Here is a 72,089-nt window from a genome sequence, read left to right on the forward strand (position 1 = left end):
ATCAAAACAAACTCATGCATTTAATCTACCCAAAGAAATGAATTATGGTCTGTAATCAAAATGCTAAATACCGTCATAGAAACACTAAGATTGGTTTAAATGAGCAACCAAAGGCTGTTGTTATCTAGCTAAGTTTCCACAGCAAAGACCCGTACGGAACAGAATGTGAGCTGTATATATTGGTGAGACAGTCCATCACTAAGAAATTAAATTAAAAAGGCTTTGAATCTTACATGTATAGTATTATTATTATTATTATTATTAGCAGCAATTATTTGTCTCTAAAGTTTATTCAAACTTTTCAATTTTTATCAAATTTTTTGCTACCACAATAAGATATCTAAGATTGGATAATTTATAAAGAAAACAAATTTAGTTTGAAGCTATGTAATCTGAGAGATGTAAACGAGTGCAGAGCCACCACCTGGTAAGGTGTTTGAAGGATGCCCATTCCCCTTTGTAACACACTCATCGCAGTGGATTGCACAATCTAATCATCCACCAAAAGCCCCAATTGCAATCTTCAGTGGACACATTAATTTAAATAATACTGTATTACGTTTTTGGCATACGAAATTTGAGAGAATGTGGTATTGTTTTTCTCATTGTTCAGAAGGTAAATTTGAATTTAAAGAAAGGTTAAAAACTTAAGATATATATTAGATTAACTATTAAAATTTTAATTAGAGATCTTACTCTCAAAACTATACTTTTAGCATAGCATATTAATATGTATAGTGGATATAACAAAATGAGAGAATGTACAATACAAATATTCAAATGTCATTTTATTTAGGAAATAATCTCATTGTGTTACCTTGTTCTTACCTAACTTCTTCATTGACATCCTCATCTTGGTCAGTCACCAATGTCCTTGAGAAAGTCTAAAGAGAGATGACAAGACAGTTGAGATAATAATTATTAAAATATTTAAAGGTATTTACTATCATTTGTGTCCCATTACTACAGAATATTTTGAAAGACACTAAAATATGTCTCAAGCCAATAACAGTAGGAAAAACAAGTGTTCCTCAAGAGCAACTGTCAAAGTTTGTGAGAAAATTGTTATTGATGTTTATTCAGCTTCATTCAGTGTCTGGGTTTGGCATTTAGACATTTGCATAACTGCAAAGTAAAAACAAGATTCCAACTTTTGAGTCGGTGATAAATTGTTCTTCCTGGCAGTGCCTTATCCTGCATTCTACTTTGATGTCTTACTTAATTATACATATTCATTCCTCTCAACTATCATTATTTGAAAACCCGTTTTAAATATAATCTTATTCTCTTTGTCATACAGGAAGAAATGATGGTAAGAGATAAAAATGTACTTAGCTATATAATCAATAGTCTGTAACAAATTTTAGTAAATTCTTGCTAGTCTAATATATAAGTGATGAGATTTTGATGGTCATTTCGAGCTGTGAATCTCAATTTAGCCATCACTCATATGCAGATACTTACATGTTATATAAAACAGCATTGTGAAATAAATACCTTGAGTAATCATTGCAGTTCTTTATAACAAAAGACTATCCTTTTCACTTATAGCACTAAACATTGCTTTCTTCCTCCTATTAGTGTCAACATCGAAAGGCTAGCTATAAGTTCTCTAATTGCTCCGAATATACAAATAGGAGAGAACCTTGCAGAAAAAAAACCAAATCCAGTCCAAAAAAGAAGAAAGTCCTCCCAGAAGAGAGCAGAATGAAAACAGATGTGGTGCCATCCTCCATTATGTTAGCTCATGCATGCTTCTTGCTAAAGAACAGACATTCAATCTGCTTCGAGTTATTCGTCACTTGGCTTCTTTATATTTCCATGCCCTACTTTGCATTTTGTTCACTACTCATTGTGTTACACAATCTAAGTTCTGGGTGGGAGGGAGTTAATATATGGTCTAACCAAGGCTTGAACTGTGTGCAGCCAAGTTTAGAACCTTTCTACAGCCTTGATGTTTCGATTCTGCAACCAGACTTGGTCATTTTGGAGGTTGAGTTCCCTTGCTCTTGGCTCAGGAGAATGTAAAACCTCAATGCATAGGACCTTAAACGGCTTATAAAATATTCACAAAGCTTCTTGCACATCAAATAGCTCTTAAGACAGAACATTTTGATGAGTTTAGTGTAAATGAATCAGAAGCATATGGATTAAATTTACCTTAAAATACTCCTGGGTTTTAGAATTAAGGGAAAATGTGCTTGGCAAAACACATTTTGGGTTTTGCCTAACCCAGAACATTGGAAAAGTAGTTCAAGATGTTTGACGAACCCAAAACATGGCTGGGTTCACCCATCCCTAATCCCCTGTGGTAATAGTAAAGGACAGGCAGGGGCAGATTTTAGGTGCATAAATCTAGTTCAGGTTTGATCATGGCCATCTTAAACTATTGGAGAACTTGCAAATGACTTACCTCATCTAAATCAAATTTGTGTTATGGGCTTTTTAATGATTTCTGTGTGAATGTGTGTTTTTTATGAAGGGTGTAGTCCTGTGTAATTACAGCAACTTTGATGAGCCCACTCACCACAGATAAAGATTTTGCCTACCTAGAGTATATGAGCCGCTACCATATGCTTGAACTCGCTTAGAAGACTGTCAACTACCAAATGAAAACAAAAAAGTGCTAAAGAAGATCAGAATTTCACCAAATGGAGTATACACAACAAGATTAAAAAACACTGGCATGGCTTGTGAATATCAAGTGAATATGAGAAATGAATAGCATTGCTGAGTAATTATTTCATGGACAATGTAATTATCTGAGTGTTAAGTAATATACTGAGATACAGAAAACCAAAAGCCTACTCATTCATGAATTACAAAATAGCCATTGGTGCTTAAATAATTTCTAGTTAATTTACGACTGATTTCTTTCTTTTAAATGAAAAACTTATGCATATATATACATATATGTACATATAAATATATATCTGTGTATATATGTACACACAATATATGTGTGTTTGTATATAAATATATGTGTGTGTATACACACACACACACACACACACACACACAATATCTGTGTGTTCTTCCAATGAAAAATTAGCCAAGAAGTTACACAGATCATTGGCTTATTTAAAGTATATTCCCATAAGTTGCAGGTTCAAAAAATGTAAAATTACATTAAATATTCATGATAAAAAGTTAGTTATAACTTTCATGATGAAGTGACAGTATAGAACTAAATTATAAGCTATATGAATTTTTTAAAAAATTTTAAATACCAGATATAAGCTTAAGGGTTTTTTCCTCCATCTCTATTAAATTGGGTATTTCTTATTTACATTTCAAATGTTATTCCCTTTCCAGGTTTCCAGGCCAACATCCCCCTAGCCCCTCTTCTATATGGTTGTTTCCTTCCCCATCCTCCCCTGTTACCGCCCTCTCCACAAGGATCCCTGTCACTGGGGGTCCAGCCATGGCAGGACTAAGGGCTGTCCCTTCCACTGGTGCCCTTACTAGGCTATTCATTGCTACCTATGAGGTCAGAGTCCAGGGCCAGTCCATGTATAGTCTTTGGGTAGTGGCTTAGTCCCTGGAAGCTCTGGTTGCTTGGCATTGTTGTTTATATGGGATCTCGAGCCCCTTAAAGTTCTTTCAGTCCTTTCTCTGATTCCTTCAACGGGGGTCCTGTTCTCAGTTCAGTGGTTTAATGATGGCAATCACCTATGTATTTGCTGTATTCTGGCTGTGTCTCAGGAGAAATCTACATCTGTTTCCTGTCAGCCTGCAATTCTTTGCTTCATCCATCTTATCTAGTTTGGTGACTGTATATGTATGGACCACACGTGGGGCAGGCTCTGAATGGGCGTTCCTTCTGCCTCTGTTCTAAACTTTGCCTCCCTATTCCCTGCCAAGGGTATTCTTGTTCCCCTTTTAAAGAAGGAGTGAAGCACCCTCATTTTTGCCATCCTTCTTGAGTTTCATGTGTTCTGTGCATCTTGGGTAATTCGAGCATTTGGGCTAATATCCACGTATCAATGAGTGCATACCATGTGTGTTTTTCTGTGATTGGGTTACTTCACTCAGCATGATATTTTCCAGTTCCATCCGTTTGCCTATGAATTTCATAAAGTCATTGTTTTTGATAGCTGAGTAGTATTCCGTTGTGTAGATGTACCATATTTTCTGTATCCATTCCTCTGTTGAAGGGCATCTGGGTTCTTTCCAGCTTCTGGCTATTATAAATAAGGCTGCTACGAACATAGTGGAGCATGTGTCTTTGTTATATGTTGGGGCATCTTTTGGGTATATGCCCAAGAGAGGTATAGCTGGATCCTCAGGTAGTGCAATGTCCAATTTTCTGAGGAACCTCCAGACTGATTTCCAGAATGGTTGTACCAGTCTGCAATCCCACCAACAATGGAGGAGTGTTCCTCTTTCTCCACATCCTTGCCAGCATCTGCTGTCACCTGAGTTTTTGATCTTAGCCATTCTGATTGGTGTGAGGTGGAATCTCAGGGTTGTTTTGATTTGCATTTCCCTTATGACTAAAGATGTTGAACATTTCTTTAGGTGCTTCTCAGCCATTTGGCATTCCTCAACTGTGAATTCTTTGTTTAGCTCTGAATCCCATTTTTAATAGGGTTATTTGTCTCCCTGCAGTCTAACTTCATGAGTTCTTTCTAATATTTTGGATATAAGTCCTCTATCAATTGTAGGATTGGTAAAGATCTTTTCCCAATCTGTTGGTTAAGGCTTAAATTTAAATTAATAAATAAATACCCATTTACTATGTTAAGTTTGGGGATTACAAAGTTCGTTCAACAAGACAAAGTTATGATATTAAATGATAATACCCTATGTCCTTTGATATAAATCAGTAATATAAGACATGTTTTTTAAACTTTAATGCAGTGGTTTGAAAATTTTAAGTATATATATATATATATGTATGTATATTTGCCTATATATATTTGCCTAATCAAATTCCACTAATTGATTTGCTTAAGTAGCACATTATAAAAGCAATATTGGCTTCAAAATAAAGTATTGGGAGTAAGAGCATGTTAATTCTGAGGCAAATGAGTTACCATGACCTAAAAACATGTACTCTGGTTAAAATAAACATGTTCTAACATGGAAGTCATTTTATGAATACTTTATATGTACAAATACATAAATCAGGGCATGACCACACATGTCAGTGGAGACAGCACGCTATTGCCTTACAGTAAAGCATGGAAAAGTCATGTAGAGGTTTCAGAGGTTATCTGACTACATCCTTGGCTTTTGAATTTGAGAAAATCTCTAGTGTCTTAACACATCTGATGTGTTTTACATGACTATTGAAGAGATAGTAAGAACAGAAACGGGTGTCATTTCCCTAATTTCTTTCTCAGCCCATTTATCCTACTAGTAGAGGAAGGCTACTGATTTGTTTGAATTAGTTTTATATCCAGCCACTTTGCTGAAGTTGTTTATCAGGCATAGGAGCTCTCTGGTAGAATTCTTGTGGTTGTTTATGTATACTATATTATATCATCTGCAAATAGTGATACTTTGACCTCTTCTCTTCTGATTTGTATCCCCTTGATTTCTTTTTGTTGTCTGATTGCTCTAGCTAGGACTTTGAGTACTATATTGAATAAATTGGTAGACAGTGGGAAGTCTTCTCTTGCCCCTGATTTTAGTGAGATTGCTTCAGGTGTCTCTCCATTTAATTAGATGTTGGCAGTTGGTTTACTGCATATTGCTCTTATGTTTAGGTCTGGGTTTTGAACTCTTGATCTTTCCAAGACTTTTAACATGAAAGGGTGTTGCATTTTTTAAAGGATTTTTCAACATCTAATAAGATGATCATATGATTTTTTTCTTTTGAGTTTGTTTACATACTGGATTATGTTGATGGATTTCCATATAGTATACTGAACCATCCTTGCATCCCTGGGATGAAGCATATTTGATTGTGGCGAATGATCATTTTGATGTGTTCTTTGATTCAGTTTGCAAGAATTATATTGAGTATGTTTGCATCACTATTTGATATTCTTAAGCAAAATTGCTCCAAAGTTCTCCTTTTTTATTGGGTCTTTGTGTGGCTTAGGTATCAGCATAACTGTGGCTCCATAGAATTATTTAGGTAGTATCTCTTCTGTTTCTATTTTGTGAAAAAATTTGAGAAGTATTGGTATTACGCTTTCTTTGAAGGTCTGATAGAATTCTGCACTTAAACCATCTGGTCCTGGGCTATTTTCGGTTGGGAGAATTTTAATAACTGTTTCTATTTCTTTAGTGGTTATGGGATGATTTAGACGGTTTATCTGATCCTGATTCAACTTTGGTACCTGGTATCTTTCTAGAATATCACCCATTTCCTTTTGATTTTCCAGTTTTGTTGAGCAAATGCTTTTGTACTAGGATCTGTTTTTTTTTTTTAATTTCCTCAGTTTCTGTTGTTATGTCTCCCTTTTCATTTCTGATTTGGTTAATTTCGATACACTCTCTGTAGTGTAGCTAGGCTAAGGGTTTATCTATCTTGTTGATTTCTCAAAGAACCACCTCTTAGTTTTGTTGATTCTTTATATAATTCATTTCTAATTGATTGATTTCAGCTCTGAGTTTATTTCCTGCCTTCTACTGCTATTGGGTGTGTTTGTTTTTTTCTGTTCTAGAATTTTCAGATTTGCTATTAAGTTACTAGGTAGGATCTCTCCAATTTCTTTTTTTTTAAGTTTGTAATTTATATATTTTTACACTACAGATTTTATTCCCCTCCCAGTCTACCCTCCCCGTCTCACGACAGTTTTACATTCCATACCACCCCAACAACCCTTGTGTCTCTACAAGGATGTCCCCACCCCAACCACACCACTAGACCTCTAAACTTCCTGGGGCCTCCAGTCTCTCGAGGGTTAGGTACATCTTCTCTAATTGAATCCAAACCCTGGAATCCTCTGCTGTATATGTGTTGGAGGCCTCATCTCAGCTGCCTGGTTGGTGATTCAGTGTCTGAGAGATCTCAGGGGGAGGGATTCACATTAATTGAGACAGCTGGTCCTCCTACAGGGTTGTCCTCCTCCTCAGCTTCCTCCAAATTTTCCCTAATTCAATAAGATGGGTCAGCAGCTTCTGTTCATTGGTTGGTGCACAGATCTGCATTTTACTCTTTCAGGGGCTTATTGGGTCTTTTGGAGGGCAGGTCCCTTTTTGTGAATGCCCCATAACCTCAGTAATAGTGTCAGGTCTTGGGGCCTCCCCTTGAGCTGGATCCCACTTTGGGCCTGCTACTGGTCCTTCTTTTCCTCAGACTCTTCTCCATTTCCATCCCTGCATGTCTTTAAGACAGGAAGAATTATGGGTCAGAGCTTTGACTGTGGGATAGCAACCCCATCCCTCACTTGATGCCCTGTCTTTCTGCTGGAAGTAGGTTCTACAAACTCCCTCTCCCCACTGTAGGGCATTTCATCTAGGGTCCCCTCCTTTGAGTCCCGAGAGTCTCTCATTTTCCAGATCTCTGGTACGTTCTCGAGGGTCCTCCCAATCTCCTTCCTCCTGAGATTGCCTGTTTCCATTCTTTCTGCTGGCCCTCGGGGCTTCAGTCCTTTCCCCCCACCCAATACCAGATCACGTTCCTCTCTCCCTCCACCTTCATCCCCTTTCCCTTCCCTGTCCCTCCCTCCCTCCCTTTTATGGTTGCTTTCTTCTCCCTCCCAAGTGGGACTGAGATGTCCTCAGCTTGTTGACCTCTTTGAGTTCTATATCTTGGGTATTCTGTACTTTTTTTTTTTGGCTAATATCTACTCATTCGTTGAGAACATACTGTGCATGTCCTTTTGAGTCTGAGTTACCTCACTTAGGATGATATTTTTTAGTTCCATCCATCTCCAATTTATTTATGAAGATACTCAGTGCTATGAATTTTCTCTTACCACTGCTTTCATTTTGTCTCATAAATTTGGATACGCTATGCCTTCATTTTATTTAAATTATAGAAAGTCTAATTTCATTATTTCTTCCATGACCAAGTTATCATTGAGTAGAGAGTTAGTCGGTTTCCATGAATATGTGGGCTTTCTGTTGTTTTTGTTTTTATTGAAGACCTGGCTTAGTCTGTGGTAATATGATAGAATGAATGGGATTATATCAATCTTCTTGTATCTGTTGAGGCTTGTTTTGTGTCAGATTATATGGTCAGTTTCAGAGAAGGTACCATGAGGTGCTGAGAAGAAGGAATATTCTTTTGTTTTAGGGCAAAATGTTCTGTAGATAAGATCTTAAGTGCATTTGATTCATTACTTCTGTTAGTTTCACTGTGTCTCTGTTTAGTTTCTGTCACTCTTCACAATAGTCACAAATAATATAATTATCTTGGCATAACTCTAACCAAGCAAGTGAAAGATCTGTGTGACAAGAATGAACTTCAAGTCTCTGAAGGAAGAAATCAAAGAATTGAGAACAAAATAACCATGGAATGCAGACAGAGGGAGGGATCTTGATGGGTGCGGGGTGAAGGGAGGTCAAGGCAGGACCAGGTATAGGAAGAGACAGGAAAGAAGCCCAGAGGGCCAGAGAATGAACAGAAATAAGTAGCATCAGGGTGTGTAGAACTACTAGGAAGTCTCAGACACCAATGATCCAAGAGGCTCCCAGTACTCAGTGGGAATGACATTAGCCAAAATACCAAAGAGCAGGGAGATAGAACCTGAAGAGACCACCCCCAGTAGAGAGACATGGCCCCCACTGGAGGATGGATAGGGCCACTCATGCATCTCAAAATTTTTCACCCAGAATTGTCCCTGTCTAAAGGAAATACAGGGACAAAAACAGAACAGAGGCTGAAGGAAAAGCCATCCAGAGACCATCCCACCATGAGATCCATTCCATCCGCAGATACCAAATCTGAGACTATTGCTGATGCCAAGAAGTGCTTACAGACAGAAGTCTGATATGGCTGTTCTCTGAGAGACTCTACCAGTACCTAAGACAGATTCAGATATTCACAGCCAACCATCGGACTGAGACCATGGACCCTAATGGAAGATTTAGGGAAAAGGCTGAAAGAGCTGAAGGGAATTGAAATCCCACAGGGAGAACAACAGTATCAATTAAATGGACTCCTCAGAGCTCCCAGGGACTAAACTACCAACCAAAAACTGTACACATAGCAGAGGACTGATTTGGCATTAGTGGGAGGGGATGTGCTTGGTCCTATGGAGGCTTGATGGCCCTGGGAAGGGGGATGCTAGAGGGGTGAGGCTGGAGTGGGTGGTTGGGTGGGGGAGCACCCTCACAGAGGCAAAGGGGAGAAGTATGGGTTTCGTGGAGGGGAAACCAGGAAGGGGTATAACATTTGAAATGTAAGCAAATAAAATGAACTTTTTAAAAAGGAGAACATAGGTGGGCAATAAAAAGTTATTAAGGAGCCTAAAGATAGCCCAAGATAATTTAGGTTTGGATATGTAATGCTTTCCATTTGATCTTTTCTTGTCAGTACTTATTTTCCCAGCTATGAATTCCTGCTCATTATAAATACATAATTTATATGTAAAGATGAAATATTGTGTTTTGACCTTTTAGTTTTGTATGTGTGGCTGTTTCACAAAAGATGTGTAATATCCAGCTTCTCAGTTGCTTAGACACCTAACCCTGACAGCAGCTCCCTATTGCAAAACTAAGGGAAAGTAAAGAGCTAAGATAAAAAAAATATGTCTTTAAATTATTGCCAGATAGATCCAATGCTATCAAACACTTAACGTTTTCTATTATTTTTTCTAATTTTCTAGCTTTATTTTATAGTTTGGATTATATTTAAGTTATTATGAAGAATTATATTAATATCCATAGTTGTTACTTAACCATGGCACATAAATTAGGCAAAACTCAATGATGATGGTATTAATTTCCATTAGATTTTAATTTTGTATAGATAGGAGGAGAAAAGAGAATTACAGACCATTTGAAGAAGGGAATAGAAAAGGTAGCCAACTAATGGTAGGATACGCCTATTAATATAGCTTGGGGCAGGGTCTGAGGTAGGAGGACCATGAGTTGAGGACAGCATATAGTAAGTCCCTGTTGGAATGAAGAGAAAGTTGAAAAAACGGGAGAGAGGCAGAGCAGTCAGAGTACCACATAATTGAACGTTAAATCCTAACAATATGGAAAAGTACACGGTATAGAACCAGTGATGAAAAAGAATGAGCAGAGGGGACTGGTAGAAAGGTGGTGTCTCTCTCCTAAATGTCTCCTCTACTTCCAGTAATCGTCCACCCAGCTGCATTGTCCTCAGAATTAATATTCTCCTCTCTTTATTTTCCATGCAAACCTTCTCACATTCTTATAATGGATACTTTTCCTTGGTTCTAAAAGAAAGACATGTTTCTCCTCCCCGAGCTAACATGTATCTTTAATGTTCCCATTTAACTTTTAGCACTTATTTTACTTCTGAAAAACCTCACATGATAAAATTAGAATACTATACCCTAGCTGACTGTTATTAATTTGAAAAAGAGGCACCTCTTAGCAGACAACTATTCAAGACTCCAGGTTGCTGTGTGCACTTTAGTGATCATTCTATTATGACTATGCACATCTTATAACAATGGTGGTAGATCCAGATACAGACAAGAACTATATAATTGCATATTTTGAAACTATTATAACCACCCTTTCAAAAGCTTAGCTTTGGCATCGGATTATCAAGTCAAGGACATAGAAGAGTTGCACAATGAGGATTGTATGACACTGAAAAAAACTAAATTGTTGACACTGGTAGAAAATGGACAGACCTTTCATGTTTCTGGGTTGATACGATTAATTTCATAAAAATGACAATCCTACCAAAAGCAATCTACAAATTCAATGTAATTTTCATCAAAATCCCAGTGAAATCATTTATGAGAATTGAGTAAAAGCTAAAAATGTATATGGAAATAACCAAAGATTCAGAATAACTAAAACAAACTTGAACAACAAAAATACAGCTAGGGCTGTCACCATCCCTAATTACAGAGTCACAGTAGTGAGCATAGCAGTCCTCTCATAGACACTGACATATTGGTCAGTAGAACACAGAAAGAACTCAAATAACACCCCATGCTCCTATAGCTAATTGTTTTTTCACTGAGGCAAAAGCTTGTTGGAGAATAGACAGCAACTTCAATAAATGGTCAAACTGGACGGCATCATGAAACAAAATGAAACTAGATTCTTATCTCCCCACCCTGCACAAACTCAGTTGTTCTTAAGGTTTGGGGCAGACAGAAATATCTGGTGCCTCATACCCTTAGTTCCATCATTTTAGAGGCAGAAGCAGGAGGATTGCTGAACAAAGAATGATAAAAGGGAAGAAAAACATTCTTCCACTACAATGTCTAGTCACTTGAAAAGATCCAGCCAAGTTCACAACCAGAATTACACATCATTTCTTAATATGCATTATACATTTAATTGAAGTTGCTCTACATTGGAAAATAATATTCCTCCATATAGGTTATTAAAGAAAAAAATCTAGTTAATGTCAGCTATAGTATACTACCTTTCAAACTGTTGAATAAAAACTCCCAAACCTCCCCCAAAGAATACAGCCTATTGCCAGTTCTTTTGTCTACCCTCTAGAATTTGGTAATAACTTGTTGTTGTAAGATACCATACTTGGGTCATAGGTATGGAGAAATCAAGCTAGCATTGATGTGGAGACGTCCTCTCTGCTTACTGGTGTGCATATATGTATGTGGGAGGAAGAAAGGCCATCAATAGTCCTTCCCAGCTATGAGCCCTGAAAAGTACAGTAATGACCAGTTTGGCAAGATACACTCATTGGTGCAATAATATCATGAATAATATGGAGATAAATCAAATGTTTTATAATTATACTTAAGGCACTGTAAGCTGGCCAAATGCCTATGGAGGCAGAGGTCATAAGCCATGCTATTATTTTGTTAAGAGATCATAGTACCAAACAGCCTCATAAATATTCCTATTTATACCTATAGGCTACTGTGATGTCTTTCATCAGAGAAAGTTCTTTATGCAGTAGATGATTAACAGAGAGATCTCAACTGGTTGAAGTGCAGAGGGTGTCTATGCAGTGTTCAGCCCTTAACGTGATACCCTTCATCACCTGCCTCCCCTTGTCACCAAGGCTCAATGAACACTGCAGAAGAAACAACAACAACAAAAACCTGTAAAAGCCAGAAGTCAGAGTATTGCAGAAAAAAACATCATGCCTTCAGCACATGAATTGCCCATTATGCTCATGAACTCACTAAGGCTGTAGCTGTCAACCAAAAACCTAGAGAAGATGCATAGAGTCAGCATCCAACCCAGAGAAAGGAGGGAGTCATGAGACCCATATCTACCTCATGAGCTATGAACCTTTTTGACTGCCGTGGAGAAAGACATGATTTGCTTCACTAATGTGGCCCTTAATGATAGGTTTTCCAACCTCCAGTGGACAGTTCTGACCAGTGCAACTATGGGCAGTCCCAGTTGGATTGAGTAGGTTACAGAGGAGGAGAAGAAGGAATAGAAAAACAAGGAGGAGGAGATTGAAGGGCAAGACACAGAGCTGGTAATGGGGTGAAGAGATCGTGAAAGAGTTGGTGGTTTATACACATTTAAATTTTAAACTTTAAAAATTTAAGAAAATGAAACTGTAAATAAATAAATAATTATAACAGTAGGTCAAAACAGAGCTGAATGCCAGAAGTCACATTATTTTAAAATTTCTTTCCCATCAGAACATCACCAGCCACATGACATGTGAGGAAAGAAAATTTTGATTTCCTTAGCACAGCAATTGGTATAGAGTGGAAACGGCAAGAAAGGGTTGACATTAATTACGAAATATGATACTTAACAGTTGCAAAGATGTGAGCTTGCTTAACAATAAAGGTCCACGCTGAATAAAATATACTTGAAGTGCTTTGGATTTCTTCTATGTATGAATTGCACTCATTGTTACCAAATAAGGATTATAATTTTTTATTTCGGAGGAGAAATCTTGAATTAAGTAATCGTACAAAGGTCTTTTGCACATTTACTTTGTGGAACATGTGAACAGTTCTTGAAAACAAGAGGATCTGTAATAATTGCTAAGATGACTGAAGCCTGACGATGCAAAGGTAGCTGCCCTACATTCCTAGCTGTAGGCGGGAGACAGAGAAGAAGGCTCTTCAACAGCTTTCCATGTTCAAACTGACGCCCTTAAACATGAAATCTAATGGCATTCCGCAGACTTGCCCTACAAGCTTTTAAGAGATAATAATCTCTAAACAAATAAATAACATTTGGAAATATAAAAAATATGCCAAAACTCCACATTCTCAAGTAAAATATCCGTTGGCTTCACTCCTGTTTCATATTACTGCCATCTAATATATGAACATTTTAACAGTACTTAGCAAAGGGTGATTAGGGAATATGTAAGTGAGCCTGCAGGAGGATTTACTACAATCTCACTTCAAACAAAATAGACTATGTCGAGCCTGGAGGGAAAGCTAAAGGAATATTGAGCTAGCATAACTGAAACAATATGTACCCATATTAGCATAAAGGATTTTGGATAAATTATGGCATAATTTTTAGGCTGGTTTCAGTTGCTCAATGGAACCTCCAGTATTTATGCCTCACTTGGCACTGAAACCTGCTTTCTTATAGGCCTTCGTCATCCTTGATAAATGGTATCACAGTTCACGGACATTCCTTTCTTTAACAGACAACATTGGTGTTGCCAAAACTTTGTTTAAAGTCAGAATTCGATTTGTAGAGACCCCTTGGAAATTTTGAACATTTTCTTTTCATTTCTGGAGGTGGGTTTTTGGCACGGGAGCTTCTCAGGTAACTCTGAAACACAGCTACAAGCTAGTTTTCCTGGGGAAGGAGCTGTTCCCAGTGGAACAAGATTACTTCAAATCAAAACAATGCACTCAGAGACAGAACAGCGTTTACAATACAGCAGTGAGAAAAGTCACCCGATTTTAAAGAGTCTACAGCAATTAAGTCTTTTGTTGCAGAATTCATAATGTCAATGATATAACATAAATCATCAAAAAGCATCTAGTGTGGAATTTTCTAATCACAAAGATAATTGCCGAGAACAACCAAAAAAAATGCCTTTTCAGTGGAGACCTAATTTCCTTCCATATCAAAATATTCTAGCACTGATTTTGAGATTGTTAAGTTTCTTTTCTGTACATTCTTAACTGGAAGGCAGCAATCTTCCTGATTATTCTGATACACTACAGAAGTGGTGTTGAGACATGGCATGCAATGAAGAGGTGGGAGGCGTCTGTCCAGTATCTACATGTAATAGCATGCGCAGAGAGGAAGGACAAATCACTGAGGCTGGGAAAACTGGCAGTGTTGATCAAAGTACTTGCCTCTGTAATTATTTTTCGTCAAAAGGCACTTGCAATTTTTATTTCATCCCTTTTCAACTAGAAAGAAACCATTTGTGATAGTATTTACTTATTTACAAGAAGCCTTAAACAACACAAAAGCTGGGCAGATATCTACCCTCTATGCTATGAGAACCCACTTTCCTATCAATAACCCTGAATTATTACTTGCTACTTACTGTGTTAAATCTGGGATTTCCTTAACTCCAACTGGCCAGACCTTGGGGCCAAGTTTTATGACTCAACTGGCCCATGGTGGCTTCTCTCTCCTCCTTACCTTGTTCCTCCATGATAATATTTTTAATTTGCAAAAATTAAATAGCATCTTCAAACATACTTAATCACTTTGCTTTTGATTAAATCTTTAATATTTTCTTTTAACAAAACATAAGCTATTTGTGAGCTGCTGCTTCACAGAGTATAATTTTAAGTAGGAGCCCCTGGAAACCTATGATCAGATTCTGTATTCCGTCTATCTAGACTAAAGCAAGATAAGATGATATTTTGGTATTAGACTATAATCTGCTTAATAATACCCAGGGGTGTGACCTCCATACCAGTGCCCTCCGTTTTTCACAGTCACAGATCTAACATGTACAATGTGGCAAAGCAAGTCTCTCAGATGTGAAATTTGAACAGGTAGTGTATATCCTAACTAAATGCAGGACAGAAATTTAGTGGGAAACCTGAGGAAGATTGAGCCTATTGGAGCTGGACAGATGGATCACCACATAAGCGCACTTTCCGCTTTTCAAGGGGACCTGATTTTAGTTCCCAGCACCTGCTTGCAACTTTGACTCAGAGGAATCCAACTGTATCTTCTGGCCTTGCCATGCATGTGCATGCATTTAGCAAAAACACTAATAGTAATATGTACGCAAAATTTTTAGATTATTATTTTTTTTATTGACTTGAGTATTTCTTATATACATTTCGAGTGTTATTCCCTTTCCCGGTATCCGGGCAAACATCCCCCTCCCCCCTCCCCTTCCTTATGGGTGTTCCCATCCCAACCCTCCCCTCATTGCCGCCCTCCCCCCATAGTCTAGTTCACTGGGGGTTCAGTCTTAGCACGACCCAGGGCTTCCCCTTCCACTGGTGCTCTTACTAGGATATTCATTGCTACCTATGAGGTCAGAGTCCAGGGTCAGTCCATGTATAGTCTTTAGTTAGTGGCTTAGTCCCTGGAAGATCTGGTTGCTTGGCATTGTTGTACATATGGGGTCTCGAGCCCCTTCAAGCTCTTCCAGTTCTTTCTCTGATTCCTTCAACGGGGGTTCTATTCTCAGTTCAGTGGTATGCTGCTGGTATTCGTCTCTGTATTTGCTGTATTCTGGCTGTGTCTCTCAGGAGGGATCTACATCCGGCTCCTGTCGGTCTGCACTTCTTTGCTTCATCCATCTTGTCTAATTGGGTGGCTGTATATGTATGGGCCACATGTGGGGCAGGCTCTGAATGGGTGTTCCTTCAGTCTCTGTTTTAATCTTTGCCTCTCTACTACCTACCAAGGGTATTCTTGTTCCCCTTTTAAAGAAGGAGTGAAGCATTCACGTTTTGATCATCCGTCTTGAGTTTCATTTGTTCTAGGCATCTAGGGTAATTCAAGCATTTGGGCTAATAGCCACTTATCAATGAGTGCATACCATGTATGTCTTTCTGTGATTGGGTTAGCTCACTCAGGATGATATTTTCCAGTTCCAACCATTTGCCTACGAATTTCATAAACTCGTTGTTTTTGATAGCTGAGTAATATTCCATTGTGTAGATGTACCACATTTTCTGTATCCATTCCTCTGTTGAAGGGCATCTGGGTTCTTTCCAGCTTCTGGCTATTATAAATAAGGCTGCTATGAACATAGTGGAGCACGTGTCTTTTTTATATGTTGGGGCATCTTGTGGGTATATGCCCAAGAGAGGTATAGCTGGATCCTCAGGCAGTTCAATGTCCAATTTTCTGAGGATCCTCCAGACTGATTTCCAGAATGGTTGTACCAGTTTGCAACCCCACCAACAATGGAGGAGTGTTCCTCTTTCTCCACATCCTCGCCAGCATCTGCTGTCCCCTGAGTTTTTGATCTTAGCCATTCTCACTGGTGTGAGGTGAAATCTCAGGGTTGTTTTGATTTGCATTTCCCTTATGACTAAAGATGGTGAACATTTCTTTAGGTGTTTCTCAGCAATTCGGCATTCCTCAGCTGTGAATTCTTTGTTTAGCTCTGAGCCCCATTTTTTAATAGGGTTATTTGTTTCCCTGCGGTCTAACTTCTTGAGTTCTTTGTATATTTTGGATATAAGGCCTCTATCTGTTGTAGGATTGGTAAAGATCTTTTCCCAATCTGTTGGTTGCCGTTTTGTCCTAACCACAGTGTCCTTTGCCTTACAGAAGCTTTGCAGTTTTATGAGATCCCATTTGTCGATTCTTGATCTTAGAGCGTAAGCCATTGGTGTTTTGTTCAGGAAATTTTTTCCAGTGCCCATGTGTTCCAGATGCTTCCCTAGTTTTTCTTCTATTAGTTTGAGTGTGTCTGGTTTGATGTGGAGGTCCTTGATCCACTTGGACTTAAGCTTTGTACAGGGTGATAAGCATGGATCGATCTGCATTCTTCTACATGTTGCCCTCCAGTTGAACCAGCACCATTTGCTGAAAATGCTATCTTTTTTCCATTGGATGGTTTTGGCTCCTTTGTCAAAAATCAAGTGACCATAGGTATGTGGGTTCATTTCTGGGTCTTCAATTCTATTCCATTGGTCTATCTGTCTGTCTCTGTACCAATACCATGCAGTTTTTATCACTATTGCTCTGTAATACAGCTTGAGTTCAGGGATAGTGATTCCCCCTGAAGTCCTTTTATTGTTGAGGATAGCTTTAGCTATCCTGGGTTTTTTGTTATTCCAGATGAATTTGCAAATTGTTCTGTCTAACTCTTTGAAGAATTGGATTGGTATTTTGATGGGGATTGCATTGAATCTGTAGATCGCTTTTGGTAAAATGGCCATTTTTACTATATTAATCCTGCCAATCCATGAGCATGGGAGATCTTTCCATCTTCTGAGGTCTTCTTCAATTTCGTTCTTCAGTGTCTTGAAGTTCTTATTGTACTGATCCTTTACTTGCTTGGTTAAAGTCACACCGAGGTACTTTATATTATTTGGGTCTATTATGAAGGGTGTCGTTTCCCTAATTTCTTTCTCGGCTTCTTTCTCTTTTGTATAGAGGAAGGCAACTGATTTATTTGAGTGAATTTTATACCCAGCCACTTTGCTGAAGTTGTTTATCAGCTTTAGTAGTTCTCTGGTGGAACTTTTGGGATCACTTAAATATACTATCATATCATCTGCAAATAGTGATATTTTGACTTCTTCTTTTCCGATCTGTATCCCCTTGACCTCCTTTTGTTGTCTGATTGCTCTGGCTAGAACTTCAAGAACTATATTGAATAAGTAGGGAGAGAGTGGGCAGCCTTGTCTAGTGCCTGATTTTAGTGGGATTGCTTCAAGTTTCTCTCCATTTAGTTTAATGTTAGCAACTGGTTTGCTGTATATGGCTTTTACTATGTTCAGGTATGGGCCTTGAATTCCTATTCTTTCCAGGACTTTTATTATGAAGGGGTGTTGAATTTTGTCAAATGCTTTCTCAGCGTCTAATGAAATGATCATGTGGTTTTGTTCTTTCAGTTTGTTTATATAATGGATCACGTTGATGGTTTTCCGTATATTAAACCATCCCTGCATGCCTGGGATGAAGCTTACCTGGTCATGGTGGATGATTGTTTTGATGTGCTCTTGGATTCGGTTTGCCAGAATTTTGTTGAGTATTTTTGCGTCGATATTCATAAGGGAAATTGGTCTGAAGTTCACTTTCTTTGCTGTGTCTTTGTGTGGTTTAGGTATAAGAGTAATTGTGGCTTCGTAGAAGGTATTCGGTAGTGATCCATCTGTTTCAATTTTGTGGAATAGTTTGGATAATATTGGTATGAGGTCTTCTATGAAGGTTTGATAGAATTCTGCACTCAACCCGTCTGGACCTGGGCTCTTTTTGGTTGGGAGACCTTTAATGACTGCTTCTATTTCCTTAGGAGTTATGGGGTTGTTTAACTGGTTTATCTGTTCCTGATTTAACTTCGGTACCTGGTATCTGTCTAGGAAATTGTCCATTTCCTGAAGATTTTCAAGTTTTGTTGAATATAGGTTTTTATAGTAAGATCTGATGACTTTTTGAATTTCCTCTGAATCTGTTGTTATGTCTCCCTTTTGATTTCTGATTTTGTTAATTTGGACGCACTCTCTGTGTCCTCTCGTTAGTCTGGCTAAGGGTTTATCTATCTTGTTGATTTTCTCAAAGAACCAACTTTTGGTTCTGTTGATTCTTTCTATGGTCCTTTTTGTTTCTACTTGGTTGATTTCTGCTCTGAGTTTGATTATTTCCTGCCTTCTACTCCTCCTGGGTGTATTTGCTTCTTTTTGTTCTAGAGCTTTTAGGTGTGCTGTCAAGCTGCTGACATATGATCTTTCCTGTTTCTTTCTGCAGGCACTCAGCGCTATGAGTTTTCCTCTTAGCACAGCTTTCATTGTGTCCCATAAGTTTGGGTATGTTGTACCTTCATTTTCATTAAATTCTAAAAAGTTTTTAATTTCTTTCTTTATTTTTTCCTTGACCAGGTTATCATTGAGTAGAGCATTGTTCAATTTCCAAGTGTATGTGGGCATTCTTCCTTGATTTTTATTGAAGACCAGTTTTAGGCCGTGGTGGTCTGATAGCACGCATGGGATTATTTCTATCTTTCTGTACCTATTGAGGCCCGATTTTTGACCATTTATATGGTCAATTTTGGAGAAAGTACCATGAGGAGCTGAGAAGAAGGTATATCCTTTTGCTTTAGGATAGAATGTTCTATAAATATCCGTTAAGTCCATTTGGCTCATGACTTCTCTTAGTCTGTCTACATCTCTGTTTAATTTCTGTTTCCATGATCTGTCCATTGATGAGAGTGGGGTGTTGAAATCTCCCACTATTATTGTGTGAGGTGCAATGTGTGTTTTGAGCTTTAGTAAGGTTCCTTTTACATATGTAGGTGCCCTTGTATTTGGGGCATAGATATTTAGGATTGAGAGTTCATCTTGGTGGATTTTTCCTTTGATGAATATGAAGTGTCCTTCCTTATCTTTTTTGAGGACTTTTAGTTGAAAATTGATGTTATTTGATATTAGAATGGCTACTCCAGCTTGCTTCTTCTGACCATTTGCTTGGAAAATTGTTTTCCAGCCTTTCACTCTGAGGTAATGTCTGTCTTTGTCTCTGAGTTGTGTTTCCTGTAGGCAGCAGAATGCAGGGTCCTCGTTGCATATCCAGTTTGTTAATCTATGTCTTTTTATTGGGGAGTTGAGGCCATTGATGTTGAGAGATATTAAGGAATAGTGATTGTTGCTTCCCGTTATATTCATATTTGGATGTGAGGTTATGTTTGTGTGCTTTCATTCTCTTTCTTTTGTTGCCAAGACGATTAGTTTCTTGCTTCTTCTAGGGTATAGCTTGCCTCCTTATGTTGGGCTTTACCATTTATTATCCTTTGTAGTGCTGGATTTGTAGAAAGATATTGTGTAAATTTGGTTTTGTCATGGAATATCTTGGTTTCTCCATCTATGTTAATTGAGAGTTTTGCAGGATACAGTAACCTGGGCTGGCATTTGTGTTCTCTTAGGGTCTGTATGACATCAGTCCAGGATCTTCTGGCCTTCATAGTTTCTGGCGAGAAGTCTGGTGTGATTCTGATAGGTCTGCCTTTATATGTTACTTGACCTTTTTCCCTTACTGCTTTTAATATTCTTTCTTTATTTTGTGCGTTTGGTGTTTTGACTATTATGTGACGGGAGGTGTTTCTTTTCTGGTCCAATCTATTTGGAGTTCTGTAGGCTTCTTTTATGCCTATGGGTATCTCTTTTTTTAGGTTAGGGAAGTTTTCTTCTATGATTTTGTTGAAGATATTTACTGGTCCTTTGAGCTGGGAGTCTTCACTCTCTTCTATACCTATTATCCTTAGGTTTGATCTTCTCATTGAGTCCTGGATTTCCTGTATGTTTTGGACCAGTAGCTTTTTCCGCTTTACATTATCTTTGACAGTTGAGTCAATGATTTCTATGGAATCTTCTGCTCCTGAGATTCTCTCTTCCATCTCTTGTATTCTGTTGGTGAGGCTTGTATCTACAGCTCCTTGTCTCTTCTTTTGGTTTTCTATATCCAGGGTTGTTTCCATGTGTTCTTTCTTGATTGCTTCTATTTCCATTTTTAGTTCCTTCAACTGTTTGATTGTTTTCCTGGAATTCTTTCAGGGATTTTTGCGATTCTTTTAGGGATTTTTGCGATTCCTCTCTGTAGGCTTCTACTTGTTTATTAATGTTTTCCTGTGTTTCCCTAAGGGAGTTCTTCATGTCTTTCTTGAAGTCCTCCAGCATCATGATCAAATATGATTTTGAAACTAGATCTTGCTTTTCTGGTGTGTTTGGATATTCCATGTTTGTTTTGGTGGGAGAATTGGGCTCCGATGATGCCATATAGTCTTGGTTTCTGTTGCTTGGGTTCCTGCGCTTGCCTCTCGCCATCAGATTATCTCTAGTGTTACTTTGTTCTGCTATTTCTGACAGTGGCTAGACTGTCCTATAAGCCTGTGTGTCAGGAGTGCCGTAGACCTGTTTTCCTCTCTTTCAGTCAGTTATGGGGACAGAGTGTTCTGCTTTCGGGCGTGTAGTTTTCCTCTCTACAGGTCTTCAGCTGTTCCTGTGGGCCTGTGGCTTGAGTTCACCAGGCAGCTTTCTTGCAGCAGAAAGGTTGGTCTTACCTGTGGTCCCGAGGCTCAAGTTCGCTCGCGGGGTGCTGCCCACGGGCTCTCTGTGGCGGCAGCAACCAGGAATACCTGCGCCGCCCCTTCCGGGAGCTTCAGTGCACCAGGGTTCCAGATGGCCTTTGGTGTTTTCCTCTGGCGTCCGAGATGTGTATGCAGAGTGCAGTCTCTTCTGGTTTCCCAGGCGTGTCTGCCTCTCTGAGGGTTTAGCTCTCCCTCCCACGGGATTTGGGTGCAGAGAACTGTTTATCCGGTCTGTTTCCTTCAGGTTCCGGCGGTGTCTCAGGCAGGGGTCCTGCCGCTCCTGGGCCCTCCCCCATGGGAGCCCAGAGGCCTTATACAGTTTCCTCTTGGGCCAGGGATGTGGGCAGGGGTGGGCAGTGTTGGTGGTCTCTTCCGCTCTGCCGCCTTAGGAGTGCCCACCTGACCAGGCGGTGAGGTCTCTTTCCCACAGGGTCTGGGAACAGAGAGCTGCTGCGGGCCGGGATCCGCTGGTGTGGGACTTCCGGTAAACACAGGACGTGCCAGGTCCTAGAGGAATTCTGCCTCTGTGTCCGGATTTCACCAGGCAGCTTTCTTGCAGCAGAAAGGTTGGTCTTACCTGTGGTCCCGAGGCTCAAGTTCGCTCGCGGGGTGCTGCCCACGGGCTCCCTGTGGCGGCCTAGATTATTTTAAAAATGATTGAATATGTTAACTTCTCCTGTAAGACCAGGATCTCATGAGACTATGGCTTTTTCCAATGATTTGTAGATCATTTCAGCTTTTGGGTGGTAGAAATGTCTTTCATTTGGGAGTATAGATATTCATAAGCCTGTGTAATTGTAATTAACCCCATACCTATGTTCTTGTAGATAATCATAATTAAACTCAATATTATCATAAAGCTAGACTTAACTGAAATAATTTCTTTGTTCTATCATTGCTGCCTGTCTGACGTGTATACATATTTGTGAAAATAAACAATAACACACAAGTAATAGGCCTTGTGTGTGCGTGATCACCCTGTGAAGAATATTTGGCTGAGAAACACCAAAACTAGAAGGAATTATAATTAGGTTTTGCATAATATTCTAGAAAGGGGAGAGCAAACAAAGAATTATGACAGACCACCTTCTATATACATCAAAGGTAATCTGAAATTCTGTGTCCATTCTATTCACCCAGGGTATGAGTGAATTACATGATATATCTTACATGCTTCCAGAGTTATTTTAACGTTACTGTGATTTTAGGATAGCAGTTTCTCTTCAGCTAATCTCACAGAAAAATAAAAGTAATTATTGAAATTACCAAAATCCCTTGGAAAACTTTGCCTGTAGGGCGTTCTTCAGTGATCTTTGTCTTATACATTGTCTTTGAGATCCTACATTTCTAGAGATGAACAACTATTTCTAGCTCTTGTTAGAAGATATCTCCCTCAAAGTACAGTCATCTTAGTGGGAATTGACATCTTATGACAATCTCTCTAAGAACAAAAGAAGATGTTTAATTAAGTTAAGATTCCTTGGAGAGTACAATATTTATGTCTTTATTTCTTACATTCTGTAAAATGGGTGAGTTTCTAGAAATAAAATTTCTTGTAAAAATGACTGAGTTATTTTTTGGAAATGATTCCTCATGTCTAAATGCAGTTAGAATACTTTCCAGAAGAGTCATTCCCTCAGTGAGGAATTTAGAAATCCTTCATTGAAAGTACAGCCAGTGACAAACCAGGCAGTGAAAGGGAAGACACATGAAATTGGAGCTAAGTTAGTCTATTTGCTGTTTACACATCATAATGACAGATGTCCAAGCTTTAGTAAGCTTGCTAATGCTTCTTTAAAAAGAAAGATAAATTTATAGCATTGATATGTATTTATATATCTATTTCTATTAAGTAAGCTTACTTAAACCAAATAATACCTGAGTCACTGACACATTAAAATTAAAATTATTTTTTAATTCTTTAACGGTAAAGATTGTTCTAGGTTCTAAAGTTGCAAGTGTAGGTCCATTCCAGAAATTGGGACACCTTCCATGTGGCTCCTTTACTTTTTATCCACTCCATACTTCTCACTCCTAAATTGGCATTGTCTCTTCCGTGAACGAGTGCTGGGATAGTATTATGAATCTCTCTACATCCCCTTAAATTGTTGTCACCACACTACACATTTTAATAATGCCAGGTTGTTGGAATCTCTTCAAGTTTCTACTTTTGATGATTTCTTTTTATTCAGAGGTTAAAGACAACTGTTAGCATAGGCAGCACAATTCAGCATGACCAGCTCCCATGGTCTCTCTTCATCCTTGTCTTCTCTTACTTCTATTACCTGCGGCACAGGCACAGTGGCTTGCTTTTGCTTGGTTGCTTTCGTTTGTTATCATTTGAATACTTTTTTTTTGAGACAAGACCCTGCTGTATCTCAAAGACGGCTCAAATGTATAATCCTTCTGTACCCTCTCAAGACTTGAAATTACAGGCTTATTTCACCATGTCCAGATCACATGGACTACTCTTTGCACTCCCTGAGCATGCTGAAAGTTTCTTTCTCAGAGATACACACATGCTCTTCTTTCTCAGTTCCCCTATACATTGTTTTAAGTGCTGCTATCCATCTGAAAACAATGGTCATTCTTCCCTGGACATCTTCCTTTAGATGGGGTCAGTTTCTCGTGCTTCACACATTCATGCATTCATATCATCTTCAAGAAGGTATAATACGGATAGTCACCAACTGCTACATTTGGGGTCCATGTCTAATTTCTTTGATTTATTCTAAATATCCATGAAGATGTCTTTGTTTGACATTGTTGTTGCTGTATACAGGTGCAGGATGTCTGACAGCAAACTGCAGGAAAAGGAAGGCAAGAAGGCAGCTAGAGGAGCTGTGAAACATCTACTTGCTTGTCCGGAATTTATTATTTTGTTTTGCTTTGTTTCGTCTCTTGGGGTAGATATGCTTATTTATAGATGAACCAATGTTGTAAGAAAATCGGAATATATATTAAGCATCAGTAAAAAGAAAATACTTCCATGACTTTGTTTCTCAAGATTTAATAAGGCTGAGTTGGATAAGCCTAAAATGACATTGGGATATCTCCCATTGTTTATCTCATAGATATGATGAAGCCAAGTTTGATCTTAAAGTCAATGAGTAGACATGTGCAACCCTTATCATTAAATCCTCATCTTCTGGCCTTAAACAGTTTCAAGTGGGCAGGAAAGATGGCTCAGTGATTAAGAGCACTGCGTGCTGTTACAGAAGATCAGGGTTTGATTCTCAGCCCCATCCATAGCACCTCACAACCAAATGTAACTCCAGTCAAAGGGAATCTGATGGCCTCTTCTAACTTCTACTACATCATGCACACACAAAGTGCACAGACATATGTGCAGACAAAGCACCCATATACACAGCAATTAATCAATCAAAATAAAATATATTAAGAAAAGCATTATTAGCCCAGAAGAAGACAGTCATTTTGCCTCTAACCATGAATACGCATATAGAACATAACAAATTGAAATGAACATGAAACATTTTCTTCCTTTATTTAAAAGACAATATAATCTAAGGGAATATGAAAATGCTAACATGACACAGAACATATTCAGTGACAGAATAAGCACTGTATGTAGTTAAGGATTTCCAGTGTTAATTGTGTAAAACATGCTAAATATCTTAAAATGAGAAAGAATATAACAGATTCATGTATTTCCAAAGTTGGATGTGGCAGATAAGATTAATAACACTGGATCACATAATATCAGCCAAGTCAAACTTTGTTTTTTTTAATCCCTTTTAAATTTTGTTGGCTTTATTCTCATATTCTTAGAATCTTCCTTGATAGAACTGATTATATCAATTACACTAATTATAAATTATTCTAAGCCTAACTCCCTTATCCAGAACTTCACATTGCCAGGTAGAAATCTTTCATTCTTCCCCCATAAGCTGTCCATCACCTACACTGAATTTTCCAATACCCTAGGCCAATGATGAAGCTAGGTATGGCCTTGTCTTTGTGCCAACCTTTGTTGCCTAAAATCCTACCTACCTTTCCTTAGACCCAGACAAGACTGCTGAGCAGGTATTCATATTTTTCTTGTGTAGTCTACCCAAACCATCTACTTTGTTCTGGACCCTCTGAAGATCACGCCCCTATGTATCCATGACAGCATCCACCTGAAAGTGCCAGCCCCTGACCAATCTTTAAATGCAGTTCCTCCATCATCTACTTGAAGTCTCTTATGACTCACAGTCCATGCAGCCAATCTCACCAAGAGAACCCTTGTGTTTCTCACAATGTACATAGCCCAGTTCCCTGTCTTTGGACATTCTTTACCTGCCCATGCTAACAACTAAGAGACCTATTCTTCTTGACTACAGGCCTCAGGGTTTCCCCGGGTCAATCCACCTGCCACCCCATCTGTGTTATTCAACCTGGTGGACTAACAACTTATATTAAAATACGTAAAAAACAACCTAACTTCATATGCAGAGGGCCCTACAGCAAGACAGTAAAACAATATGAATATGAAAAACCAAAACAACATTTCTCCAGCAATTAGCCCAGTTCCTTGTTAATTGTCCTTGTTGAGAATGGTTTAGATGAACTTCAAGACATAGAATTCAAAAGAATAACTACAAACATGTTCAATTTAAGAAATTAAAAAAAGGACACCAATAAATACCCAAATGAACTTAAACAAGACAAGAATATACTAGGGATGGAAATATATTTTAAACAACCCAAATAAACAGCTGAATGAAATAATGACAATTCAGGATATGAAAACACAATTCAATAAAGAGAAATATTGAATAAAACCCAAACTTAAATGAAACTGGAAATGAACTATTCAATAAGCTTAATAAAACTCAGTGGAGAGCCTCACCAACAGAATGGATCACATAGGAGACAAACTATGTAATGTGTTTCGGCAAGGCTGAAGAATGGATCACTCAATAAAATTAAATGATGTGCTTTTCTCTAAATTCATGAATGGTTTATGCAGGTAATTTGACACACCATGAAAGTCCAAATTTGCCAATTATATACACAGAAGTATAAAAACTTTAGGTCAAAGGTATAGAACATATCTTCAATAAACTCATAAAGAAAAGTTTTCCAAATCTTGGAAATTTGTACATAGACTTCCAAATAGGACTACATAAGAAGTTCTTTGTTTTATGTTAAAGTTGAAGCCTTAGGACTGGACAGATACCTTAATTGTTAAGACCTGTTCCAAAAGAGCCAGGTTCAATTCCTATCACACATATGACAGTTCATAAATGTCTGTAATCCCAATCCTAGGCAGTACAATGCCCTCTCAGCTCCCTGAAGCCCTCAGGCACACATGCAGTATGTAAGCATACACACAAACAAAAACATTTCTGCCCATAAAATTAAATACTTAAAAAAAAAGAATCCTAAGTATACAGAACAAAGAATGGATCCTGAAAGCTGAAAGATATTAGGTCCAAGTTACATATAGAGTCACCCCCATCAGGACAACAGCTGATTTTTCAATAAAAACTTCAAAAGCCAGTAGAGTTTGGATATTCAGGTTTTGAAAGAACACAAATGCCAACCCAGACCACTTGACCTGGTAAAACTATGTCATGATTGAAAGAGAAAAGAAAACTTCCTATGACAAAAACAGGCCGAAGAGAGTCATAGCTACCAATCAGCACTATAAGAATACTAGAAAAATGCTTCTGACCAAAAGGAATGATGTGTATACCCCAGAGATGACAGCGAATAAAATGAATGGTGCTTAGATAGATGTTACACAAAATCAGACTAAGACTAACTCTTCAAAGTCAGCCAAATAACTGCAATTGAAACATGTTTCACTATTAATTGGGTATTAGTGGTCTCAGTTTCCCTCCCTAGCCTGTTGAAGAACAAATTATAGCATGCATAAAGCCATAGATTAACCCCATTAACCCTAACATAATGATACTAAGTGACTTCAAAACCCCATTTTCACTAATAGATAAGTCATAGAGACAAAACCAACAAAAAAACATAGCGATAATTGACATCACTCATCTAATGGTTATAATTGACAGCTAAAGAATATTTCACGTTAGAGGCCTTATATCCAAAATATACAAAGAACTCAAGAAGTTAGACCGCAGGGAGACAAAAAACCCTATTAAAAATGGGGTTCAGAGCTAAACAAAGAATTCACAGCTGAGGAATGCCGAATGGCTGAGAAACACCTAAAGAAATGTTCAACATCTCTAGTCATAAGGGAAATGCAAATCAAAACAACCCTGAGATTTCACCTCACACCAGTGAGAATGGCTAAGATCAAAAACTCAGATGACAGCAGATGCTGGCGAGGATGCAGAGAAAGAGGAACACTCCTCCATTGTTGGTGGGATTGCAGACTGGTACAACCATTCTGGAAATCAGTCTGTAGGTTCCTCAGAAAATTGGACCTTGAACTACCTGAGGATCCAGCTATACCTTTCTTGGGCATATACCCACAAGATGCCCCAACATATAAAAAAGACACGTGCTCCACTATGTTCATCGCAGCCTTATTTATAATAGCCAGAAGCTGGAAAGAAGCCTTCAACAGAGGAATGGATACAGAAAATGTGGTACATCTACACAATAGAATATTACTCAGCTATCAAAAACAATGACTTTATGAAATTCGTAGGCAAATGGTTGGAACTGGAAAATATCATCCTAAGTGAGGTAACCCAGTCACAGAAAAACACACATGGTATGCACTCATTGATAAGTGGCTATTAGCCCAAATGCTTGAATTACCCTAGATCCCTAGAACAAATGAAACTCAAGACAGATGATCAAAATGTGAATGCTTCACTCCTTCTTTAAAAGGGGAATAAGAATACCCGTGGCAGGGAATAGAGAGGCAAAGATTAAAACAGACACAGAAGGAACACCCATTCAGAGTCTGCCCCACATGTGGCCCACACATATACAGCCAGCCATCCAATTAGACAAGATAGATGAAACAAAGAAGTGCAGGCCGACAGGAGCCGGATGTAGATCGCTCCTGAGAGGCACAGCCAGAATACAGCAAATACAGAGGCGAATGCCAGCAGCAAACCACTGAACTGAGAATAGGACCCCCGTTGAAGGAATCAGAGAAAGAACTGGAAGAGCTTGAAGGGGCTCGGGACCCCATTTGTACAACAACAATGCCAAGCAACCAGAGCTTCCAGGGACTAAACCACTACCTAAAGACTATACATGGACTGACCGTGGACTCTGACCTCATAGGTAGCAATGAACATCCTAGTAAGAACACCAGTGGAAGGGGAAGCCCTGGGTCCTGCTAAGACTGAACCCCCAGTGAACTAGATTGTTGGGGGGAGGGTGGCACTGGGGGGAGGATGGGTAGTGGAACACCCATAAAGAAGGGGAAGGGGAGGGATTAGGGGGATGCTTGCCCGGAAACCGGGAAAGGGAATAACACTCAAAATGTATATAAGAAATACTCAAGTTAATAAAATAAAAAGAAAAAAAAGAAATTCAAAGAAAAAAAAGAATATTTTAGCCTAGTGTATATTTTTTTCTTAGCACACAGAAATTTGTATCAAATAGATCATATAAGGTAGAAAGATTTAAACTTATCCCTGACCAGCTTACAAATAAATGAGACTCAGATAATGGTTATTTTATCTGCTTTGAAAATTACTTGGGGGTAACCCCTAATCTCTTCTTCTAACTGCTAACCTGGCTACCTCCAGAATGGCATGCTTGCTACTTCCCTTGGCCATGTTCTCATTGTCCATCTCCTCTCATGATGGCTTCCTCTCTCTTTTCCTTCTTCCTTTTTCTCTCCTCTTTAGACTTGAACTAACTCACTCCCAACACATCTACCTCTAATCCCTCCAGTAACTGCCTGTTGCCAATATCAATTAACAAATAGGTTCAGATCAAGGGACAAAGTTTGCATAACAAATGCTTGTAAACATGAAAAGTCACTCATAGGTCTACTCCTTCAGGTATAGAATTTAGCATTACAACATACATAGCAGCAGACAACACTTCAACAATCACACATTGTGACTCAAAGAAAACTTCAACAAATGTAAGAAAATTGAAATAACTTCATGCATCCATTTGACCACAGTGAAATAACACTTGAAACCCAAAGAAATTTCAGAAAATGCACAAATTCATGGCTATTAAATCACATTGTATTTAAATGGGCCATTGAAGAACCCAATAAGGAAGTTTTAAAACTCTTGGAATTAAATAAAAATGAAAATATAACACATCAAGACCTCTAAGATTCAATGAAAGTTGTCCTAGGAGGGAAATTTATAATTCTAAGTGACTGCATTAAAAGTACTGAGAAACATCACAGATTAATAATGTAAATAGATTAATTGCAAAGAGGAGATCAAAGGAGTAACTAAAAAAAATTCTGATGGATCCACAGTTGAATTCTTACAGACTTTTAAAGCAAAACTACAACAAACATCACTCAAATTGTCCCACAAACTAGAAATGCTAGTAACACTCCCAGTCTCCTATGAAGCAAGTATTACTTAGAACAAAAATCATATAATGATAGAGCAAAAGACAAGGGAAGTAGCGGTCAATGTACCGCTTATAAACATAATGCAAACGTGTCAACAATATACTTGTATATGACCCAAATATTCCACTCTTAGACATATATTTGTTTACCTTATTACAGAAAAACTTGTGCATCTATATACGTTACCATTATATTAAAGATACCTGTAAAGTGGCATTATCCTACACATCCATCAACTGAGGAGTAGATAATGAAAATGTGGTACATTTAAAAAATAGTGGAATTCTATTCAGCTTCAAATAAGACGAAATAAAATTTTCAGGTAAATGGAAGGAAATGAGGTTACCATGCACAGAAAAACAATACATCACTGTCTGTTTTATCTCACGTGTGGATTCTAGCTTCTGGTTTTTGATTTTACATGTTGAAACTTGCAGCACGAGCAGAAGCTGGATAAGAAGAAGGGCTGTGAAATGACAAAATCTTGAAAAAAAAATCCCCAATCTTCACAACCATGAATTTTCATCAGCTGCAGAAGCTTGCACTGAGTATGTGTAAGATAGTCTCAGCAACAATCGATCATGGATGGAAAAGGGGCTCAGGGGTCCAAGCCCCATTTCTGAACTATTTGCCTCTGGTAGATTAAGAGAGATAAGCAACTAATGCCACCAGCTGTCTAGGCACTGATGACCTCACAAAGCTTCATTGCTTAGTTCTTGACCTAGTTAATGGTCACCAGGACTGGGTCGTAAAACAAAATGAAGAATCAGGAATCTTAGAAAGAGATTGATATCAATGAAGAGGGATTGACAGAGATGGGAGAGTGATGTGAGAGAGTTGTAATCAGAATACATCGTGTATGTGTACAACGTTAGCAAAACCATCAACACGAGACACTTCAGTAAGAAAGGGTTGAGAGGGAAGGAGGAAATGATTTGATTATAAATCTCAAAAAATAAAGGAATATTTACAAATTTGTTTTCTGAGTCAGATATAACAAGAAACTAAAATTTCAGAGATTGAGGCTTATGAACACTTATGATGAATTATATATAAAGTGCCTGAGACCTGTGCTTTTAGGTCCTTTCAGGTGATTCTGGCTCAGCAAGACAGAGGCTTTCTAACATCTCACAGGGAGAAACTACCAACTGATCTTTCTACATAATTGATTCATGGTAAAGTAGCAGTGGTTATATTGGAACTTGGCTCCAAGTGACAGAGTGTGGCAATGAAGAAGACTCAGAATGACCTTAGCTCATTCCTCAGGGGGAAAAGAGTTGGAAGATGTTATTAGCATTTGCCTTTGTTTATGTCTAAGGGGTTTGATGATACTTGTACATCGATGTCCTTTAAACCATCAGAAATCCCTGAAAGCAAAAATCCCATATTCCATAGGCTTGTCTGCAGGAATGGATAATGCAGAAAACGATGAAGAGTAGGGTAGGCGAATTGGGAGTCTTTGCAGCTTTTCGATCTCGTTAAATGTTGTATATGGATAAGAATAAGATCACTACTTTGTTGTGATTGTGTGAGGATCGACACACTATATTTTTTCACTATATTTTTCCTCATCTGTGATGTTTCTTAAACACATCAGGAATTAGAGAATTTCAAAGTAGACTATAAGGTACTTACTTATAGTGAAGAATTATAGTACCTTTATGCCAACAGACAATTTCCATTTTCAATTATTAATAACTGTGAGATGTATGGACTGTTCAAGGCACTGGCATAAACTAGTGGTGCCTTTTTGAACCAGCTGTTTGACTTGTTCAAGGTTCATATGTAATATCATAACTATATGCTTATGACACCATAATGATTTTTCTCAAATTAGGTCATAGAAGATGATTCAGGTGCCATAAGAAGCATTCTCAGGGAGACAATAGGTTTATGAAGCAATGGATTTAAAGAAGGTGAACACAATTTCCTGTAGGGCTTCTTCTATTTATTTATTCATTTATTTATTTAGTTAGTTTATTTACATTTCAAATTTCCCCTCCACAAGCTCCCTATCCTCTCCTCCTTACTCCCTGCCTCTATGAGGGTGCTCTCCTACCCGCCCATAGTGACCTCAGTGGCCTAGCGTTCCCTTATCCTGGGTCATCAAGCCTCCACAGGACCACTGAGGCCAGATAAGGCCATCCTCTGTTACATACCTAGCTGCAGCCATGGGTCCCTCCATATGTATTCTTTGATTGGTGGTTTAGTCCCTGGGAGCTGTTGTGGAGGGATCTGATTGGTTGAAATCGTTGTTCTTCCTATGGGGTTGCAAAACCTTTCAGCTCCTTCCTGTAGGGTTTCTTATGCTTGATAGTGTAGCAGAGAGCTTTACAAGTTTCCAAGTACCCTATAGCCATTGGTTCTGAAACTCCTTTAACCAAAATGAAGCTATTGTTTATGGATAATTACAAGATGCTCCTTAAACTATTTAAGTACTACAACTGATTTCCTTATCGTGATGGTTGATCATGATTTTCAGGTTGACTGCATATAACTGTGGAGGCTAAGACCAAGTGTTTGAAGAAGTGCAAGCTTTCTGGAGGGAGTAGAATGAGTGAGCTCTCTGTTACCTTGTTCCAGAAGCTATGCCTACCATTTCTTGCCATGCTTCTAATATGGCACAAATGATTCATCCCTTTGGAGTTATAAATCCAAATAAACTCTCTCTGCCATAAGTTGCCTTTGTTATATTTTATCCAAGCAACAGACAAGTTACTAATTCAGAAGTTGGTACCAGGAATTGGGGTGTTGCTGTCAAGAGCCTGACTCTGTTGTGTCTTGACGACTCTGAACCTTTGAACCAAAACCAAAATCTGTAAGCAGAGTTCAGTGGGCTATTCTAGGAAGAGCTTAGAAAGCAGCAATGGTGAGAGCAGCAACTGCTATAAGAACTGGACACAATTATCTTAGCATCTTTTTAAAGAGTTTTATAACTAAACAAATGATAATATTTCATCCATTTGCAGCTGTCATTCTTTAAAATTCTGAGATATGGCAAGTTGGAGAGATGACTTTCTTAGTAAAGTGCTTGTCTTTGAGGATGAGGTTCTGAGTCCAATCCCTATAATCCCCAGAAAAATACAGGGGTGGAAGTGTGCAATTGTTATCCAGTTCTGGGGACATGGAGACAGCCAAATCTTTGGGGCTTGGTCTGCCATCATAGTCTACTTGCAAAGTGCTGGGGCAATGAGAGATCTTGTCTTAAGAAAATATGTGTAGTAGTTGAGGAAAGGTATCCAAGTTTAACCTCTGACCTTACACTTATGTGCAAGTACTTGCATATGCATCTGCATACATATTAAGATACACATACATGCCAATACAATATGAGATAACCTTGTAATATTCATACATTGAATAATCAGGAATAATTATAGTTGACTGGAGTACGTCCCACATAAATATAAATATGAACCTAAAAGACTTTGTATTTGTTTTATCTGGCTATTTTGAATGAAACAATTGGAATCAATTAAGTTTCATGGTTTTGTCCTTAAAAGTGTAGTGATTAACATAGCCAAAGTTTGGTGTTAACATAGTTAAAGGCACGGAAAGGTTATTAGACTTTTAACTCTGCGATTGAACCTTTTGGTGTATAAGCAATTCTTTTAAATGTTGAAAAAAAGGTTCAAGCTCACTTAATACTTAGAAGAAATTACATATAAAATAAATTAAATAAATTCCTGAGAAGGTAAACGTGATTAACCAAAGTGTAAGCCAACGAGACTAGTGGATGAATGTTGCACACTGTTCTAAAAATGATATTATTATTCCTAGCCAACAAATGTAAACTCTTTTGAAATACTATTAGTTATAAAGTGGTCGTAACGCCAATATGGCCAAGTGGCTGATAGTCCCAGAGAGAACATTAAAATAAGCTTACTATTCCTTTGCCAAGAAGTCATTGGATTCTATAAGGCACATAAATGGTTTTCTGACTTGGCAATGTGACAGCTTTACTCAATAAAACATGGGCAGGCTGCAGTGTAAATTTGAATTTCCTCTCTGCTCTCCTTTCTCTGTTTCATTTCCTTTCCCCTCTGTTGCCAAGTTCACCCTCACTTCACCAAGGTTGGCTTTCTCTCGCATCTTCTATAAGTTGTATTCTTTAAGTTGCTATAGAAAGTCTTTGTCTCTCTCTGTCTGCTTCTCTTTCTGTCTCTCTGTCTTTCTCTGTCTGCTTCTGTTTCTCTCTCTCTCTCTCTCTCTCTCTCTGCTCTGTACTCGTCTTGGGATGTGGAAGTCCAACATCTTTTCTTCTCTTGCCAACATTGACATGAAGGGGGTATTGTCTCTATACCAGCATGGAATTGAAGAGTTCTATCCCTACTCCATTATCATTCACCATCTTTGGATGGGAAGTTTAGAAAGAAAAGAGAATTATCAGTTTTCCCCTGAGCAAAATGCTTTCCAACTACAAAAGGAAGTTTTACACTAGATTTAAATTATTCAGCTTATTTACCCAAGAATATCGTCTGATTCCTACCTACACATCTCTAACTTCTAGTGCCCAGATTCTGGTGGTCTTAACCCCTCAAACTTATTATCCCACTACATGTCCTTAACTTCATCTACCTTTCTCTTTCACTGATTTAAAATCACTGAAGCAATCAAATGATCCCAAATGCCTGAGGTGTCACCCCACTGACATCACCTCCTCTCCCTGTGCATTGAAGTTTGTTACCAATAAATGCTTTGATCATTCTACCTGCGTCATGTACTACAATATTCGGCCACATATACATGCTATTCTTTATATTTTTCCCTTGGTTCTAGATTGATCTTACATTAGCCACCAGTTTAGTGGTAAATTTCAATTCATCTAGAAAAACCTTCCCCTGGATATATTACTTACTTTTACTATCCTACATACTTACTATAGCCCTTTTACATATGTCTGTTTTGTATTATAGTCACTGTGTGGATTTTTGTTGTTTCATTGATTGATTGATGATTGATTGATTTTTGTATTCTTCAGTTGACGATCAATAAGGTCAATAAATAGCATTGCTCTCCCTGCCCAACAAATTTAAAACCGAGAAGTCAAAATATTATCTCATTATTTAATAAAAGTGATGCTAGAGATGGAGACTTTGGCCTCAGGCCAGACACATTTTTAATATGGTATCTCTCTATTACATGTATGTACTCAGTCACGGACAACTAGCTGATATGGGGACACAGCATGCCTGAGAGACTTATCCCTTCTCAGAAACAGTTAGAAATCTGCAAACGAGCCTGTGTGGAGAAAGAAAGTGCAGTGTCTGTCAATTTCTTCTTCCACATTCACATGTCAAGTTAGTCACTCTTACTCCTTGGCAACTATAGACGGATAGTGTGGAAGAGAATGGAGACAGACCTGAGCGGGGACGGCTCTCCACTGAAAATAAGAAACAAAGAAAAGATGATTGGGTCCTAGAGAGGGAGTTCAAAATTATGTCCACACTATCTCTCCCTTCTAGATCAGAAGCGGAGTCCCCTCCCAAGAAGGTGTAGAAAATACAATAGCATTCATAACAGAATGAAACAGAACTTGCTAGAATGTGTCTTCACTCAGGATACTCAAACATGCTCGCTCTCTCTCTCTCTCTCTCTCTCTCTCTCTCTCTCTCTCTCTCTCTCTGTGTGTGTGTGTGTGTGTGTGTCTCCCTGTCTCTTTCCCTCTCCCTCCCTCCTTCCTACCCCCCTACTCCCCCCCACCCCGCTTCTCTTTCCCTGCTTGACTTTTACTCTTGTGCCCTTAAATACAACATCAAGATCCAAAAGGACAAACTAAAGCCTCTGGCCAACAGCCATGTGAGAGATTAACATGTAAATGGATCCACCAGTCCCAACCAAGACTTCAGAAACATCAGCTATTGCTGACACCCTGACTCCAAACAGATGGAGACTCTCAGCCTGAGCTACTAACTAAGCAGCTCTTCTTCCTGACCTAACAAGGCAATGAGATCACAAATGTGCTGCTTCCAGTTGCTATGTTTCAGAATTATCCAGCAAACAGCATCTTAAAAAATAAAACCAAAGAACATGTATCAATTCTAAGCCTATGTTGTTTCACACATGTAAATGAATGAGTGCATGAATGAGCCACTTCATGTCACCACGCATAGCTGGTAGTTCTCGAATTTTTGTAAGTACTTACTGTTCAGTATGAAACACAAAACAGTCACGTGTTAAAGTGTTTTGTATAAGTTTTACTGAATGAGACAACAGTAAAAATAAAAGTGTATATGTATCGGAAGCCACACTTATACCTTTTTTACTAGGAAAAGGGAATTAAATTATGAAATTTAAAATGGATTCATTTTCATCATTCTACAAATATTTATTGATCACCTTCTATGTTCTTAGTGCTGATCTGGCATTTGGGGATCCTTGAAACAAAACAAAGATTCTTTTTAATGCCTGGGACTATTTCTAGGGTAGGAAAATATATGATCAATTGATATGATAAACTAAATAACCACATACTTTTACAGAAAGAAAGTATAGAAAGAGAAAAAGTAAATTGAATGAATTGGCTAATTCTAAATGTTTACTTGAGAAATGTACAGTCACCTGGGACTTGAGCCTCTAGACAGGCCTATGGAGGATGATCTCATGTTAATTGACATGAGAAGGCACACCCACTGTGGGAAGCATCATTCCCTGGGATGAGCTCCCCAACTCTATAAAAAGATAGAAGTAAGGTGAGCACAAGCCATCACTATCCTCTGCTTCCTGAGTATGGATCTTGGTGACCGGGTACTTTAAGGCTCTACCGCCTCATTTCCATACCCAGATGAACTGTAACTGTACTCACTGAAGTGTGAAACACCATAGACCCTTCCTTAAGTTGCTTTGGTCCAAGGATTTGTTTTTCCCACAAGACACAAAGTAAAGAAGAATAAAGGTATGAGAGTCATTGCAGGCTTCTTCCAAAAAGGGGAGGGATTTAGACTTCACGGAAAAATATTCTTATGAGCAAAGACAAAAAGATGAATGAAGGGATCACTATGTCTCTCAGGCTAACAGAAGACAGAAAGCCAAAGTATAGCCAAAAGAAAGAACCTTGTGAGAAAATAAATTAGAGAGCTGAAGCAAGAGCAAGGAGGGCTACATGTTTGCAGCCTTAAAGAAGGTGGAAAAAGAGTGGATGTGGTGTTGAGATGGTTGTGGTCAGGTCAGGAAGAATTTTGTGAGATATTCAACACAGTTTATACAACTGAAGCAGAGCATCACTGACAGTCTAGAACAAGCAAATTGGCTTGAGGACAGCAGAAGAAAGATCAAGCTTGAGCTAGGATAAGAAAGTCTGTAGGGAGGCTTGGGGAGAAACAGATTGATTTGAATGAATAGGATGTTATTAGGTTTTAATTCTTTTTTTTTTTTTTTGGTTCTTTTTTTTTTTTCGGGACTGAACCCAGGGCCTTGCACTTCCTAGGCAAGCGCTCTACCACTGAGCTAAATCCCCAACCCCCAGGTTTTAATTCTTTAGAATTAAGAATGCATTCTTATTAAAGTACTATAGCTAGTGAACTGATGTGTTAATGAAGCTGGACAATATTTTTGACTGTGCTATGCACAGTAAACTTGGTCAAGAACCAAGCTAAACACTCTAGGGAGAGAAATGAATAGGTATGTTTGAGAAGACGGTAAAGAGAAAATCAATCTCATTTGAGTCAAGTGACATTAATGACTTCCCAACTCAAGTTGTGACCTGATATTGAGAAATGTTCTGCAAGGTGAATGGATGAAGATTCCACAGAGCAGTGTCCAATGTTTCTGCTCATTGTTGTCACCTCTTTGATACTATGCTTGGTTCTAATTTCAAATCTTCCACCGTGTACGTAGCTGTGCCTACATGAAATGAGAAGTAGTTGAGGCAGGAGCCTTCTTATTACACAGAAACATTTTATCACATAGCCTTTTCTTTTTAAAGAATTAATTATTTTTACTTCATGTGTATGATGGCTTGCATGCATGTATATGTACCACATGCATGTGTGAAGAGGCCAGAAGCAGACATCAGATTCCCTGGAACCGGAATTACAGATGATTATGAGCTACCATATGGTGGCTGGAAACTAAACCAGGACCCTCAAGATCTTTTATGCATGGATCCATCTTTATAGACCCATATGTGCCCTTTTAATATAGTAAATCACAGTCCTTAAAAAATGCATGTCAAAAGGAAACATGAAGTCATATAACAATTTTCCATTTGGCTAAAAGCAGTTTGCATCAAAAAATTTCCATAATATATACAGCAAGATAGTATCAGACATGATAACTGTAGGGTAAGGAACTCTGAAATTGGATGGACATGAATTTTATGCAAAAATATAGGACATCAACAGAAACTTAAAATCGTCCATTGAAAACTGAAAATCCATTTTAACTCTTTGAATTAAATATGAGATGTTTTATTGTAAACTAATTTCATATTTATATTGCCATCTCATGAAATAGAGAAGATTTTCATTTGCTTTGACCACCACAACAAAAACATAAACAGAGTGGCTAGCAACAAGAAAGAATCCAGTGGCTAAAATGTATTTTCAGATCCATTTTCCCTTTGATAGCCTTAGGGAAACCTGTTGTCCAAACTTCTCTTCCAACTTCTTGCATTTTTCAGATCTTAGCAGCACATCTCTAATTGTGTGCCATACTCTCTGGTCTATTAGGATAACATTAGACATATGGAGTTAAAGGTATGTTCTGTTCTAATCAGATTTTATTTTCTTATTTTTTTCCTTTTTTTATTTTGTTTATGTGGTGCTGGGGGTTGAACCCAGGATCTCATGCCTACTAGGCAAGGGCTCAGAGCCTGATCTCACCTCATCTTTAATTCATTCGTCCTACAAGAACAATCGACCTAAATAAGATGACTTTCTACCATACCGAGGGCCATTTTTATATTGTGGTAGTTTGAATGAGAATGACCCACATAGGCTCTTACGTTTGAATAGTTGGTGCCTAGCTGGTGAAATACTTGGAGATGATTAAAGGGTGTGGCCTAATGAGAGTAAGTGTGGCCTTGTTGAAGGAGATTAATCACCTGAGTTGGGTTTATGCCTTTAAACTCCCAGGACAGGCCCAGTGTCTGTCTGTGTCTGTGTCTGTGTCTGTGTCTGTGTCTGTGTCTGTGTCTGTGTCTGTGTCTGTGTCTGTGTCTGTGTCTGTGTCTGTGTCTGTGTCTGTGTCTGTGACTGTGTCTCTGCCAGTGCATTTGTGTGTGTGTGTGCCTGCTACCTGTGAATCATGGTGTTAACCTCTCAGCTATTGCTGATCACCATGTCTATTTGCTTCCCACCATGATGACCATGGACTAATCCTCTGAAACTGTAAACAAGACCCCAGTTTAATGCTTTCTTTTATAAGAGTTGTCTTGGTAATAGAACAGTAACGAAGCACTAGAACAGTAACTAAGACACCTACTGTCAGCTAACAGATACTAAAATTTATAAGTACTAACAATAGTAGTTAAACTCTTATGCACCAAAGCATTTTTCAGTTAGAAAACTTAATTTATTATAAAGGTTTATTTAGGCAATTTAGCTATTTAGCCACATATTTATATATCATTATTTTGTGTAATTTAAAATGAGTGAAGTAAAATACATATATGTCTTTATATGCCTTTCATTTAAGCTTATTTCTCAAAATTGCCTATCTAGTCAGTTATCAATTTTTTTCTTTTCTAAGAAACACAAACTCGCAGTAAACTCCATGATCCTCTGCCTCTTTCTGCCCTCTCTTCAGCAATGTTCGTTGAGCCTTAAGTGTGAGCGTTAAGGAAAGGGAGAGATGTTGTAATTATATTATGAAGAAGAAAAGTTGAAATATAATTGTTATAATCTCAAAATTGAAAAAAGAAAACCATTTAAAATTTAGAAAAACTTACAGACCCTGCTCACTTGTTGCATAAAGAAATAAAAGTAGTTTTGATGAGAAATGTATTCTGTCAATAGGATGATTGATCAAGAAGAGCTTCTAAATATAGGCTAATGGTACCTCAAGGATTCCCTACTACTATAGTCCCTGCATCATACTGATTACTACATCAGCTCACGGATGTTTCTTGTATTGAAGAGGCTGTAAGACCACTCTGCCTAAAGCTTTTCAATGTGAATGGGAAGTATATCATGAAATGAATAAAATGCTATAATACAAACATAAACTTGATTGCTAACCTTGGGTTACTCCTTTATTGCTACAGTATCAAGTTACTCTGTACAGATGGCCTAAAATATATTGTGTAAGTTTTTGTAAAGAGGGTGTTTTAGACTAGATTTCAGAAAAAGAAAAAACATTTAGACAATATAAAGGTGATTTGAGAGGGTATTATTGTCTTGATGTCAATTCATTTATAATTTTTGGCTGAAATTCTAGGAGAGTTTCAGAGGCAAAAATTATTTTAAGTATGGATTTTCCCCTTAATTTATGAAGTCAAAACCTTGTTCTCATTGCTGGTATTCTAAAAATTTTTCAAATTTTTCTAGAATATTTAAAATATTACTTGTAGAATATTATTCTACTACTTAAATAGAATTTAATTATACATATCCTCATAGGATACATGTCTGATGATTGGTGTGTATACTTAACATATGCAACAGACAGACAGACACACATACACACACACACACACACACACGCACGCACACACACACATACACACACACACTACAATTTCTTCCACACAGTATAAATAATAACTTATTATGAAGCCTTTGCTATTTTTTTGAATGCCAACAGTGAACTTTCCCCATCTGAAGTCAAGGAGATGTTACAGAAGAGGGAGGAGATAATCTAGGAGGATATGGACATTCACAAACCCTTTTGATGATAAAAATGGGAGATTCCCCAGGTGAGGAGCTATCCTTAAGTGCAAATAGCCTTAGCTAGGCACCAGTGATATACTGGGCAGCTGTTCCATTTCAGAAATTCGGAAATGGCTCTGACTTCTTTCTTGTGTAACTGTAACCAGAGCAACCTTGTTAGACCACCATGTTTGACTGGAATTATCAGATGGTACTCTTTTCCAAAACCTACACCTACTTTCCTCAAGTATCATTCTCAGTGTACTCACAAACTGCTGACTTGTCTAGCTGAGAGATGGTGATAAATGAAGTCTGCTCCCTTGTACCAAAAAAGAACTTCATGACCAGTTTCCCCAAACTTCAATCGTCACTCAAGCCCCCAAGGCAAGTTGGTATGTTGCTACTTTTTGATTTTTTTTTCTCATACAGGCACACAGTCATTGTCCTCTTACAGGTCATACTATAGAAGTCTGTACTTGGGTCATGACAGCATCTTTATTTTGTTGAATTGCAGCTTGTATTACCCAAAGAAGGAGCATAAAAGTCAACCATTAAATTTCTATTATGGAGATGCAGAAGTGTTCATGAGGTCATCTCCCACCAAATCATTTATAGACTGTTAATGGTTGCTAGGTAAGAGAATTCTTGTCTCATCAAGATTCACAGGCAGCTAACAAATACTGGGAGGGTACTCATGAGGTTCTGATCCTCCAAAAGATTAATAGGCAGTTAACAGTTGCTATGAGGGATGGGTTTCCAAGGCCATACCCCATATTTATAATAAATTTATACGTTGCTAGTCAAGAGGGGTTCTTTTTTGTTCTTCAGTGACATAGCTGTCCAATGCTTCTTTAAGGTAACATTAACTAACCCCATTGTTCCCCATGCTGGTATTTTCATTATTCCTTCATTGTTTTTTTTTTTATTAACTTGAGTATTTCTTATATACATTTCGAGTGTTATTCCCTTTCCCAGTTTCCGGGCAAACATCCCCCTTCCCCCTCCCCTTCCTTATGGGTTTTCCCCTCCCAACCCTCCCCCCATTGCCGCCCTCCCCCCAACAGTCTAGTTCACTGGGGGTTCAGTCTTAGCAGGACCCAGGGCTTCCCCTTCCACTGGTGCTCTTACTAGGATATTCATTGCTACCTATGAGGTCAGAGTCCACGGTCAGTCCATGTATAGTCTTTAGGTAGTCGCTTAGTCCCTGGAAGCTCTGGTTGCTTGGCATTGTTGTACATATGGGGTCCCGAGCCCCTTCAAGCTCTTCCAGTTCTTTCTCTGATTCCTTCAACGGGGGTCCTATTCTCAGTTCAGTGGTTTGCTGCTGGCATTTGCCTCTGTATTTGCTGTATTCTGGCTGTGTCTCTCAGGAGCGATCTACATCCGGCTCCTGTCAGTCTGCACTTCTTTGCTTCATCCATCTTGTCTAATTGGGTGGCTGTATATGTACTGAATTGGATAGATATTTATGATTCTCTTCATCCTTTCAGATGAACAATTTGTGTTTATTTTGACTCCTCTTGGTTTCTAATGTATGTTCAATAGTGTTTCAAATGTATATTTGATCTCTGGTTATTATTACTGCCTTATTAACATGAATTGTTCAGATGTAATTATAACTTGGCTTGCATTATACTTCAAGGGAGTCCTTCAAAATAATTTAGGGCTTGGAGCAGTTTAGGACTATAAGAAGTTACATTTGTAATATATAAAGAAGAGATATATACTTGGGAGGATTTGGAGGAAAGAATGGAAAAGTGGAAATGGTTTATTATAATCTTAAAATTTAAAAACAAAGGTAAATAGAATGAAGGCACAGCACTATGAAAGGGAGAAAAAGAATTACTATGAAGCCGTAGAAATTCTGTTATTCTGGAACATTCATGGATCTCTCTCCCTCTCTCTGTCTGTCTCTCTTTCTCTGTCTCTGTCTCTCTCTCTCTGTCTCTGTCTCTCTCTCTGTCTCTCTGTCTCTCTCTCTTTGTGTGTGTGTGTGTGTGTGTGTTTGTGTGTGTGTGTGTGTGTGTGTGTGTCCCCATGTGCCTGGTTATATTTCTTAATGTCAATATATGTGAAATGATACAAACCATGTCACAAAACTATTATTATTAGTTTTACAGTTTCTGAATCTGGTATTCTTTAAATGTGGGTGTCATTCATGTTTTCAAAACAAGATTTTTTTCTTTCTAAAAATACCACAAAGGAGCTAAGACAGAAGAAAACTGTTTGAGAGTTCAATGTCACCTCACTTCACTTGTGTAGTAAAAGCGCCCAGGTTCAAACCCGTCGAAAAAGTGGTATGTAACTTTACCCCAAGTATAGAACTCACCAGTTTGGCATTTTAAAAATGCACATTTGATCTTCATAAAAAAATACTGGCCCACTTAGGTCAGAAATAAACCAAGATTTTTTTTTCAGAAATAAATGGCCAATAGCTACAGCGAAAGGAAGTATAAACAGATAAATAAGTCTTGGTAATCCAGACAGATAGGTCTGAAATAAAAACACAAACATATTGAAGTTATCAACAGCATTTTAAGCTATAACAAACATGTTTTACTGTAGTAGAATTGCAAGAAATACCCTGAGAAATGAAGCATTAGAAACAGGAGACAGGATTTGTAATTTGCTTCTTTTTGCTTACTATGTGGTACGTACCTGTCTAGGCACAGAGAATTATATAGCAGTGGACAAAGCATTACGACATTGTTCTCTGGCAAAATAAGTAGAATATTAACACAAATAGAATGTGTTATGTTATAAAGTAGAAAACAGATTTCATTTTTAAATTAGAAACAGAGGAATAAGAATAGTTATTTAAGTGTTGGTAATATAGAAAGGCTTCTTAGAGAGACAGGCTTGAGACCAAAGAGAAATGGGATATAGACTTCAAAAGTATGTTTTAAGCTGATACAATGGCAGAAGCAAAGGCCACCATACATGAGTAACCTTGGCCTATTTAAACTCCATGGAAGTTGGTGTGTTTGCAGCAAACCATTGAGATGAAAGCAGTGTTTGAGGCATTATTCATGGCGAAGAGCAGGCATGACCAGAAAGTAATGTAAGTTATAGGACATCATGTTACTCTGAATGAGTTAGCACTCCTTAAGAGCAGTGATTCACAACCTGTGGGTAATGACCTCTTTGAAGACCATAGCATCCATTCACAGTGGTCACCTAAGACTGCAATACAGAAATTTACATTATGATTTATAACACTAGCAAAAATTACAGTTATGAAGTAGCAATAAAAATAATTTTATGATTTGGGGTCACCACAACATGAACTATCTTAAAGGGTCAAAGTGTGAAAAAAAAGTTGACAACCAACTGCTCTAGAGACACCCACACAGCAGCTCACTACTGTCTATAACTCCAGTCCCAGGGGATCTGTCCTCTGTGGTCTCTATAGTTATTGCATGCATGTGGTCCACAGATATACATACAGGCAAAGCACACACACACACACACACACACACACACACACACACACACACACACAGAAAGAAAGTAATTACATAAAACCAGAAACTGTTATCTCTTATGTTTAACTCCCTTCTAGTTTTATTTTCTTTTAGATTTAAAGTGGAAGGACAGTAAGCTAAATCTGTGGATAAGTCAAAGGTTATGTTCCTGAGCTGAGAACGAATGTCCCAACCATAGACTCTGCTTAAGTTCGGGTTCAAAAGTCCCCTATGTTTTAAAGACCTGCTCACAGGTCTTTCTGTTATTAGGGTTTGCAAAAAATTGAAAAAGTAGGTAAAATCGCATCTTTGATTCATCGGAGACATGAACTTGAAGAGAATAGTAGGACCCAGCTCCAAGTGTTCCCCTCTCAATCTCCCCACCGGAAAATGAGTGACTTTGCAGGACCACACACACTGAATCACAGGTTGAAGAGCAAAGGAGTCAACCAGTCATGGACTAAAACCTCAGCCACTGTTGACTGCTCCCCTGATGTGTTACAATGACAGGAGGCTGACTACTACAGAGTAATTGAGAGGTGCTTCAGCGAACCTCATTTCTGGTAGAGAAACAAATAAAAATGAGTAGATATGAATGTTGATATTTTAGGTACAAATGAAGTTATAGCTATAATGTGGATATGCATATTTTCAGAAGCAATATCCAAATTCATAAGGTTTTAAGATTTATCAGTATATATATATATACATATATATATATGATTTATCACTCCATACTCAGCTGTCACTATGTTAGTCACCTATGAGATTTGTGTTAAGCAAAGAACTTAGTAAAAAGATACAGGCCTTTGTGTGTAAGCGTATGTGTATCAGTGTATATGTGTGCGAATGTGTTTTATTATTAAGCACTGGCCCGGAATTTTGTAATATTCTCTGTTTCTAATATAAACTGCTCTGCTATCCAGAACTTTAATCTCTTTTAAGTTTTCTTATTTAATTTATGTTTGGAATTTGTGAAACAAGAAGCATTTTGCATGTTGGAAGCCTGCCTTGTTTATGAATATTACTCCATCAAATATTCATCAAGATTGGTAGCAGACAGCTGCTGATAGCGCATAAATGGAGAATCAGGATGCTCGCTGCCAAATTTTAACCTCTGTTATGTGAAGGCGAAGGCTGTTCTTACTAAAATTAACAATAAACTTTTCCCATCTTGCTTTGTATCAATAGCCATCTGAAGGAAGAATTTAATCTTAACTTTCTTTCTCTTTCTTTTTTCTTTCTTTCTTTCTTCCTTTTTTCTTTCTTTTCTTTTCCTTTTTGTTTGCTTTGAAGAGGATAAACTAGTGGAACACAATGAGAGGGGTCACTCATTTGGACCCTCAGTCACTAAGTCTCAGCTAGGCTGGAATTGTTGCCGATGGCTAGCGCCCAGTCTAACTGCTTGATAGCTCTATTTTGAGAGAATTTTGCCCCTGCTGTATTGGGGTCTGAGGGTTTTGATGGTCACTCCTGAGTTGAAGATTTCCATTTTATTTGTAGGTAATTCTAGGTCTGAATTTAAGGATGTTGCAGGGCAATGGCCAAGAAACAAACACTGTAAACCTAGAGTAGTTGCTAATACACATCTTCCCCTCTTCTTTCTTCTAGAATGATAACAAATTATATATATATATATATATATATATATATATATATATATATATAGTGCTTTCTGCACACACACACACACACACACACACACACACGTACACATATGCTACAAATAGTAAAACAGTGGCAATTTCACATTACTCCCTGCTTAATCCATGAATGTCATATCTTAGAAATCCCAACTGGAAGTAAAGGCTTAGAAGAATACTGGAGAGCTGCTGATCTCCATGTGTTTCTAAAGAAATTGATTCTAATAACAGTGAAAGAATTCTGCAATAACAAAATAACATGAACATGTCCATGAGAGTGAGGGAACATAGGCAAAAGCCAAATATTCTTTCTCCTGTGTCCTTCTGTCTGGGCCGGTTCTGTCCACATTTGCAGTGGGAACTCATGCTTCAAAATCTGATCAAGATAATTCCCCACAGGTGTGCCCAGCAGCTTGTGTTTTGATTGATTCCATATTAAGTGAAATTGACAAGCATGATTGGCAATCACAAGTCCTCAATTTGACACACAGCCACATCTGCTTATGTCATGCTTGATTTTCAAATAAAAGCAATATCCAGGTCAAAATCCCACCTACTGTAACTATCCCACACACAACTGCTGACATGCTACATGTTTTAGAATAGGTGGCAATGTCCCCTGAGGAGTGCTGAGTCTTAGTACCTCACAATTTAAATATGATACTATATCTTCACCATGCTTAACCCCTGGTATTTTCTCCATACAAGTCATGTTGCATGACAAAGAAATAGAAGGATGAGGACAGAATTTGTATTAATTTACGTATATGTACACAAACATGCTTTTAGCAAAATATGACATGAACTGGAATGTCAGTTACCAGCGTTCTGCAACTAATCACAAGGCATTCGCTGGTATTTATAACTAACTTCCTCAACTACTCATTCTATGTTGCCTTATCCTGTGCACACACTGTGGCAGCTATTCAATCTTTACCTAGAGTCATGAGCATACTTTCATCATTAAAGATCTAGACCTTTTGTCATCCTGCCTGGGCTGGGTTAGAGTTTCCCATTAACCTTAATAACAGAGCGTGGTGGTACCAAGAGATAGCCTAAAGGCTTTCCTGCTCTACCATTATAAGCTTTACTGCCATTGTGAAGAAACAATTCATTTTCCCCACTGGTAGTCTAGAAACCCACTCACTGTAATACTATTATGTCTTTCTTAGTCATGTGATGTATGAGCATCAGAAATGGCCCTTAATGACCTTGGGAAATCTGAACTTCAGTTCAATAACATTTTTGTTTTTTATCCCAACAGGTGTACTGCTCCTTGTTTGGAACCCAGACTCCTAGGACAGGAGAATATAAGGTCTTGGGAACAGGAAGCCAAAATTTCCTTAAAGGATAGCTATATGTGATCATGCTTAGCCATGGCAGATGTCAATAAAGCTGGCAATATTTTAAAACGTCATAATGAAATTAACAAATTATCACAACATTGTAACATCTAAAGAAATAAGTTTGCCTTTGGGATCAATCATATCCATCCTTTAATCATTTTAAACAGCACATCACAATGAGCGACTCTGACAGAACCTTCTAGAAAAATGTTTCACTGTCTTTGGAGCAATTCTTTTATTTTTAATGGAGAATGTTAAGGGAAAATGCTTTACAATTTCTGCTGTTCTTATAAATCACCATCAATTTTATCTTACATCAAGAACCAAACCTTTAATATCATTCCGGAAGGCCACCTTTGATTTATCATACCTATTTTATCATTTAAAAGTGGAAAGTAGGGGTTGGGGATTTAGCTTAGTGGTAGAGCACTTGCCTGGGTTAGGTCCTCTGTTCCGGAAAAAAAAAAAGACAACATAACAGAAAGTGGAAGTAATATTACACACTACCTACTCTTTGTCAATTTGAAGCAATACCAACAAAGCAAAACAAAGAGCTATGATTTGAACCAATCTAGTTGCTCCTCTGTACTGCGGCCTCTCACAAATCTCATTTTCCCGTGTACTCATTATGTAAAGTGAGTACTTCCTACTGACTTCCCAAGTTAACTCTGGTTCCATCCACATGGATCCTCGCCATAACGAATGTGATGCTCCGAATAGGAAGACATGAATTTATTGAGAAAATGTTTCCTATAGAAACACAGTCTTGTAGCAATCGTTTAGCCCAACCGGTTTTGTATAAGCTCTTCTGTTATCATGCATTCTGGTAAAATTACAGATAGAAGCCAAAGGTGTCACGTACCAATTACAGGGCTACAAACTTCATGAACAGAAATACTGTTTGTCCCTGTGTGACTCAAATTGACTCAGACACAAGCAGCAAAACCTTCAAGATTGACAAAGCTATCACGGGGAATTGTCTCCATGTGCTGATGTGAACTGTGAACTGAGACTAAGCTGCTCGTTCTAATGCAGCTTATGAGAGGAATCTATCATCGAGAGAAGTCTCTAAGCTGTGCCATGTAGAACCTCTACATCTGTTGTGCCTCTCTCTCGCATCTGAAGGACTGACTTGAGGCAAAAGTTTAGTCATTCTACGACAAGCCTGATGTCTTAATGTATCACAGAAATTTGCCATAATATAAAATATAAGCTACTGTGACATGCGTAAACCATCAACAGCTTGCATTTTTATCCACAAGAAATCTAACTTGTATTCCCGAAACTTAGGTCACCTCTCCAAGGAACTCAGTCCAGTCAATCATGAGGCACAGGAATCCACAGAGATAATAGCAATCAACTTCTATTGTTTTGTAGAAAAGGAGAAAATGGAAGCAATAAAACATGTGTAATATTTAATGAAACAATCAAAGACTGGGCATTCTCAGGTCTGTGTGTCTGGGCAGTGTACTTCTGGCACATGTATGAGGTCAGAGAACCTCAGTGCAGAGTAGAACTGGAGTGAGTCCCTTACTGATCAGGAAAGTGGATAAGAAGCAATAGAAACTCCATTCTCATCTCCTTCAGATAGAATGATTCTGTGCAAACATATCTGGTTCATCTACCAGGGAGAATTTGAAACAAATTTAAGCTAGATGTAGGCAGAGTTGTGAACAGAGGGGCAGATTGACTGATCATACGGGAATCTTTGACAACATTTTGTTAGGTTCTTTTCTATAGAAAAAGGATAAAGCATTTACAATTGGTCCAAGAGTTTTTACTCCTGAAATTATGACAAGAAACTATAAAAATATATTTTATATGATAGAAACATTTTAGTACGAAAGTTTTTAATTGGGTAAAATGATTTTCTTCTTTTATTTGTCTTATAGAAACGTTTTAATTAAAAACTCTATAAAATCTGTGCAGTTCTTTTGAAGAAAAACAGAAGGAAATAGAAATCATTCTAACCATTAAAAATTACTTGTTACATATCTGCTTTTATAACCTAATTTCTGCAAAGCTCTCCTACGCCTATGCCACTAAGTAGAGAATTTTTATTAATTTTCTAAAGTCTTTAATATGTAACCACTTTTAATCAATGGTTAATTTAATCAGCAATTAAATCACATTTTAGTTCAATTATAGGAAAAAAAAGTCCTACTTAATAAGAAAATAATTGATGTCAAGATAGTTGTCCTAAAATTTAAATATATGCTAGGAAAATAAATTGTAAAGCTATTTCCTCTAATAACTCAAATAAACACAAAGCCCTAATTACTTGTGAATGGGACATTCTGTTTTTGAACTATTAGCTCAGCTCGTTCAGACTGTTTGATTGTGAACAAAACAAAATGGAATGCTTTCAGTCTCAAAAGAATGAGACTTCTCTTAGTACCTAATTAGCTTTCCTTTTTTAAGGAAAAGGATTTGCTCAGTTGGGCCCCCCTCTTCAAAGTGGGTCCAGCAAACTCACATTGAACAAGGTCAGAGTCAGTAGACAGGGTTTCCAAGCATGCCAGATCATATTTCCTTTGGCGGTACAAAAAAACAGAGAAACTTCTGAAAGTACAGGTTACCCCACAGGCTACCAAACAACTCTGGCCGATTGCTCCCTGGGGTAGTCCATCGCTGTTGAAAGAGTTGGTGCACATAATTACTAGTGACACAAGCATTTGCTTCAGCCAACTTGATTCAGCTGCCTACTGACTGTCATCAAGCAAGATGGACAAATGCCCTCTCCTTTATTTGTACTTTTATCTGAAGAATTGATGTGAGCTCTTAATCAAACAGTTCATAAATAGTTAATACAACTTTATAACATAAAGCAACTATTGTCCTTTAGATACAATGAACTGTGGATATTTGAGCTTTATTTCAACCAAAAAAAAAAAAAAAACAAAAACAAAAACAAAAAAACAAAAAACCCTCCTGGAGTAATGCCATAGCATCGACATCCATTCAGTAAAATCACTGACTTTCTTCTCTCATTATAGTTTATTTTTCTAACAATGGTGCTAACCAATTTCCAATTTTCAAAATGTATTTAATTTAAGACAAAATGAAGCTTTGGGATTAGATACTCTGCCAATTGGATAATGTATTCAGTAGGGGTATTTCTAGATACTATGAGGAAACTTAAGTGTTGGGAAAGTAACAAATTAAATATATTAATAATTTTTAATTGTACAGGTACACCAAAGTTACCTTTAGAGAAAACTAGTGAACGCTGGAGAGATAGTTCAGTTGTTAAAGGCTAAGCTCAAAAACAAAAATATAAGAGAAAGCTAACAGATGTTTGACATACGTAAAAATAAAAAACAGCGCGCACACACACACACACACACACACACACACACACACACACAAACTGAGACCAAGAGAAAGAAGAAAAACTCCACAGTTTCATTTATATCTGGTTTCCCAACTTTTACTGAAAATTAACCTGTACTCACATAATTTAATAATATATATTAATTTCATAGGTTACATATTCACCTAAGTTAATTAAAATAGGAGCCGTGGCTTTTTTAGCACTTTGCTGTACATTGTATCAGTAAGATGAATCAACAATATGGATAGCAATGCTAATATTAGTTATATTAGTAGATAATGAATAAATGTTACATATATAATCAATATTGCCATGAGGTTAAATGATATATACATTCAAAATAATCACGATCAAAATTCCAGTGAGCAGTATTTGAGATATTTGAAAGATGATTTCAAGGTTTATACAAAGGAGAAAAAGAAACAAAATAGCCAACACCCTTGTAAAAGAAAAGGAACGCAGGGTATTGATGCTAACAATCTCATCTTAGTATAATCCTGAAGCAAAATTCCATAATTAAGACAGCAGAATTGTTAAAAGAATTGATGACCACATCAAGGGAACAGGGTAGAGTGTTTAGAAATAAATTTGCACCAATATAGTCAACTTATTATTGACCAAGGTATAAATACAATTCAACAGATCAAAAAACAAATCATTCCAATAATCAGTGCAGGAACAATTGAATAACTACATGCAAAAAATAGTAGACATAAATTTTATATTCCTCTAAGAGTCAACGTAAAAAGTACCTCAGAGTTAAATATAAGACAAAAATAAATTTAAAATATCCCTAGAGGAAAATGTGAGGGTAAAATTAAATGACCATGGGTATTTAAATTTGTATTTTAAATATAAACACAAAGGCACAATCCACAAAAGAACTAATAAACTGAAGGTTATTTAAATTAAAATTTGCTACTTTAACAATGATAATAGTCAAATATAGTCAAAAGACTCAAAGACACTATTTTTAAAAGATATATTTAATACTTAATAGAAGACCAGTTATCAATAAGAAAACACAATTTTTAAAGTTTCAAAGATGTTAAACAGAAGTTGGAACGAAGCATACTGAAAAATGCTCTACTGCAAACCATCAGGGAAATACAATTTACTTCAGTACACTTGACTTCAGAATTGCAAATGTCCAGATCATTGACATCACTAAGTGCAGGAGAGGATATGGAGACACAGAATATATGCTGCCAATGTTAACAGAGATGTACAACGGAAGAGGTTTCTTGTTATAATACTCAGGGGTGCAGGTTAATTGAGACTGCTGGTCCTTCCCTAGGGTTGCCCTCCTCCTCAGCTTCCTCCAGCTTTTCCCTAATTCAACCAGAGGAATCGGCAGCTTCTGTTCATTGGGTGTGCGTATCTGTATCTGACTCTTTCAGCTGCTTGTTGGGTCTTTTGGGGAGCAGTTTTGATAGGTCCCTTTCTGTGACAGCTCCTTAGCCTCACTAATAGTATCAGGTCTTGGGACCTGCCCCCTGAGCTGGATCCCACTTTGGGCCTGTTGCTGGACCTCCTTTTCCTCAGTAGCTTCTCCATTTCCATCCCTGCATTTCTTTCAGACAGGAACAATGATTGTTCGGAGTTTTGACTGTGGAATAGCAAACCCATCCCTCACTTGATGCCCTGTCTTTCTACGGGAAGTGGGTTCAAAAAGTTCCCTCTCCCCACTGTAGGGATTGTTCATCTAGGGTCACCTCCATATCTACTCAATATAGTACTCAAAGTGCTAGCTAGAATAATAAGACAACAAAAAGAGATCAAGGGAATACAAATTGGCAAATAAAGGTATCATTATTTACAAATGATATGATAGTATACATAAACGACCCCAAAAATTGTACCAAAGAACTTCTCCAGCTGATAAACAACTTCGGCAAAGTGGATGGATATAAAATTAACTCAAATAAATCAGTAGCCTTCCTTTATATAAATGATAAACAGGCTGAGAAAGAAATTAGGGATGCAACTCCCTTTGCAATAGTCACAAATAATATAAATAGTATAATATAAAATACTTCAGTGTGACTCTAACCAAGCAAGTGAAAGATGTGTATGATAAGAACTTCAAGTCTCTCAAAAAAAAAAAATCAAAGATCTCAGAAATGGAAAGATCTCCCATGTTCATGGATTGGCAGAAGTAACACAGTAAAAATGGCCATACTATCAAAGGCAATCTACAGATTCAGTGCGATCTTCATCAAAACCTCAACACAATTCTCCAAAGACATGGATGGAACAATTCTTAAATTCATCTGAAAAAGCAAACCACCCAGAATAGAGAAAACAATTCTTAATAAAAGAATGGCTGAGGGAATCACCATCCCTGACGTCAAGCTCTACTACAGAGCAATAGTGATATAAAATAGCATGATAGTCTTAGTCTTTTTTTTTTTTAAGCTTAGTAAAACAGTACTTTCTGGGAGTTCATGATTAACTACATTAAGGAAAGTTGTGAAGGCTTTTCACAATGCTATCTAGTTTAGCATTTTAGTAACCAGGGGACAAGAGTCTTGTTTTGAACATTATCTAGCATACTGCCCACCTATTGTCTAGAGGCCACATCACCAGTAGCTTAAAATCAGCTACAGTAATATTTCAGACTATAGTCTTTTTCACAGTAATTGAGAAAGTAAGCTTTAAGTCTGCTGTGTCACCATTAAGGACTTCCAATGACCTCGTTCAACTAAACACCTTGAAAAGCTACAGAATATTGAAATAGGCCAGTTACAGCTGGTACTGAAATATATTAAAACAAAAATGTAAATATTTGATATCAGTAATGATATTTTAAAAATCAGCTTTGGCTGTGGTTTGCATTGTGCTGTAACCACTTGTGTTCACTGCAGATGAACACATGTCTGTCATTTAAACATGGGGACAGATTCCTGTTCTCACAATAAAATTGTCATTCATACATAAGCACTCCTGTCCTCAAGACACTAGACAGAAATTCCTGGTTTAGAATCACCTTTGCTTAGAGTCATTAGCTCTATTTAGGCATATATTATAAAATAAGTCACTATGAAATTTACTATGGTTTTGATACATCTAGACATTAATTGATGTCCCACAAAGGCATCCACATTTTCTGCTCCTTGGGCTAACATATTTCGCATGTAAGAATTGCCTCATACAGATAGACCAAGTTCAGGAGATGTTATTAATCAAGACAACATAAAATTAAGCAAAATGTGACAGTTGACATTTAAAAATGAACAAATCTGACTTCTGAGAAACATTTTGAGAGTACAGAAACTGTCATATTTATCTCATGTTTTTGAGGTATTCATAAATCTGAGGAACCTAGGAAGCAAATGAAAGGCAGTGAGCACTGAGTGAATGCTAACTTACAAGTAGAAAAGCTGACACTATTTTTATCTCGTATTTAATCTGCCCACTTTTTTGAGTGTTCTTGTAATTTCTATACCTTTGCTCATTTGTAATATTGGAATTTCTTTGCAGAAATTTTCTTATCAAAATGATATTAGTCTTTTTTTTCCTATTTTTTCAGATTACTTACCCTTCCCCCTGGTACTGGACATACCACCAAGAAATCTGTCGTCTTTCGTTGTTTTGGAGTTTAATAGAGATATTTCTAAGGTTTCATTCACCACAGGCTATAACCTTCTTTACATTCTAACCATCTCTACCTTTTATAAGATAAAAAGTGTTCTGTTAATAATTCTTTCCACTTAATAGATTTTACAAAGAGTAATTACAGTAATTTTAAAGTTTTACCTCTATCTCTTTGATAGTACCAGGATTTTTCTCCCTAAGCTTTTTTAAGATGGTAAATTACGTTTTTAAATTGTAAGAACTTATTTATGTACTCATAGGACATGATTTATACTATGGTAATCACAGTACTGAAGGTGAACTTGTGTTTGTATGAACTGTGAGTATGCCAGCAAATGGTTGAACTTAACACTTTATTTAGGAATTGGTTAAATAAAATTAGGTGTTGTTTTGTTTGTCCGACTTAGGTACTAAGATTAAATTGACTTCTGAAGCTGTATTTGCATTGCTAATCTTAAAATAATATTCATATGAGAGAATAATATAATAACCTTAATTTTGCTGAAACTTAACTCATAACAGTATTTGAGTTTGGCAGCATATTCATGGACAAAATTCACCTACTGATTCTTCTTTTAATTGTTGAATTCATCTAGATTTTGTTTTGATCACAATTCATCAAATCATTAATTTGTATCGTTCAATAATTTTGCTTTTTCAAAATAATTCCTTATGTATGAAATTGTATAAACTACTCACCTTATAAAAAGTTTCTATTCACCCTTTCCCGTGCAGCCTGTTCATTTCTAATAAAAACTGTCTCTTCTTTCATATGTTATTTTTGTGGTCTTGCCAGAGTTTTATCTTATTATTTAAGGAGAAAAATATTGTTTCTGTTCACATCTGTTTTTAGTGCTTGCTGCCAAATTCATTAATCCAGGAACTCAAAAATGCTGTGCAAGCAATCTATTATTTAACTGTACCCTTCTTTTTTTAAAAAAAAGGGGGGATTTATTTTATTATTTATTCGTGTATGTATTGTATGACTTGTGTGTGTGTGTGTGTGTGTGTGTGTGTGTGTGTGTGTGTGTGTGTGTGTGTTATGTGTACATATGGGTATTCGTGGAGACCAAAAGAGAGTGTCTGACCCTCTGGAGAACAGGTAGTTTGGTTGGGGATACCCAATATGGATGCTGGCAGCTGAACTCTTGAGTTTAGCAAGCCCTCAACCTGGTCCCTACCTTCTTATTTTTGTCTAGTATTTCTCCTTTCTACTTCTTTCTATTAGCTACCTCATCTTCAAACTAATCCAGCTTCTAGAGTTGACTGATTAAATCACTTTGCATCACTGTTTAAGGCAAGAGTTTGACAAAATTATGCAAAGATACTTTTTTATAAAAATTACCAAAAATCTACTTAGAAAATTCTAAATGCATGGATAAATTTGCCTTTTCGATACAGTTTGTATCTGACTTTAAAGCACTGTGATGCAAAAACATGATTCATAAATTGTATGAAGGTGCTCCTCAACTTACAATGTGATGTGTTATGATAAGTCCATCATAAGCTACAAATGTCATGAGGCAAAGGTGTTCTGTATACAACCAAATTACAGAATATCAATATCATAGTTTAGCCTAATCTGCCTTAAACAGATTCAGAGCTCTTAACAGCCAGTGTAGTCATCTGACAGGAAATCTACTTTATAAATACAAACTGCTCACAGCATCAAGAGCTGCAGTTTATCAGTATTTACCTTCATGATGGTGTCCAACTGGAAATACCATCAATCTGTTATAGTCCGCCATCTTGTACCTGTAAAACATACTGTGTGTGCACTATTAGGCAGAACATTTTCAAAGTCCAAATTCTAAATACTGTTTACTGAATATACGTAGAAAGTCTGAACATCCTAGGTTTACCCATCATACTTTTGAGACTGTCTATATAATAAATTTGTTGAGATTCTCTTACTAACAAATTAATAGTTATATTTTTTATTCAAGTTGATAAACTATAGTAACATATTGCTGATTTCATGTCAGCTTGAAATACATAAGCAAAACCTTTTTTAGTTATTTTCCCACTTCTACAAACTTTGTGCTTTGTTATTTACCCTGAATTTCTCTCTGTGTATCCCAAAGAAAAGTCTAATCAATTATTTTTAAACAATGTACATATTAATTATTTAACCACTTACTAAGCAAGACCTTCATCTCCTCTTGTTTATGAATTTCTAAGCAATTCTTTGTAATTCTGTCAAATTTGCTTGCTATAGTTCAGGTTTCTGGTGTAAGTCTGTGCCAGCCTATAATTATACATTCTTGATGAATTGGCTGTTGTCTGCACAAATTTCTTTCTGTTCTTTGTAAAAATTCTCACACTACATTTTCTTTTCCTTCGTATTATAATTTCTATAATTTCTAAATGTTCATACTCCTCACAGTTGGTCTAGGAAGTCCTCTGGCCATGGACACACTTTCAGAAGTTCTGTGAGAACAGGATTATTTTTTCAGACTACTAATATGCCACTTTTCACAGCCAATATTTAGTGAGTGCCAGAGGGATTTCCCAGAGACTAACTGAAACACAATATGACAAGGAATTGACAGGAAAATCCAGCATCCTCTATTTATCACCGCCAAAATGTTGTGCAAAACTGAAAATAAGACAACTCTTTGTAATAACTTAGTTTGTTTTTGAGAAAAAAAAGATGTTTTCAAGTAGGTAATTGTAGGGGCATAATAAATTTATCATTGTTACTTTGAAGGGAGTAATAAGAATTCCCTGTAAGTCACCCCATTTTCATTTTAATAAGATTAAAAACCAGTGATATAAATCATATAAAATGAACAAAAATTCTTTGAGGTTCTGATTAAGGTTTTCAGTTCTGATCAGTGGTTGTGCTTCTGTGAGGCCATTAAATCCGCACAATGTGGAAAGTATCATTCGTATGAGTATTATGTATGTGTAAGGAAAATAAAAAAATAAAATTAAGATTAAAAAATGATCCTAAGGTACACTGTCATGTAACGCAATTCTGCGGATAATGTACAATCGATAGTCCATCTTAAATTAGTAACCTTTAGAAAGCCAGAGGGACTCTAGTATGGATAAAAATATCGAGAGAAGTATAGCTTCATAGTTAATAAACTGACATATTCTTTATTTCACTTTTTATGTTTTAAACAAAAATCACCTTATTACAAGTAACTTACAAATAAAAAGCATCACATTGGTTCTCAACACCCAAAGCCTACAGATACCAGTGAACTATGCACTTAGGATAGCCATTCGGAAGCCATGTTACAAAATGGTTCTAACACAGACAATCATATTTATTAAATAAAAATAGCTTTAATTCCAACAATTCTCTGTTTAGATTTTATAAAGGACTAATAAAATGTACATATCTCTCTATGTTTTTCAAACAATTTAACCTATGTCATGATTCATGGTATATTTTACCTTTCTTTTCTAACATGCCGTTTTCACATATTATTCATTTGTTTCCACAATTTACCTTTTTCACAACATCTAATGTATTCACTAGAGCTTTGTCTATTGATGTCTCTGAAAGGTAAATCATCATTTTTACATTCTAAATATAAGATTTGAATTAATTTTTAAAGTCAATGCAGCTAATATTTAAAAAAAAAAAACCTTCCGATTACCACTTCATTTCCCCCACCTACACTGAGCCCTCCCAATATCTTTACTGAAAAAAAGTCAGTTTTATTGTTTATTTATCCTACAACCTGTTTCAGAGGTCAGACAAGGCACACTTCTCTATATCCATTGTACAACTCACAGACCATGTGAAGCTCAAGAAGAAGGAAAACCAAAGTTTGGGTGCTTCGGTCCTTAGACGGGGGAAAATACTCACAGGAGGTAGGGGATGGAGGGACTTGGGAGGAAGAGATGAACAGGAGAGGAAAAGGGGGGCATGGATGAGATATGAGAGGAGACTGGGATGATATGCAGTCAGGAAATTGAACAGAGGTGTGTGGTAATGGGGCATGGGGAATTGGGAGTAACTACCAGCAAGTCCTAAATGGCAGGAAAGCAAGAGGCTCCCAGAACACAAAGTGGATGACATTAGCTGAAATGCCCAAAAAAAAGGGGAGGGAGAACCTGTAGAGACCATATTCAGAGGTTAGGCAAGGTCCCCGGTTGAGGGATGGGGCCACCCACTCATCTCCACATTTTTAACCCAGAATTGCTCCTGTCTAAAAGAAATATAAGGACAAAGTATGGAGCAGAGACTGAAGGAAAGGCCATCCAGAGATTGCCCCACCTGGGGATGCAGCCCATATACAGACACCAAACCACTATTGCAGATGCCAAGAAGTGCTTGATGACAGGAGCCTGATATAGCTGTCTCCTGAGAGGCTCTGCCAGAGCCTGACAAATACAGATGTCGATGCAACCAAACATTGGACTGAGCACCGGGGTACCAATGGAAGAGTTAGGGGAAAGACTGAAAGAGCTGAAGGGATTTGTAACCCCATAAGAAGAACAACAAGATCAACCAGAGACCCCCAGAGTTACCACCAACCAAAGCATACACATGGAGGGACCCACGACTCCAGCTGCATATGTAGCAGAGGATGGTCTTATCTGGTATCAATGGGAGGAGAGGCCCTTGGTCCTGTGAAGGCTTGGTGCCCTAGAGTAAGGGAATGCCAGGGCGGTGAGGTAGGAGTGGCTGCGTGGGTGGGGGAGCATTTACACAGAAGCAGGGGGAGGGAAGTGGGATAAGGGCTTTGTGGAGGGGAAACTTGGAAAGGGGATAACATTTAAATGAAAATTAAAAAAATATCCAATTTTAAAAGATGAGTTCTCTTGTGCCTTCAATAGTATCTGCTTTTCTTTCTTTTCTTTTTTTATTCTAGTCTTTCTTTTAAAGAGCAAACTTAGTTTGACACATAAAACCATAATCACTGTTAACATCTTCCAATCTGATCTATTACTATGACCCAACCTAAATCACATACTTCACCTAAACTGCGTTCATCTGTCCCTGCGATTCCCTCACTTGTTATCTATGCACCCCCATCCCTTCAGTGACTCTGAATTCCCTCTTCAGGCCTCAATTTCTATAATGAATTTGACTTGTAGTCTGGTTCACATGTTCTTTATTCCACACAGACCTCCCAGAAGAGCCCATATGGAAGGAATTCTCATGCATTTTTAGCCATTTTTTTTTGTGCTATTGAAAATTCAGGTGTCTACTGTCAGGTTACTTTATAGTTATGTGAAGCTTGATCCTACCTACTCAGTTATATTGTGAGTTTCTTAAAGAGAGATTACTTAACCTATCTTTGAATGCCACCATCCCCCATCATAAAATACAGGATTATTCAGAAATGTTAGGAAAGCATAATTTCCAGAATGGAATCCCTCAGTTTTGACACATTCACCATCACTCCTACCACCCAGTTATAGCTAAAAAAGAAATGAGCTTTGGATTCTCTCTCATTCTTCTTTTCTACTTCTTCACACCTCTGGAAATCGAAAAGAGAGGTTTCCTTCGGTACAAACTTGCCTCTTCCTATTCATCTACTAAATCATCCTAGACCTTACTACACCCAAAGATGATGAAAATGAACAAGCTCCTTCCCTTACTAAGTAGAAGGGCTGAAACATTCCAAAATACTTTCAGCCATTGATCCTTTCTTGGTATTCCCTTCCTATTAAAAGGACGGGAAAACCCTATGTCTGAAGAAACACACACTTTCGACAGGATTTGGAAGAACTGAGCTAGAAATGGCCCAAAGGCCTCCTCCTGCAGAAGGTAGTAGTGATAGATGTTATTCAAACTGCTAAGAGAAAAAAAAAGTCTCTAGTCCTAAGTAGCTGTAAATCCTAGGAGCCCTAACACTGCTCACCATGGAAATATACTCACAGGGTACAATAGTGGAACTTACAGTTTTAGCGTAACCTAGTTACTTAATTTGACTTAAAGCCAACTCAGTTGAGAGGGAGGATTCATGCCTGGGACTGTAAACCTAGCCATCTACATGTGGCTGGTGAGGTCATAGGCTCTAGACCTACTTTCCTGAATGAGTACAATTTCTAACTATATTCTACTACATTTAGAATATATAGAGTGTAGCTCTCACTGCTCATGAAAAAAAATCTACTTTTTGTAGTAGAGGGAGACCATTATAATAATTCACAAGTGGAAATATGAAGAAAACAATCAATGTAGGGTGTGTAAGTCCACTTGGTACATCTACACATCTCCAGCACAACTCCTACACCTAAGGTTCAGGCGACATCATCAATGGCTAAGATCAAAAACTCAGTTGACAGCAGATGCTGGCGAGGATGTGGAGAAAGAGGAACACTCCTCCATTGTTGGTGGGATTGCAGACTGGTACAACCATTCTGGAAATCAGTCTGGAGGTTCCTCAGAAAATTGGACATTGAACTGCCTAAGGATCCAGCTATACCTCTCTTGGGTATATACCCAAAAGATGCCCTAACATATAAAAAAGACACGTGCTCCACTATGTTCATCGCAGCCTTATTTATAATAGCCAGAAGCTGGAAAGAACCCAGATGCCCTTCAACAGAGGAATGGATACAGAAAATGTGGTACATCTACACAATGGAATATTACTCAGCTATCCAAAACAATGACTTTATGAAATTCGTAGGCAAATGGTTGGAACTGGAAAATACCATCCTGAGTGAGCTAACCCAATCACAGAAAAACACACATGGTATGCACTCATTGATAAGTGGCTATTAGCCCAAATGCTTGAATTACCCTAGATGCCTAGAACAAATGAAACTCAAGACGGATGATCAAAATGTGAATGCTTCACTCCTTCTTTAAAAGGGGAACAAGAATACCCTTGGCAGGGAATAGAGAGGCAAAGATTAAAACAGACACAGAAGGAACACCCATTCAGAGCCTGCCCCACATGTGGCCCATACATATACAGCCATCCAATTAGACAAGATGGATGAAGCAAAGAAGTGCATGCCAACAGGAGCCGGATGTAGATCGCTCCCGAGAGACACAGCCAGAATACAGCAAACACAGAGGCGAATGCCAGCAGCAAACCACTGAACTGAGAACAGGACCCCCGTTGAAGGAATCAGAGAAAGAAATGGAAGAGTTTGAAGGGGCTCGAGACCCCATATGAACAACAATGCCAAGCAACCAGAGCTTCCAGGGACTAAGCCACTACCTAAAGACTATACATGGATTGACCCTGGACTCTGACCTCATAGGTAGCAATGAATATCCTAGTAAGAGCACCAGTGGAAGGGGAAGCCCTGGGTCCTGCTAAGACTGAACCCCCAGTGAACTAGATTGTTGGGGGGAGGGCGGCAATGGGGGGAGGATGGGGAGGGGAACACCAATAAGAAAGGGGAGGGGGGAGGGGGATGTTTGCCCGGAAACCGGGAAAGGGAATAACACTCGAAATGTATATAAGAAATACTCAAGTTGATAAAAAAAAAGTGTTCCAATTGATTTACATAAAAAAAAGAGAGGACAGAAAGTCTATAATAACTAGAGGGCCCACACATCTACTACCTGCCAAGGTCTCTGTCTGTATATGACAGGAATGCTGCACCCATGACACTGCAAAAACACTATCATTTAAACAATACTTAGAGAATTAAAATACCCCATTGACATGTCAACGTCAAGGAAAAAATTTCATAAGGCCTTACTCTAGATCAAGGGCTATAAATAATCAATGCTGTTGAGAAATAGAGAATCGGTCTTCTCCAGGGAAGAACCCCAGACATAATAGCTTATCCCAAGCAGTCATCCAGAGCACACATAGTTAACAACAAACAATGGATTCATGAGAGAGAGAGAGAGAGAGAGAGAGGGAGAGAGAGAGAGGGAGAGAGAGAGAGAGAGAGAGGAGAGAGAGAGAGAGAGAAGAATAATTAAAGATGTCATGAATTTGAGAGGACATCTGGTAGGACACAGAGAGAATTGAAAGACAGAAAGGTGTAAATGACGGAAATGTAGTACTCACATAAGGAATTCTCAAAAAATTAAAATAGAAAAATAATAAAATATAATAAATTATTGAGGTGAAAGTATGCCTATCATACGTAGGATAAAAGTAACCCTTCTAAGCAACTTTATTTATTCTAATTTTCTTGTTTTCACAGATGCATGTTCTCATATTAGCTTAGTAAAAATGCACTTTGGAAATCATTTATGTAGTTGACTTTTCCAAATGCATGCCATCCTCTATCTCCAGCTTTATCGACAAATAATTTTAAAACGCCTACTATTTTGTATGTAGCATGTTTGGCATTAGTATGTGACAATGAATAAATCCACATTCTCATTTAGCTAGCGATAGAGGAGGAAATTGATGGTGTCTAAAATGATCACATTAATATCAAGTGGTAAATCTAAAGTATGAGATACTGTCTTGTTTATTGAGAGAACATGAATGACTTCCATGATTACGGAGTGCAAATATTAAAAATGAGTAATGAGTTAATGAGTTAGATATTGTCACTGAGGCATTTTAAACAGATAATATGTAATTCCTAGAAATACTAAAAAGTTATAGCAAGTGTCAGGGACTGAGGCCACCTAGCTAGGTAATAAGGACTTCCCGTTGGTTGACAACAATCTGAGACATAGTTAGCATGTTCCAAGCTATGCTGCCAGGGGACCTATAAGTTTCCTATAACCTATAGCTGGTTCTTTCCAAAATACAGTCTTATAGTCTAAACAATCTACATTTCTTATAGTCACACAGAAAAGTTTAAAGTCTCAGTAAAACCCTAAATTCATCAAGCCAATTACATGTTTATTGGGCAATTTAAAATGCACCTAGATCCTAGTTACTTTGTCTTCACTAGAAAATTATTGATTCTCTGCTCCCCAAATATTTCATAAAACACTTTATGCAATTATTGAAAAGAGGCTATAGGGTAGATACTGGGTCTTTCATTTCATGTATATGCTTATAACATTGGGCTTTATTTCGAATTCAGTAGGAGACCAATCTCAGTATTCCAAAAGGAAATGGTTTATTGGGAGGCAGAGATCAGGGACTGTAATTCTGCATATATGTAAGACAGTTTGGAGGGGAGATAGGCAGGAGGCTGGAACATTGAGGAGAATTTCTTCTTGGAACTGTTCAAGATACAAAATTATAAGCATATGTGTTGGAAATGTTTCTAGATTTATTAAATTCTATGATAATATACGAGAGAGATTTCTTTGGAAGTTTATAACATGCCAGAAAGAGTCCTACCCACTTTATCATCAATTAACATAGATTTGGGGTCTCTAAGGGCCACTACACTTGTATACAATGACCGAAAGCAAATCACAACAGCCTTGCCTCGCTGTCAAACTGGAGGATAAATGATCAAGATAAAAATAATTAATTTCAAGTGGATTCAATTACTGTAGTCAGTCACTACTCAAGTATTTATGAAGGACCCATTTGGGTACAAAGCAATTTGTGAGATTCTAGTAAAAATCCATAATGATGTTAATGACAAGAGGATTTTTTTCATGATGCAGCGATATGAAATTCAAGTGGGGGTTTGAATTAAAACTGATCCCTACGCTTCAACTATGCTGAGTCTCACAAAAATAAAAAGGCAGTCCACCAGTGAACATCCATTAAACAATTATAGTCAGGAGGCCATCAAGGAAGAGATATTCAACCATTCCATCATCTAAGAGGCTCTTGAAATGGGCTTATTCCAAAGTATTAGAAAACTCATATATCCATCCAACTAAACAGTCTACACACATGTTTTGTTCAAGTAAAGTACATGGTACTAAACAAACACAGAGATACAACAATGAACAAAATTTCCTCAAATTCTTCTTATCAGGGTTGAATTCTGTTAGTGAAGGCAAATCAGAAATAAGAAGATACACAGCTACCTCTGTGCTAAATGCAATGAAGAACATTTGGGTAAATGTAAAGGAGCATAAATAGAGATAACAAAGCCTCCAAAGAATGGGGGAGAAAAATATTTCTGGAGAAGAAGTAGAGTGTGCCCATGCCCTGACATAGGCATTTCTGTAGCTAAGTTAGAAAGAATAACCAAAAGATGTAGGATAAATGATGTGGAAGAAAAAATCAGATGTAGATAATGTGGGGCCATTTATAATGAGTTTGGCTTCATATTTGGGTGTGGTAGACACCTTGGAAATTATTGAAGAGTAGAGAAATTGATTTAGTTCTCATTACAGAGGGTCATTTTGGCTACTATTGAGAGATGGGAAGTGTGTTAAGAGGGCAGAAATAGATGGCATAGGCAGGAACCTTTGCCATGCCACATGGACAACTGGAAGAAGTACATAACAATAAAAGGAGGTCAGAATTAGGGTTCATTTTGACAGTAGTGCTGTCAAGACTTGCTCTATTGGCTTCCAATTGTGACTTCATATTTTGTTTGGGCAACTCAAGAAGTAGAATTGTCATCAAATGAAACGTGGACATCAGTATACTAAAGTTGACTGAGTGTATGAGGGAGTAATTATGCTAACTTTTAATTCAGTACCAGGCTGGAAATGTAGACTATGCAACTGCATATAAGAGAAGTCAAGGCTGAAGATGGAAATTAAAAATGAACAATATCAAGGGGAGAAAACAGAAAAAAAATATAGGGCCAGGGACTGAGCTCTGAAAGACGCCAGTAACTGAAGGTTGAGGAAAAGATAAGGAACAGTGCTCTGGGAGAGAACAGCAAGTAAGTATGAAAAGCAGAGGAAAGTGACATCCCGAAATCTCTTTTAAAAAATGCTTCAAGAAAAATCAGGAAGATTTTACCAAACATAGTTGATAAATTAAGCAAAACAGGAATTTAAGCATTGATAATGGTATGTAATTAGAGAAATCACTCACGACTTGACCACCACCCCCTGACTTAGTAGAGAGATAAAAGCATAATAAACGTTGGAATGGATGTGATAAAGAAGACAAATTTGAAAGCAAACGTAGTTACCTCTTTAAAGTAGACTTTCAACAAATAGAATGCCAGATCGGAGCTTTGAAACATAGTTGCTAATTTATAAGAGATGGTGGAGAGGGGTTCTCTCCCAGGTAACATTTTTAGAGGATTTTCTGGAAGTCATCTTACTACTCTCATGTTCTAATCAGAAAGCAGGTCCCAGTTTCTTTTTTAGTAAATGAATATACTTGAATATGGAAGAGACTTTTTCTCATTTCTTCCAGACGTAATCTGTGAAATAAGAAATGAAGTCATCAGTAAGAAGTCAGGACAGGTCAACACATGAACACTGAATAAAATGTGCTGTCATTATTCTTTACAGATTTGAGTAAGAATAAACAGAAAGAAAATTGGTTCTGGAGAAGGACACAAAATGGAATTATCAGGCAATCCAGAATTTCACTGAAGGTTAGTGTTCTTTGAAATTTTGTCAGCAGAATGACTATTTTTCCTTTCTTACAGCCAAATTATGGTATATTGAGGCACAGATAGATGAGGGGTTTGACATAGCCAATGATAAACATTTGTAACACGAGAATAACAGGGCAAGACATTCCAAAGCGAAATGCTAGGTGAGGAAGAGTAGGTATTGATAGACAATGGAAAATGGGCCAAGTAAGGAGACAAGTTATATGTGACCAGAAGAATGAAAAGAAAAGAGAGTCAAATGGATTGTAGTCCCTAGAATGTTCATTAAAATTTAAGAGGCAGAGATGAAATCAGAGAAAATGGCAGTGATGGCCAGGTTGTTCAAGACTGATGCTGCCACTGTGGTGATGAATACAGGCCGAAAATTGCATTAAATCCACAAATTCTTGGTAAAACATAGAGCACCAGCCTGTGAAACTGTCCCTGGGAAGATCAAGAAGCTGGTAAGTCCAAGCCCTGAATATGGCTAATAGTATCCCACAAGCTAAGGGCTCCAATGTGACGAAAGACCTAAGGGAAAGGCTTATGCATGAATTCTCTAAGTCCTAACCAATATGATTTGACCTGCTATCTAACATCAGCCCCATCCATACACACACTTACACACACACACACACACACACACACACACACACACACACACACACACTCACACACATGCGCACATGCACACACACACACACCATACTACAATAAAATACCTTAAGCCATGAGCCTGAAGCACTGCTCTCCTTACATTGTCAAGCCATGCATTTTATGACAATGATTAAAGAAAGGGATTCCTAGCAAAATGATGGATGATAATATAATCCATTGTAAATTGCATTTATTTATTGATGTGAGGGATGAGCGTGTGTGTGAATATTTATTTATGTGCTCTACAGCCTAATTGTAGATATCAGAGGACAACTTTCCCAAGAGTTGGTTTTCTCCTTTCCCAGTTGGGAAGGAATCTTGGGTCATCAGGCTTGGCAATAAGGCATTGTTGCCCACTGAACCGCTCTGCTGATCTAGGATATCTGCTTTTCAATAATTTCAGTAATTTATAATTTCAATAATTAATTACTAATTAATAATTTAAATAATTTATCTAAATTTCAGATAAATATATAATCACAGGTGACCTAGGAGTTGGGGCAGCACTGGACAAAATTGAAAGGCAGAAAGACAAAGAGCAGAAAAGGCAAGATATCTAAAAGATGCCATTTATGCTCACTGAGAGTGTTGTTTTGTTTGTTTTCTTTTTAAGAGCTGAGAATAGAAGCATCTTAACATTAGAAAGGATGAGCTTTATAAAAATTAGGTACATGTGACAAGGAACTTAGAGTTGTCAGGTACGAATAACTGACTTGAATCATTTCAGTGTAGGCACCGAGCAAATAGATTTGGTCATATTTAAAAAGGTACACAGGTGGCCTTATTAACATCATTCTTATTAAAGTCAACTTTTTCTCTAGTAGGTCTGGCATAGAGGATCTAGTTCCTATAACTGCAGTAAAAAAAAAATGTACTGACCAAGAAGAAAGAGTAAAACAGTTTAAAGTATATCAGATGCTGCTCAAGAGGATTCTTAACTTTCTTTTTTAAAGGATTTTCCCCAAACAGCATAGTGCCAAATTAGTTTGTGATATTCAAAACAATAACCCAGCCTAACTAGGAGAAAATGTTTAGTGACATCTAATGCATAGACAGGTGTTCTGTATAGATGCAGAATTTTTTTTTTATTAACTTGAGTATTTCTTATATACATTTCGAGTGTTATTCCCTTTCCTGGTTTCCAGGCAAACATTCCCCTCCCCCCTCCCCTTCTTTATGGGTGTTCCCCTTCCCATCCTCCCCCCATTGCCGCCCTCCCCCCAACAATCTAGTTCACTGGGGGTTCAGTCTTAGCAGGACCCAGGGCTTCCCCTTCCACTGGTGCTCTTACTAGGATATTCATTGCTACCTATGAGGTCAGAGTCCACGGTCAGTCCATGTATAGTCTTTAGGTAGTGTAGATGCAGAATTTTTAACGTAAACATTTTATTTAGGGAGTGAATAATGTACAACTGTTTTCCAAGATAAAAATTACAAACGATGGAGAAAGGATTCTTCCTTTCTTCTGGTTGCAGCAGTCAGGTGAGCCAGTATCATGCACATAAATACATCCAGATGTGGAGGAAGAAGTCCTTCGTACTTTCTTCCTAGGGCCTGCTACCGTCAGCTCTGTACTGCACAGGGTTCCCTGCCTCAACCAGCCAAACAGAGCAAGAAAGCTGGGATGCAAAGCCAAGCGAGGTTATGACATGTACAGCATCTGTGTCCTCCATGGTGACAGTGAACAGTCAGTTCCTAAGGGTTCAACATATGGCCAACCTGTCCATCACAGTGCTGAACAGCTAAAACTTACCCAAAGACTTCCATATGTTGCTGTGGAGAGAGCTGGATGACATTGTGGGACTTTGAGAGTCTTGATTTCTGGGTTGATGAAGAGTCCACATGTAAATGATTTGAGGCCATCCTCATCGATCCATTCCATAAAGCTTGCAGAAGACATCCTGACACCCAGTGGATCACCAACCAGCCCACAAACCCAGAGAACTGTCTGGGCTGACATCTGCTGGCCACAAGAGCAGTGGCCTTAGAAAGGGCCCCCCAGTTCCATCACCCTCAATGTGCAGCCTGGAGAACTCCTCTATTCCTCAGTTCCTCTGTTAGTCCTAATGCACACAGTCTTTGTAAGATTCATACCCAACAAACAATTTAGGGCGGTGAAAAAAAAAAGTTACAGAATATATTGTGGAATCCTTAGCAAGTGGTTGCTAAAGAATACTGCTGTGCATGCAACCAGGCAGGAGAAGGTTTTACTCTTTGTCACAGACAGTGCTTTTTTGCTTCTACAGTACAGAGTGCCCTGAAGGGGGAAGGGATAGCTGGGCGACGTTAGGCATCGTGGTTAACACCTGTTACCTAAGCACTTGGGAGGCGGAAGTAAAGGGATTGCTGCAAGTTAAGGCCAGGAAGGGGTAGATTATTCTAGTAAAGGTGTTTTGGCCTTTTTATTTGAAGGAGTTAGAAGACACCAAGAAAGGTGGATTGTGGCACTTGTGATTCAGTAGAATTAAGAAATGATCTTGTCATAAATTTCATAAATGAAAATCTATTTCCTAAAAGATGATAAGCACAAATCCTGAAAAGTAAGACATGTGCTGTTCTGTTATCTAAAGCATTAGAGAAGCCATTTCAGGCACTGGAAAGGAAGGGGAAAGGCCCAGTTACCTGTAACATGCTTTCCCTCTTTTGATAGACAGAGGAAACATACATGGTACCCAGCTAATTCTATTTGACACCTATTGTAGCTAACTAGGAAAAGAATCAGAAAAACCACAGTTCGCTCCTATTGAAGCGAACAACTCTGAGATTACGAATTGGATCGGTGAATTTTTCTTTCCTGAAGAACAGCATGCAGATTAAAGAGCTTTTAACTGTTCTTGATGCAATCAAAAGGTTATGGCTGTCTGCTAAAAACTCAGTTTCGGCCACAGTTTATGCAAGTTGTTCGCGTTACTCCCTCCGTAATGATGTACTTGGCCCCACGACTTGTGGTCTGGTTCTCATTTGTTTGGTATTGCATTCCAAGACTGCAATGACTCAGAGATGTCCCTTATTTTTTTACAGTAAGAACTAGCATGGTTTGCCCGAAGCATCTCAAGTTTAATTGTTTGTCTGTGGTCTTCCCACAATATATCCAAGCAGGTGTACCTAAGTAAAGACTTAAACAAGCTGAGTGAAAAGACTGGGCCTTTAACCAGAAACCTTCTGGAGTTATTGTCTTAACTTTTCTTTGACAACCACAGAAAGTTTCATTTCTTTTAATACAATAGAGTATTTATCATTATCAAAGTATAGTTGCTAACTCTTACAGAGTAGTCTATTAAGAATGCTGCAAGGGGCTGGGGATTTAGCTCAGTGGTAGAGTGCTTACCTAGGAAGCACAAGGCCCTGGGTTCGGTCCCCAGCTCCGAAAAAAAGAACCAAAAAAAAAAAATGCTGCAAAACATTTTCCAAGAGTTAAAGGAACCAGCTACATTTTAAATATGTAGAAACAGCTATGAGGGAACATGAAATTTGACTTTAAGTCTATTTGAAGACACGCTGTATGGAAGAGGAACTTAGTCTCAAAATGCCTGTTTCTTGGGACACCAGGCTTCCCTGCATCATGAAAATTCATTCACTGAGAAAAAAGTTCTCCATTATGGCTTACCCTGCCCTATGGCCTATGTTTACATTCCAAAATTCCTTAGTTTCCCAACTTCTTTTTTCTGTATTGTTATGACTTTCTTCTTTCCTGATCAGCAACAGAATGTAAGTTACACCAGAAACAGAGGGAATAACACCTTTTTAAAACATAATCTTCTATAGAATAGTCCTTAAATGGGCTGTCTTCTGTAAGATATAAACTTATAAATTGCTTATGAAATGTGAGCTAACATTGACTAAAAGAACAAATGCTCAAAATGGTCTTAAATAACGAGACTAGGGATATGGTTCCCTTGGTAACCCACTTGCCATGCAAACAGGAGGGCCTGAGTCCAGATCTTCACCAATCACATCATTGTTTGTGTGTGTGACCCCAGTGTTAAGGAGGTGGAGACCCAGAGCCCAGCCAGTCAGTGAGCTTCCGATTCAGAGAATGGTCTTGTCTCAGAAGATGAGAAGGGGAGTGACTGGGGAAGATATCTGACCTCAGCCTCAACCCCACCCTACAAGAACTCATATCCCACATACACATGGACCACCACCGCCCCTATACACAAAGAAATAAAGCACATAACAATAAGTTTTGATGAGAAGGGGAAATGTAGACAAGCAAAAAAAGATGCAGTTCTGCCTGTAAAGAGCAGACCTTTGCTTGACCATACGTACCCTAGGGTAGCAGCAGGTACCAGGGACAAGGGAATTTATCCCCACTAGGTGTCCCTGAAACATGTACTGCCAACCACTTTCAACAAAAAAACTGAGATCAAGACCTGATAGAAACCTAACCATCCAAAGGTTAAAGAAAAGAAATGCAGTCTTACGGTCTTGGTTACTTGAAACTGTTCTAATTTGACAAGACTCATTTGAATGCAGCAGGATTCATTACTTGATAAAGGAAGGCTACTATCTATGTTCTGTTTTCTCTATTATGCCATAAAGATACGGGCATTGTTACCCACATTTTAAATAGCAATTTTCAATTTGCATTGACTGTCCATCATTGGTTATTGGATTCCCACTCTCCTTTATCACTGATTGGTGGAAGCGTAAGGCTGAAGCAATACCTGATGAGCATCTGTTTCTGGGTATCACCCTTGAACGGTGACAAGAAGACTCAGCAGACACCACAACAGTGTCCCTGGAGCACCCCCTGCCCTCTGAGCAGGAGGAGTCAGAGAGGACGTCCTGCACATGGATGAGATAACGTCAAACTGCTCGGCAGCGTCATAGAGCAGCATTTATCCATTGCCCAGTGGTAAATCAAGTCATTGTTCTTTTGCCGTGTCTGAGTTTTCTGCCAACTGAAAATGCTTCAGTTTATGGTTCGAGCCAGGTTCTCCTGCCGTCGCCAGCGTCTACCCTCTCCACTCCTTCTTTCTTGAGATTTTGTAATGGTCTCCAAAGCTTCTGGCATCAATAAATTTCTTTCTTTTTTTCTGAGCATTGCTTGTAACCTACTGGGTGTTTCTGGTTTGTTAGCAGGTGGCTGAGCCTGCCAAAAAGGAACTTGTGTTTGAAGTAACCCAGGGAACTCACCAGTTCCCAAATTGGTATCAGCCCTTTTACAAATTGCAGAGCCTCATGGGTACTTTAGAGTTTATTTAGCAGACCGGCTTGTAGGGTATGAAGCTTTACCCAAACAATCCGTGTGTGATCAAAGGGAGATAGGCCATGGCAACAGCTCTTTTTCTTTGGAGTTACTTTTACAAGTGACTAAGGAGATGAAAAAGAAGAAACAGGTGAAAAGTTCGGGCCAAGTGAGCCATGCCAAGTATTTCCCAAGTGGGGAGATAGTAGCAAATTAAAAATACAACAATACCAAGTTTGCTTTGGTGTGTGTGTGTATGTGTGTGTGTGTGTGTGTGTGTGCGTGTGAGAGAGAGAGAGAGAGAGAGAGAGAGAGAGAGAGAGAGAGAGAGAGAGGGAGGGAGGGAGGGAGAGAGAGAGAGAGAGAGAGAGAGAGAGAGAGAGAGAGAAGCAGAAGGCCAATGCTATTCAGAAAACAGTTGTCGGGTTCTGAATCGAAGCCTGTCCTTGCGAGACACAAAATGGAGCTGCAGATTATAAATACGCGATGCAGTCAGGAATTGGAAATGCCTCCAGTTATTTACCCAAATGCACACTAAAAGCGACAAGAGTCGTGTATCCTCAAACAACCTTCCTCTGGCAGAGTGATATCACCAAGTGGCCTGTTTTGCTGCTAGATGCACTAAAGATTAGATAAGAAAGCAAACAGTCCCTGTGGGATACTCCAAGTCCTCTATCTGCCAAAATAGCATCCCAGAGCAGATCAAAAGCAGAAAGGATTTAGAGCATCTCTAAAGCACTTCACACAAGCATAAAGAAGATCCAAGAACCCAGGCATTGGCATGAAAGTATAAAGTAAGCTTGCATTGGGATGAGAGGATTTTTCAGCTTATGGTTTATAATGGTATATGCCACTTGCAGTTTTATTCTCCCGTTATTTTTCAGCTTTGTTGACCCATCTCATAAAGTAAGTAAATCAAGATGACCCATTATTCTGTGGGTCAAAAAAAGTCAGCAGCAGTGGAAAGAAGTGGGGCCCTGATTGCTATTTTGCCAAGAATAAGCTGGAGTCCGTCTAAA

This window comes from Rattus norvegicus, chromosome 2, assembly GCF_036323735.1.
Source record: "Rattus norvegicus strain BN/NHsdMcwi chromosome 2, GRCr8, whole genome shotgun sequence".
Taxonomy (NCBI): domain Eukaryota; kingdom Metazoa; phylum Chordata; class Mammalia; order Rodentia; family Muridae; genus Rattus; species Rattus norvegicus.